The 72,089-nt window shown below is 46.1% G+C and overlaps 1 long non-coding RNA gene across 1 annotated transcript; it reads left to right on the forward strand.

Annotated features, from left to right (window-relative positions):
* The first annotated feature begins 14,523 nt into the window (after positions 1-14,523).
* LOC140485491 (uncharacterized) lies at positions 14,524-39,349 on the forward strand. Its single transcript, XR_011962350.1, has 3 exons — positions 14,524-14,653; positions 18,467-18,593; positions 37,549-39,349. It is a non-coding gene; the product is annotated as an uncharacterized lncRNA (long non-coding RNA).
* Positions 39,350-72,089: the final 32,740 nt, after the last annotated feature.

The following is a 72,089-nucleotide window of genomic DNA, read 5'->3' on the forward strand; positions in this document are numbered from 1 at the left end:
TGGTAGAGTGGGTTTTCCATGTTAAAACTCTGCCAAGTGCAGAGCTCCGATGTATTCAAACGATGACGGAAGCTATCTCTGTCCCACTCCCCACTTAGGAAAAATTGCACAAAAGAAACTGAAAATCGTCCAGAAATATTATGAGACAAAGTAATTGCTGAAAATGAGAAGCAGTGGGAGATTAGAACTGAGGAAGAGAAATTACTCGAAAACAGTTTATGTTGATGGTTGATACGATGGTGCATCAGATGAGCTCCATGCTACAGTATTCAAGATGATGGCAATAAAGCTCGTGAAATAGTTATAGAGTCACAGAGGATGGAACCAGTCCCTTCGTTCTAACCAGTCCATGTCAAGTCTCAACTCAAAATTAAAATGTTCACAACTGCCTGTTCTTCGCCTATATCCCTCAAAACATGTACTGTTCATATACTTATCCAAATGTCTTTTAACTTTGTAACTACAAGAGAGAATTGCTGATTATGCTTCAAAGATTTTTCTATTCTGAAAAAAAGAAATGACGACACAGTGGGCAGGAAACCAAACAAAAACCTAACTGTTGGACGACATGATACCATTTATGGGCAACATATTGCAATTTTTACGTAGGAATGTGAGCAGGAGACACTTGGCGAATCAGAGGCAGGTTAGATTCAGGAAGGCAAAATCATGTTTGACAACCCTGCAGCAATTCGTGATACTTGAGGCATCGGCAAGTAAGCGCCAGTGGGAGTGGTGCATTGGCATTTTAAGAAGTCTTTTTTACATGTAGTTAAACAATGAGTGAAGAAACTCAGAGTCCATGGGAAATAGGCGAAAGTATACCATGGGATTAAGAATTCGTTCGTGGAATCAAAGTTGAAAGTGGCATTATATTTTTCTGGACTGAATGCTGTTACTCATGGAGTATCACATGTGCCAGTGTTTGAAATACAGAAATTGCAACGCAAAGAAATAAGTTGGACGTGGGCACCAAACAGCATTCATCTCGTTTTGTATTTATTAAATGCTGTGATGTTCGGAAGTATTGTCTAAAATGACCTGATTGTCATAGATCGTGTGTGTTTGTGTGTGTGTGTGTGTGTGTGTGTGTGTGTGTATGTGTGTTTGTGTGTGCCCCTCCCTTGCTGTGTGTGTGTGTATATGTGCGTGTCCCTCCCTTATTTTGTGCGTGTGCGTGTGTGTGTGTGCACCTCTTGCTGTGTGTGCGCATGTCACTTCCTCGCTCTCTGAGTGTGTGTCCGTCCCTTGTGTGCGTGTGTGTCCCTCCCTTGCTCTTTGTGCATATCCCCACCATTGTGTGTCCGCATCGCCCCTTGCTGTGTGAGTGCCTGTCCCCCCCTTGCTGTGTGTGCGTGTGCCCCTCCCTCGCCATGTCTGTGCGTGTCCCCTCTCGCTGTGTGTGCGTGCCCCCTCTCAATTTCTGTAAACATGCCCTCCCCCTCGCCGTGTGTCTGCTTGTCCCTCCTTCCCTGTGTTTGTGCGTGTTCATCCCTTGCTGTTTATGTGAGTGTCCCTCTCTCACTCTGTGTGTTTGTGTACATCCCTCCCTCGCTGTGTGTATGTCCTTCCCTCGCTGTGTGTGTCCCTCTTGCAGTGTATGTGAGTATCCCTCCCTCGCTGTGTATGTGTGTGTACGTGTGTGTGTACGTCCCTCCCTCGCTGTGTGTGTGCATGTCCTTTCCTACCTCGCTGTGTGTGTCCCTCCCTCGCTGTGTGTGTGTGTGTGTGTGTACATACATTTCACTCCCTCGCTGTTTGTGTGTCCCTCTCTCACTGTGTGTGCGTGTCCCTCATTCTCTGTGTGTGCGTGTCCATCCCTCGCTGTGTGTTTGTGTATGACCATTCATCGCTGTGTGTGTGCATGTCCTTCCCTCCCTCACTGTGTGTGTGTGTCCTTCCCTTGCTGTCTGTGTGTGTGTGTGTGTGTGTGTGTGTGTGTGTGTATGTGTGTGTGTCCCTCTTGCTGTGCATGTGTGTGTGTGTGGCCCTCCATCACTGTGTGTGCATGTGTCTCCCCCCTCGCTGTGTGTGCGCGTGTCCCTCTCTTGCTGTGTGCGTGTGTGTGTGTGTGTGTGTGTGTGTCCATGTCCCTCACTGGCTGTGTGTGTGTGTGTCCCTCTCTCGCTGTGTGTCTGTGTTTGTGTGCTTGAGCATGAGCGTGTCCATCCCACTCTGTGTGTATGTGCCCCCCTTGCTGTGAGTATGTGTGACCCTTTTACAGTGTATGTGAGTGCCCTTCCCTCGCTGCGCGCGCGTGTGTGTGTGTGTGTGTATATGCGTGTCACTCCCACACTGTGTGTGTGCCCGTCCCTTGCTGTGTGTCTGTGTGTGTGTGTGTGTGTGTGTGTGCGTGTCACTCCCACAGTGTGTGTGTGTGTGTGCGTGTCACTCCCACAGTGTGTGTGTGTGTATGCGTGTCACTCCCACAGTGTGTGTGTGTGTGTGTGTGTGTGTGTCCCTCCCTTGCTGTGTGTCTGTGTGTATGTGTGCGAGTGCCTCCCTTGCTTTGTGCGTGTGTGTGTGCACCTCTTGCTGTGTGTGCGCGTGTCACTCCCTCGCTCTGAGTGTGTGTCCATCGCTTATGTGTGTGTTTGTCCCTCCCTCGCTGTGTGTGCGCATCTCTTCCTTGCTCTGTTTGTGTGTGTGCATGTGTGTGTGTGTGCACATGCATGTCCCTCCTTCACTTTGCGTGTGTGTGCCCCCGTCCCTCGCAGTGTGTGTGTCCCTGCCTCGCTGTATGTGCTTGTTGCTACATCGCTGTTTGTGTGTGTGTGTGTGTGTATGTATGTATTTGTGGGCATCCGTCCCTCGCTTTGCGTGTGTGTGCCTCCTCTCAATTTGTGTGCACATGCCCTCCCCTTCGCGGTGGGTGTGCTTGTCCCTCCTTCACTGTGTGTCCCTCCCTCACTGTCATTCCCTTGCTGTGTGTGTGCGTGTCCCTCCCACGCTGTGTGTGTCCATGCTCCCTCCCTCGCTGCGTGTCTCAGCGTGTCCCTCCCTTGCTTTGTGTGTGTGTGTGTGTGCGCCTCTTGCTGTGTGTGCATGTCACTCCCTTGGTCTGTGAGTGTGTCCGTTCCATGTGTGCGTGTGTGTCCTTCCCTTGCTCTTTGTGCATATCCCCACCATTGTGTGTCCACATCACCCCTCACTGTGTTAGTGCCTGTATCCCCCATGCTGTGTGTGCGTGTGTCCCTCCCTCGCCATGTCTGTGCGTGTCCCCTCTCGCTGTGCGTGTTCCCCCACTCAATTTCTGTGCACATGCCCTCCCCCTCGCCGTGTGTCTGCTTGTCCCTCCTTCCCTGTGTGTGTGCGTGTCCCTCCCTTACTGTTTATGTGCGTGTCCCTCTCTCGCTTTGTGTGTTTATGTACATCCCTCCCTCGCTGTGTGTGTGCGCATGTCCTTCCCTCCGTGTGTGTGTGTGTCCCTTCCTCGCTGTATGTGTGTGTCCCTCCCTGGCTGTATGTGTGTGTGTGTCCCACACTCACTGTGTGTGTCTGAGTTTGTGTGCTTGCGCATGCGCGTGTCCCTCCCTCGCTGTGTGTGTCCCCCTCTTGCTGTGGGTGTGTGTGTCCCTCCTGCAGTGTATGTGAGTGTCCCTCCCTCACTGTGTGTGTGTGTATCTGTATATGTGTCAATTATTCACTGTGCCTGTGTGTCCCTCCCACGCTGTGTGAGTGTGTGTGTGTTTGTCCCTCTAGCTGTGTGCGCGTGTCACTCCCTCACTGTGTGTGTGTGTGCGTGTTCCTCCCTCGCCGTGTTAGTGCGTGTCCCCTCTCACATTCTGTGCACATTTCCTCCCCCTCGCCATGTGTGTTCTTGTCCCTCCTTCCCCCTGTGTGTGTGTGTGTGAGTGTGTCCCTCTCTCACTGTGTGTGCGTGTCCCTCATTCTCTGTGTGTGCGTGTCCATCCCTCGCTGTGTGTTTGTGTATGACCCTCCATCGCTGTATCTGCTTGTAGCCCCTTAACTGTGTGTATGTATGCGTGTTCCTCCTTCGCTTTGTGTGTGTGTATCCCTCTTGCTGTGTGTGTGTGAGTGCATGTCCCCCCTTGCAGTGTGCGCGTGTGTCCCTCCCTCGCCGTGTCAGTGCGTGTCCCCTCTCACTGTATGTGTGTCCCTCGCTCTCTGTGTATGTGCACGTGCATGTCATTCACTCGCTGTGTCTGTGTGTGTCCCTTCGCTGCGTGTCCCTCCCTCGCTGTGTGTGTGTGTCCCTTCCTCGCTGTGCGTGTATGTGTTCTCCCACGCTGTGTGTGTCCCTCCCTCACTGTGTGTGTGTGCGTCGCCCCTTGATGTGTGTGTGCGTGTGTGTCCCTCCTCACTGTGTGTGGGGGGGTGTGTCCCTCCCTCGCTGTGTGTGTGTGAGTTTCCCCCCTTGCTCTGTGTGTGTGTGTGTGTGTGTGTGTGTGTGTGTCCGTCCGTCCGTCCGTCCCTTTTGGTGTGTGTGCTTGGCCCTCCCTTGTTGTATGAGCATGTGTCTCCCCCCTCGCTGTGTGTGTGTGTGTGTGTGTGTGCCCCTCTCTTGCTCTCTGAGTGTTCGTGTGTCCCTCCCCCGCTGTGTATGCATGGCCCTCCTGGCTATGTGTGTGCGTGTCCCTCTCTCTCAGTGTGTGTCTGTGTTTGTGAGCTTCCTCATGCACGTGTCACTCCCTCGCTGTGTGTGTGTGCGCGTGTGTGTGTGTGCGTGTGTGTGTGTTCTTCCCTCGCTGTGTATGTGTGAGTTACCCCCTTACACACACACACACACACACACACACACAGTATGTGTCCCTCTTGCTGTGCATGTGTGTGTGTGTGGCCCTCCCTCGCTGTGTGTGCACGTGTCCCTCTCTTGCTGTGTGTGTGCGTGTATGTGTGTGTGTGTCCATGTCCCTCACTGGCTGTGTGTGTGCGTGCCCCTCTCTCGCTGTGTGACTGTGTTTGTGTGCTTGGGCATGTGCATGTTCTTCCCTCACTGTGTGTATGTCTCCCTCTTGCAGTGTGAGTGTCCTTACCTCGCGCTGTGTGTGTATTTGTGCGTGTCTCTCCCTCGCTTTGCGTGTGTGTGCCCCCTCTTAATTTGTGTGCATATGCCCTCCCCTCGCGGTGTGTGTGCTTGTCCCTCCTTTGCTGTGTGTCCCTCCCTCGCTGTGTGTGTGCATGTCCCTCCCACCCTGTGTGTGTCCATGCTCCCTCCCTCGCTGCGTGTCTCAGCGTGTCCCTCCCTCGCTCTGTGTGTGTGTGCCTTGCTCTCTGTGTATGCGCATGTGCATGCCGTTCCCTCTAAGTGTGCATGTACTTCCCTCACTGTGTCAGATTGTGTGTGTGTGTGTGTGTGTGTGTGTGTGTGTGTGTGTGTGTCCCTCCCTCGCTGTGTGTGTGTCCCTCCCCCGCTGTGTGTGTGTCCCTCCCCCGCTGTGTGTGTGTCCCTCCCCCGCTGTGTGTGTGTCCCTCCCCCGCTGTGTGTGTGTCCCTCTCCCGCTGTGTGTGTGTCCCTCCCCCGCTGTGTGTGTGTGCGTGTCCCTCCCTCGCTGTGTATGTGTGAGTTACCCCCTTGCTGTATGTGTGTGTCCCTCTTGCTGTGCGTGTGTGTGCTTGGCCCTCCTTCGTTGTGTGAGCATGTGTCTCCCCCCTCGCTGAGTGTGCGGTGTCCCTCTCTTGCTGTGTGTGTTTGTGTGTGTCCATGTCCCTCACTGGCTGTGTGTGTGCATGCCCCTCTTGCTGTGAGTATGTGTGACCCTTTTACAGTGTTTGTGAGTGTCCTTCCCTCGCTGTGTGTGTGTGTGTGTGTGTGTGCGCGCGTGTCCCTCCCTTGCTTTGTGTCTGTGTGTGTGTGTGTGTTTGTGCCTCTTGCTGTGTGTGCGCATGTCACTCCCTCGTTCTGTGAGTGTGTCCGTCCCTTGTGTGCGTGTGTGTCCCTCCCTTGCTCTTTGTGCATATCCCCACCATTGTGTGTCCACATCACCCCTCACTGTGTGAGTGCCCGTACCCCCTTGCTGTGTGTGCGTGTGTCCCTCCCTCGCCATGTCTGTGCGTGTCCCCTCTCGCTGTGTGTGTGCCCCCTCTCAATATCTGTGCACATGCCCCCCTCGCCGTGTGTCTGCTTGTCCCTCCTTCCCTGTGTGTGTCCCTCTCTCGCTCTGTGTGTTTGTGTACATCCCTCCCTCGCTGTGTGTGTGCATGTCCTTCCTTGTGTGTGTGTGTGTGTGTGTGTGTGTGTGAGTGTGTGCGTGTCCCTTCCTCGCTGTATGTGTGTGTCCCTCCCTGGATGTGTGTGTGTCCCTTCCTCGCTGTATGTGTGTGTCCCTCCCTAGCTGTGTGTGTGCATGTCCCACTCTCACTGTGTGTGTCTGAGTTTGTGTGTTTGCTCATGCGCGTGTCCCTCCCTCGCTGTGTGTGTCCCCCTCTTGCTGTGATTGTGTGTGCGACCCTCTTGCAGTGTATGTGAGTGTCCTTCCCTCACTGTGTGTGTGTGTATCTGTATACTTGTCAATTATTCACTGTGCCTGTGTGTCCCTCCCACGCTGTGTGTGTGTGTGTGTGTGTGTGTGTGTGTGTGTGTGTGTGTGTGTGTGTGTGTGTGTGTCCCTCCCGCTGTTTGAGCGTGTCACTCCCTCACTGTGTGTTGTGTGTGTGTCCCTCCCTCGCCGTGTTAGTGCGTGTCCCCCCTCACTTTCTGTGCACATTTCCTTCCCCTCGCCGTGTGTGTGTGTGTCCCACCCTTGCTCTGTGTGTGTGTGTATCCCTCCCTCGCTCTGTGTGTATGTGTCCCTCCCTCGCTGTGTGTTTGTGTGTGTGCATGTCCTTCACTTGCTGTGTATGCCCCTTACTTGCTCTGTGTGTGTGCATGTTCTTCCCTCCCTCACTGTGTGTGTATGTGTGTGTGTGTGTCCCTCTAGATGTGCACGCGTGTGTGTGGCCTTCCCTCTTGTGTGTGAATGTGTCTCCTCCTCGCTGTGTTTTCAAGTGTCCCTCTCTTGCTCTGTTTGTGTCAGTGTGTGTGTGTGTTTGTGTGTGCTTGTTTCTCACCCTCGCTGTGTGTGCGTGTCCCTCCCTCGCTGTGTGAGTGCGTGTCTCCCCCTCGCTGTGTTTGAGTGTTCCTCTCTTGCTCTGTGTGTGCGTGTTTGTGTGTGTCCCTCCCTCGCTGTGTGCGCGTGTCCCTCTCTCACTGCGTGTCCCTCACTTGCTGTGAGTATGTGCGTCCCTCTTGCAGTGTATGTGCGTGTCCCACCCTTGCTTTGTGTGTGTGTGTCCCTCTTGCTCTGTGTGCGCGTGTCACTCCCTCACTCTTTGTGTGTGTCCCATGTGTGTGTGTCCCGTGTGTGTGTGTGTGTGTGTGTGTGTGTGTGTGTGTGTGTGTGTGTCCCTCCATTGCTCTTTGTGTATATCCCGTCACTGTGTGTGCACTTCGCCCCTCGCTGTGTGAGTGCATGTCCCCCCTCGCTATGTATGCGTGTCCTCTCTCGCTGTGTGTGCACATCCCCTCTCAATTTCTGTAAACATGCCCTCCCTTTCGCCGTGTTTGTGCATGTCCTTCCCTCGCTGTGCGTGTGTGTGTGTCCCTCTCTCGCTGTGCGTGTGTGTGTGTCCCTCTCTCGCTGTGCGTGTGTGTGTCCCGCCCTCACTGTGTGTCTGCGGGTAACCCCCTCGCTGTGTCTAGTGCGTGTATCCCTCCCTCGCTGTGCGTATGCGTGTCCCTCCCTCGCTATGTGTGTGTATGTCCCTCCTCGCTGTGTGAGTGTGTGTCCCTCCCTCGCAGTGTGTGTGTGTGTGTGTGTGTGTGTGTATATGTGTATGTGTGTGTCCCTCCCTCGCTGTGTGTCTGCGGGTAACCCACTCACTGTGTGTGTTTGCATATCGCTCCCTCGCTGTGCGTGTCCCTCCCTCACTGTGTGTGCATGTGTCCCCCCCCTTGCTCTGTGTGTGTGTATGTGTGCATGTCCCTCCCTCGCTTTGTGTGTGTATGTGTCCGTCCGTTGTGTGTATGAGTGTGTCCCCCCATACTGTGTGCGTGTGTCCCACCCTTGCCATGTCTGTGTTTCCCCTCTCGCTGTGTGTGTGTGCCCCCTCTCAATTTCTGTGCACATGCCCCCCCCTCAACATGTGTGTGCGTGCCCCTCCTTCACGTGTATTCCCCTCACCGTAAGTGTGTGTGTTTGTCCCTTCTACGCTGTGTGTGTGCGTCTCTCCCTTGCTGTGTGTGTGTGTGTGTCCATCCTTCGCTTTACGTGTGTGACTCCCCATCCCTCGCAGTGTGTGTGTGTCCCTCCCTTGCCGTGTGTCTGTCTGTATTCCCCTCACTGTGTGTGTGTTTGTGTGTCCCTCCCTCGCTTTGTGTGTGTGTGCCCACTCTCAATTTGTGTGCACATGCCCTCCCCCTCGCGGCGCGTGTGCTTTGCCCTCCTTCGCTGTGTGTCCCTCCCTCACTGTGTGTGTGCGTGTCCGTCCCACGCTATGTATGTGCATGTCGCCTCCCTCACTGCATGTCTCAGCGTGTCCCTCCCTCGCTGTGTGTGGATGTCCTTCCCTCACTGTGTGTGTGTGTGTGTGTATGTCCCTTCGCTGCGTGTCCCTCCCTCGCTGTGTGTGTGTGTGTGTGTGTGTGTGTGTGTCCCTTTGCTGTGTGTCTGTGCGTGTCCCTCCCTCGCTGTGTGTGTGTGCACGTCCCCCCTTGCTGTGTGTGTGAGGGTGAGTGTCCCTTCCCCACTGTGTGTGCGCGCGCATGTCCCTCCCTCGCTGTGTGTGTGCATGTCCTCCCCTCACTGTGTGTGCGTGTCCTTCCCTCGCTGTATCTGTGTGTATGTGCGGATGCATGCCCCCCCCTTTGCTGCGTGTGTCCGTGTCCCTCCCTTGCTGCATGTGTGTGTGTGTGTCCCTCCCTCTGTGTTTGTGTGTGTGTGTGTCGCTTCCTCGCTGTGTGTGTCCCTCCCTTGATTTGCGTGTGTGTCCCTCCCTCGCTGTGTGTCTGCGGGTATCTCCCTCATTGTGTTTGTGTTTGCATGTCCTTCCCTCGCTGTGTGTCTGCGTGTATCCCCCTCACTGTGTGTGTAAATGTCCTTCCCTCGCTGTGTGTCTGCTGGTATCTCCCTCACTTTGTGTGTGTGCATGTCCTTCCCTCGCTGTGTGTGTGTGTGTCCCTCCCTCGTTCTGTGTGCGCGCATGTCCTTCCCTCGCTGTGTGTGTGCATGTCTTCCCCTCACTGTGTGTGCGTGTCCCTCCCTCGCTGTGTGTCTGCGGGTATCTCCCTCATTGTGTTTGTGTTTGCATGTCCTTCCCTCGCTGTGTGTCTGCGTGTATCCCCCTCACTGTGTGTGTAAATGTCCTTCCCTCGCTGTGTGTCTGCTGGTATCTCCCTCACTTTGTGTGTGTGCATGTCCTTCCCTCGCTGTGTGTGTGTGTGTCCCTCCCTCGTTCTGTGTGCGCGCATGTCCTTCCCTCGCTGTGTGTGTGCATGTCTTCCCCTCACTGTGTGTGCGTGTCCTTCCCTCGCTGTGTCTCTGTGTATGTGCAGATGCATGTCCCCCCCTTTGCTGCGTGTGTCCGTGTCCCTCCATCACTGTGTGTGTGCGTGTCCCACCCTTGCTGCGTGTGTGCGTGTCCCTCCCTCGCTGTGTGTCTGCTTGCATGTCCTTCCCTCGCTGTGTGTCTGTGTGTATCCCCCTCACTGTGTGTGTGTGCATCCCCCTCACTGTGTGTGTGCATGTCCTTCCCTCGCCTCGCTGTGTGTCTGTGGGTATCTCCCTCCCTGTGTGTGTTTGCATGTCACTCCCTTGGTGTGTGTGTGTGTCCAAAATTTGCCCCACCAGTGGATTGGCCATCATAAATTGACTGTGGTATTCAGGAATGTGTGGTTTAAGTAAGTTCACCACGAGAAAAGCAGGGTTTAATGTATAGGTAGAGGGGTGGGTCTGGGTAGGATGCTCTTCAGAGTTTTGGAAGGGACTAGTTGGGCCGAATGGCCTGGTTGCACACGATGGCGATTCTATTCAGGTTATTGTCCAGCCCTGTCAACCATCCCCATCTCTTACACCTTGCCTTATCCCCAATATACTCCTTAACACTGTAATCTCCCCCAGACTCTAAAACACTCCTTGGCGATGTAACCTTCTCCAGTCCTTACAAAGATCAATATGTCTGTCACCTCTTCCTGCTTTTAGAATCCTCCCTATAACTATTACCATTTGGTACAGCACTCCTAATTATTGTTCCCTCTTGAAACTCCCATAAACATTTGTATCTCTGAAAACTCATCTGGACTGTCTCAACTTCCCTTTGACAGTTACGTGCTGAGACCTGCTCTATATCAGTGAAGTAATTAAGTCTGGGTAACACTCACTGTTATAATCTCCCTCCACCCTTACAGCACTGAGGATCTGGAGAAGGTCTTTTCAACCCGAGAGCCATCTCTGTGTCTGTAATCTCCTCCACTCCCCATAATACATTCTCTCTGAGCTCCTCTGTAGTCCCTAACACTGTCTGTATCAGTGTAACCTTCTCCAGAAACACAACCTTCCCTATCTGTGTAAATCCCTACACCAGTCCCTATCCCTCTCAGCTCCGTCTAACAATACAACCCTCCATGTCTGTGTATTCTCCTTCAGTCCCTACTCACCTCCCTATCTGTGTAACCTTCTCCATCCATTTATGCTTCAGTCTCTTCAACTGTCCCTGTCAGTGTAACCTCTTCCAGACCTGAAAACTCTCCTCTTTTTGACTTACTCAGACCACACACCCCTCACTATCTATAACCTACTCCTGTCTGAGAAACCTACCTCCGCAAATTGCTCCAACTCTTCAACTATCCAGAAGGTCCTGCATCTCTTACATCCCTCCCTATCTACCAAATCTCTTCCAGTCCCTAAACACCATCAGTCTGTGGAGACCCGACCACCATCCCTATCAGTGTAATCCTCTCAGGTCTCTGCAGTAATCCTGATCTGTCGAACTCTCCCAATCCAATCCCTACAAAACCCAATATCTATTTAACACCCTCCTGTCACTATCACCCCCATGTCAATGTAAGCTCCTCCTGTGTCTCCACCAGCTACCCATCTCCATAACCTTGTCCAGCTCTTACACCACTATCTGTTTAAACGTCACCTTCTTCTAAACTTCCTCCTGTTTGTGCTATGCTCCCTTATCTGTGAAACTGTCTCTGACCAAAATTGTTATCCCAGTCTCTGAAAAGAAATCCAGATTCCACACCCTCCATTACCCCCAGAACCTAAGCCTTCCTACGTCTATAAACATCTCCAGTCACGACTCCCCTGCATATCTCTGTTTGTTCTTCCAGTCGATACAAACATCTTTATCTCTGTAATCTGCTCAGCTCCCTAAAACAGTCCCTGTCTGTGATCCAGCCCTGGCCTACCAACATCCTTATCCCTGTAAACTTCTCCATCCCTCCCAACCTCCCCATCTCCATGAACCCCTGTCAGCCCTACAGCTCTCCACATTTCTGTAACCTCCTGTGGCCCTATGGTCCTCCTTCCCTGTGAAACCACCTCCAGTCCCCACATCCCTCCCAATCTGGGTCCTCTGCTCCAGATCAGACCATTGCTGTCTCTGTAAACACCTGCACTCCTGACAACTCTTCCCATTTGTGTAACCTTGTTCAGACCCCATACTCTCCAGCTTCCTGAATCCTCTTCCTGCATTGCAACCAAAACCATGTTTGTGTAACAATCTCAAGTGCTTACACCTCCCCGACTCAGAAACCTCTTGCAGTCCTAACAAAGCACCTAAACTGTGAACACTCTCATTTCCTTACAATCCTCCCTCCCTCCCTCCCTCCTCAAATGCCTTCATCACCATGAAACCTCACAATTACTGAAGCCTCCTTTTGGCACTGCAACCCTCCTAATGTCTGCAAAATCCTCCTGTCCTGATATTCCTCTCTATCTCTGTAACCCCCACCACCCTCCAGTGTCCTTCTGGGGAGCATGGGAGAGGAGAGAAGGTTTGTAGAGTTTGGACCATATTACGGAGTTAGAATTCTGGGAATTACAGATTTAGTTTTATGTCAGTGGTGTGCAGATTATTGGCGAGGACTCTAAAGACAGGATTTACGACTACTTGGAAAACCATAGTTACATTAGCCACAGTCAGTAAGGGTTTGTGAGGGGTCAGGTCATGCCTCACAAACCTTATTGAATTCTTTGAGGATATGGCAGAATATGTTGATGGCTCATTCAGAAAAGAAGGAAAATTGGGATACAGGGAAATCTGTCTGTCCGGATACAGGATTGGATGGCCGAGAGAAGACAGAGAGTGGCAGCAGATGGACAGTATTGAGCCTGGAGCTCAGTGACCAGTGGGGTTCTGTAACAATCAGCTCTGGGACTCTGCTCTTTGTGATTTTTATAAATGACTTGGATGTGGATGTTGGAGAGTGGGTTAGTAAGTTTGCCAATCTTATGAAGGTTGGTGGAGTGGTGGGGAATGTGGAGGGCTGTTGTAGGTTGCAATGGGACATTGACAGGACGCAGAGCTGGGCTGGAAGTGGCAGTTGAAGTCCAATCTGGAAAAGTGTGAAGTGATTCATCCTGGAAGGTCGAACCTGAATACAGAATACAGGGTGAAAGGCAGAATACTTGGCAGTGCGGAGGAACAGAGAGATCATGGGGTCCGTGTCCATAGATCCCTCAAAATCGCCACACACATTGGTAGGGTTGTTAAAAAGGCACATGTTGTGTTGGCTCCCCTTAGAAGGGGATTGACTGTAAGAGCCGTGAGGTTTTACTGCATCTTTATAGCGTCCTGGTGAGACCACACTTGGAATATTGTGTTCAGTTCTGGTCCCCTGTTTACAGGAAGGATGTGCACGATTTAGGGAGCGTACACAGGAGATTTACCAAGATGCTGCCTGGAATGGAGGGCAGTTCTTACAAAAAAAGGTGAGGGAGCTAAGGCTTTTTTCATTGGAGTGAAGTAGGGGGCGGGGCGACTTTGTGGAGGTGAACAAGATGATAAGAGGCACAGAGAGAGTGAATTGTCAAAGACTTTTCCTCCTTTGGCATAAATGGCTATTACAAGGGGGTGTAATTTTAAGGTGAATGGAGGATGGATAAGAGGATAGAGAATGGTAGATGGTTGGATGGACTGCCAAAGGTGGTAGTAAAATTAGGCACATCTGGGACATTTAATAGACTCTTGGACAGATACATGGATAATAGTAAAATGAAGGGTATGTAGTTTATTTTGATCTTACAGTTGGATAAAAGGTTGGCATGAAATCATGGTGGCCCTGGTGTCTAAATCTCTTTTATCTCTGTGTCACAAATCCATCGACCATATTGCAGCAACGTTTTCCGTTTAAAAAAAACATAATATATTTTCTTCCACAATTTTCCGTCACAAATCTATTTGCTGATGTACAATTTTAGATTAGATTACTTACAGTGTGGAAACAGGCCCTTCGGCCCAACAAGTCCACACCGACCCGCCGAAGCGCAACCCACCAATACCCCTACATTTACCCCTTACCTAACACTACGGACAATTTAGCGTGGCCAATTCACCTAACCTGCAACTTTTTGGACTGTGGGAGGAAACCGGAGCACCTGGAGGAAACCCACGCAGACATGGGGAGAATGTGCAAACTCCACACAGACAGTTGCCTGAGGCGGGAATTGAACCCGGGTGTCTGGTGCTGTGACGCAGCAGTGCTAGCCACTGTGCCCTCGTGCCGCCCTCAACGTAAAAATTTTAGTTAAACTCTGTCCCCTCCTGTTCCTTTCTGCTTGTCTTCAGTCACATTCCCATGCTGCTCCCATACTTCACCTTTCTTCTGTGGTTTTGGAAAGATCCTTTCACTTGAATCCTGTCCCTGCATCCTCTCTGTCAGTTTAATTCCCTGTCCATAAACCTACCAACATGATCGGCCAGGACGCTGCTCCCAGCACAGTTCCAGGGGGACCATCCTAATAGCTTATTTTTAAAAATCAGGTATGGGATGTGTGAATCTCTGGCTGACCAGCCTTTCTTGCCCAGTCCGAGAAGCCCTTGAACTGAGTGACTTGCTCGGCCATTTCAGAGGGTCATTGAGAGGCAAACCCTTTGCTGTGGGGATGTCGTGCAGACCACGTGAGGATGGGAAGATGTCCTTCTCGAAAGGACAAGTGTTTGGATTTGTTGTACATCAATAATGGTTTCATACTTATTTGTGGATTGTTAATTATTATTTTTAAAATTATTGCTTTCAAATGTCCCCTTTTCAGATGGCGGGATTCAATCCTGCCTCCCCTGAACATTAGCTGAGGTTTTGGATCCATTCTCTCGCAATACTCCCACTAGGCCATCACTTCACCTGCTCACTGGGTGCTCATCCCTGAGCACTGATACCAGGGCATCATGAAGCTAAACCCATTCTTCCGACACAATTGTGTGATCCTGACATTTTCCAGCAATCTGGGACGATTACTTAATATCGCTCCATTTTCCAGATCTCTGTGGGACTCTGTGCCATTCTCCATTTGTAACCTTCACTGCATCTGTTTAATTTCCCATTCTGTCTATTTCTCTGTCTCCTGTAGGTACTGAGGAAACTCCTGACTCAATAGCTTTCCCAGCTGCTGGGTGGATCGTCCATCACCTCATTGAATGCAGTTGGTCTGCCAGAGAGAGACAAAGGGAAAGGAGATCTGGAGCCTTCAATAAATCCTGTAGTGAGGTAAGGTCACCCACAGTGCACAGAGCAAGGAACAATGAGAGGGCTCCAAACATCTGTTAACACAACATGACAGATACAGTGCTGGAGCACAGTACACACACACCCCAGGCTCAATCATCACCCCAATGTAAGTTCTGTTATATTAAAACTCACTACTCTGCAACAGTGTATCTATGGCATGTCTTGTGGTCCGGTGTCTTCAATAATTTTTAATTCCTATAACAGATCCTATCGCTGTAACCTCCTCCCTTCCCGATAGTCCCTCCACATATTTGAATTGTGCTGCATTCCAGACTACCATCCTTATCCTTGTAACTTGGTTCAGTGCCTACAACATGCCTTATCTCGGTAGTCTCCTCCTCCAATAAGGTAAAAACATGGACTGCGGATGCTGGAAACCAGAGTCTAGATTAGAGTGGTGCTGGAAAAGCACGGCAGGTCAGGCAGCATCCGAGGAGCAGGAAAATCGACGTTTCAGGCAAAAGCCCTTCATCAGGAACAGAGGCCGGGAGCCTGCAGAGTGGGGAGATAAATAAGAGAGGGGGGTGGGGATGGGGAGAAAGTAGCATAGAGTACAATAGGTGAATGGGGTGGGGAAGAAGGTGATAGGTCAGAGAGGAGGGTGGAGGAAGGTAGCAAAGAGTACAATAGGTGAATAGGGGTGAGGATGGGGTGATAGGTCAGAGAGGAGGGTGGAATGGATAGGTGGGAAAGGAGATAGGCAATTAGGACAGGTCATGAGGGCGGTGCTGAGCTGGAAGGGCTGGAGGTGGGGTGAGATGGGGAAGGGGAAATGAGGAAACTGGTGAAGTCCACATTGATGCCCTGGGGTTGAAGTGTTCCGAGGCTGAAGGTGAGGCGTTCTTCCTCCAGGCGTCGGGTGGTGAGGAAGTGGCGGTGGAGGAAGCCCAGGACCTGCATGTCCTCGGCAGAGTGGGAGGGGGAGTTGAAATGTTGGGTCACAGGGCGGTGGGGTTGATTGGTGCAGGTGTACCAGAGATGTTCCCTAATGTGCTCTGCTAGGAGGTGTCCTGTCTCCCCAATGTAGAGGAGACCACATCGGGAGCAACGGATACAATAAATGATACTGGTGGATGTGCAGGTAAAACTTTGAATGTGGAAAGCTCCTTTAGGGCCTTGGATGGTGGTGAGGGGAGAGGTGTGGGCGCAGGTTTTGCAATTCCTGCAGTGGCAGGAGAAGTTGCCAGGATTGAAGGTTGTTTTTTTGGAGAGCGTGGAACTGATCAGGTAGTCACGGAGGGAATGGTCTTTGCGGAAGGTTTGTTGGGTGGAAGGTGAGCACCAGGGGCGTTCTGTCCTTGTTACAGTTGGAGGGGTGGGGTTTGAAGGTGGAGGTGCGGGATGTGGACGAGATGCGTTGGAGGGCATCTTTTACCACGTGGGAAGGGAAATTCTGATCTCTAAAGAAGGAGGCTATCTGGTGTGTTCTGTGGTGGAACTGGCCCTCCTGGGTGCAGGTACGGCAGAGGCGGAGGAATTGGGAATAGGGGTTGGGAATTTTGCAGGCGGAATGGTGGGAAGATATGTAATCTAGGTAGCTGTGGGAGTCGGTAGGTTTGTAAAAAATGTCGGTGTCAAGTCGGTTGTCATTAATGGGGATTGAGAGGTCCAGGAAGAGGAGGGAGGTATCAGAGAAGGTCCAGGTAAATTTAATGTCAGGGTGGAATGTGTTGGTGAAGTTGATGAATTGCTCAAACTCCTCGAGGGAGCACGAGGTGGTGCCAATGCAGTCATCAATGTAGCGGAGGAAGACGTGGGGAGTGGTGCCATTGTAACTACGGAAGATGGACTGTTCTACGTAGCCAACAAAGAGACAGGCATAGCTGGGGCCCAAACGGGTGCCCATGGCTACCCCTTTGGTCTGGAGGAAGTGGCAGGATTTGAAGGAAAAATTGTTAAGGGTGAGGACAAGTTCAGCCAAACAAATGAGAGTGTCAGTGGAAGGGTACTGTTGTGGACGTCGGGAGATGAAGAAACTGAGGGCTTGGAGGTCCTGGTCATGGTGGATGGAGGTGTAGAGGGATTGGATATCCATTGTGAAGATGAGGCGTTGGGGGCTGGGGAAACGGAAGTCTTTGAGGAGTAGAGGGTGTGGGTGGTGTCTCGAATGAATGTGGGTAGTTCCTGAACTGGGGGATAGAACAATGTCAAGGTAGGCAGACATGAGTTCGGTGGGGTAGGAGCATGCTGAGACAATGGGTCGGCCAGGGTGGTCAGGCTTGTGGATCTTGGGAAGGAGATAGAACCGGGCAGTGTGGATCCCGGACAATGAGGTTGGAAGCTGTGGGTGGGGGATCTCCTCCTGAGGTGATGAGGTTCTGTATGGTCTGGGAGTTGACGGTTTGGTGATGGGTGGTGGGTCATGGTAGAGGGGGTGGTAGGAGGAGGTGTCTTTGAGTTGGCATCATGGCTTCAGTCAGTGCACCAGACTCCCACTGCACCCCCTTTATCTGCTGGTTTGATGGTGAGGTCGCGACTGGAGCAGAGGAAGTGGAGGGCTGCACGTTGTTAGGGTGAGAGGTTGGAGTGGGGGAGGGGGGAGATAGGTTGAGGCGGTTAATGTCTCGGTGGAAGTTGGAAATGAAGAAATCGAAGACAGGTAATAGGCCAGCGCGGGGTGTCCAGGTGGATAGAGTGTATTGGAGGCCGGCAAAGGGATCCTCAGAAAATAGGTGGGAGTCTTCATTGTAAAAGTAAGCTCTGATGCCTAGGTGGTGGAAGAAGTGTTCGATGTCACGGCGTGTATTAAATTCATTGATGTGTGGACGGAGGGGGATAAAGGTGAGGCCTTTGCTGAGGACTGATCATTCGTCCTCAGTGAGGGGGAGGTCAGGGGGAATGGTGAAAACTCAGCAGGACTGGGAGCTGGGACCAGGCGTAGGTGTGGAGCTGGGGGAGGTGACGGAGCCTGTAACTGGAGTAGGTGTGGTGTTAGGGGGAATGGGGATGGAGTCATGAGCAGGGGTGGTGTTCCCCTAAGGGTTCTGGGGGCAGGGATGGTGATGGTGGGACCTGGGGTGGTGCCAGCAGAATGCAGATGAGTGGCGTTGGTGGGGGCGGAAGTGGTGGCAAACACGGCAGTGGGGGGGGGGTATGGAAGTCACTGAGTGTGTGACATCAGCGATGATGTGAGGGGCGGAAGTGATGTCACTTGTGGTGTATGAGGAATTGTGAGGGGCAGAAATGGCATTTATTATATTTTAACCAATAATTTCCTGTCACAAATCTATTTGACAATGTCGTATTTTAATTAAACTCAGTCCCTTACTGTTTCTTTCTTTTGGTCTTCATTCACATCTCCATGGTGTTCCAATATTTCAACCTTTCTCTTTGGACTTGGGAATTTCAATTCACCTCAGACCTGTCCCCCTTCTCATCTGTGTCCATTTATAGCACACTGCATAATCCTGGTACCAGAGGAGCCTATCCCAATAAAATAGCTCAGTCCTCCCTGAGTACTGGTAGCAGTGCTCACTGGTCAGAACCACTTCTGATGATACCATTGTGTGATCCTGATACATTCCTGCACTCTGGTGATATCACTGTCTCTCTCCATGTGATATCCCTCACTGTGTGGGTCTAATTGCTGCCTCTGTCAGTGTCTCTCGCTCTTGCAGCTACTCCAGATCCTGAGCCAACAGCATTCTCCACTCCAGAGGGAAGCAACTGCACAGGCCATGGATGGAGACTGGGAATGTCCAGATCTCTGTGGGACTCAGTGCCATTCTCCATGTGTAACCTTCATTGCATTCGTCTAATTTCCCATTCTGTCCACTTCTCTGTCTTCTGTAGGTATTCCTGATGTCCCTGACTCAGCAGAATTTCCAATTCCTGTCTCGTCCATCACCACATTGAAGACAGTTGGTCAGCCAGATAGACGGAGAGGGAGATCTGGAGCCTTCAGTAAATCCTGCAGCCGGTAAGATCACTCACAGTAAACAGCACAGGGAGGAGTTAGTGGACTTTAATTCAGACCCTGAGGGCATGATGTAGGAACAATGCTGGGCAAGGAACATGAGAAAATTCTCAGGCTTCATTATCACCATCTTGTCTGTAAATTCATTGTTCACACAACCCTCCCTGTGTTTGTCAGTTTCTCCATTGTCTGTTTCATCGATACCACTTCCCCTATCTCGATCAGCCCTAACAATCCTGCCTATCCCTGTAAGCTCCTCCTACCACTACGACTCTCCAAGTTTCTGCTTTTGCCTTGAATCCCGGGTTCTGTCACATCTCTCCTTAACTGAAGAAAAACAACTCCTCAGTTCCTTAAACAATCCTGGTCAGTGTAGTCTTTTCCAGACCTGAAAAACCTCCCTGTCATTGTGACTTTTTTGAACTCCTACGACCTTCATGATCTCTGTAACCTTCCCCGTCATGACCACAAAAAAGCTCTGTACCTTCTTAACCTCCTCCAGCTGGTAGACTCCTCCTTGTCTCTGGGCACAAAGCAGAGTGATCCTGCTTCTCTCATAAATTAGTTTCTGCATTTCTAATGATGACTATGAACTCTTCCTGTTTCTAAAATGTACTCAGTCTCTGTAAACTCTGCTGGTCCCGAATGATGTAATTTCATTTGGTAACTACAAACCATTATACCTTTAATCTCCTCCAGACGCGACCACACAGTTTATTTCTATAACCTCTATGAGTGATAGAGTCATAGAGATGTACAAGCACGGAAACAGACCCTTCGGTCCAACCCGTCCATGCCAACCAGATATCCCAACCCAATCTAGTCCCACCTGCCAGCACCCGGCCCATATCCCTTCCCATTCATATACCCATCCAAATGCCTCTTAAATGTTGCAATTGTACCATCCTCCACCACATCCTCTGGCAGCTCATTCCATACACATACCGCCCTCTGCGTGAAAATGTTGCCCCTCAGGTCTCTTTTATATCTTTCCCCTCTCACCCTAAACCTATGCCCTCGAGTTCTGCACTCCCTGATCCCAGGGAAAAGACTTTGTCTATTTATCCTATCCTATCCATGCCCCTCATAATTTTGTAAACCTCTGTAAGGTCACCCCTCAGCCCCCGAAGCTCCAGGGAAAACCGCCCCAGCCTGTTCAGCCTCTCTCTGTAGCTCAAATCCTCCAATCCTGGCAACATCCTTGTAAATCTTTTCTGAACCATTTCAACTTTCATAACAATTCTTCCGATAGGAAGGAGACCAGAATTGCACAAAATATTCCAACAGTGGCCAAACCAATGTCCTGTACAGCCGCAACATGACCTCCCATCTCCTGTACTCAATACTCTGACCAATAAAGGAAAGCATACCAAATGCCACCTTCACTATCCTATCTACCTGCGACTCCACTTTCAAGGAGCTATGAACTTGCACTCCAAGGTCTCTTTGGTCAGCAACACTCCCTCGGACCTTACCATTACATGTATAAGTCCTGCTAAGACTTGCTTTCCCAAAATGCAGCACCTCGCATTTATCTGAATTAAACTCCATCTGCCAGTTAGCCCATTGGCCCATCTGTTGTAACCCTCCTCGCTGTCCACTACACCTCCAATTTTGGTGTCATCTGTAAACTTACTAACTATACCTCTTATGCTGTCATCCAAATCATTTCTGTAAATGACAAAAAGTAGAGAGCCCAGCACTGATCCTTGTGGCACTCCACTGGTCACAGGCCTCCAGTCTGAAAAACAACCCTCCACCACCACTCTCTGTCTTTTACCTTTGAGCCAGTTCTGTATCCAAATGGCTAGTTCTCCCTGTATTCCATGAGTTCTAACCTTGCTCATCAACCTCCCATGGGGAACCTTGTCGAATGCCTCACTGAAGTCAACATAGATCACATCTATCACTCTGCCCTCCTCAATATTCTTTGTTACTTCTTCAAAAAACTCAATCAAGTTTATGAGACATGATTTCCCACGCACAAAGCCCTGTCGACTATTCCTAATCAGTCCTTGCCTTTCCAAATACATGTGCATCTTGTCCCTCAGGATTCCCTCCAACAACTTGCCCACCACTGAGTTCAGGCTCACCAGTCTCTCGTTCCCTGGCTTGTCTTTACCACCCTTCTTAAACAGTGGCACCACTTTTGCCAACCTCCAGTCTTCTGGCACCTCACCTGTGACTATCAATGATACAAATACCTCAGCAAGAGGCCCAGCAATCACTTCTCTAGCTTCCCACAGAGTTCTCGGGTACGCCTGATCAGGTCCTGGGGATTTATCCACCTTTAACCGTTTCAAGACATCCAGTACTTTCTCCTCTGTAATCTGGACGTTTTGCAAGATGTCACCATCTATTTCCCTACAGTCAATATCTTCCATATCCTTTTTCACAGTAAATACTGATGCAAAATATTCATTTAATATCTCCCCCATCATCTGTGACTCCACACAAAGGCCGCCTTGCTGATCTTTGTGGGGCCCTATTCTCTCCCTAGTTACTCTTTTTTCCTTAATATATTTGTAAAACCCTTTGCATTCTCCTTAATTCTATTTGTCAGACCTATCTCATGTCTGCGTTTTGCCCTTCTGATTTCCCTCTTAAGTATACTCCTACTTCCTTTATACCCTTCTAAGGATTCACTCGATCTATCCTGTCTATACCTGACATATGCTTCCTTCTTTTTCTGAACCAGACACTCAATTTCTTTAGTTATCCAGAATTCCCAATACTTGTCAACCTTCCCTTTCACCCTGACAGGAATATACTTTCTCTGGACTCTTGTTATCACATTTCTGAAGGCTTCCCATTTTCCAGCCATCCCTTTAGCTGCGAACATCTGCCTCCAATCAGCTTTCAAAAGATCTTGCCTAATACTGTCAAAATTAGCCTTTCACCAATTTGGAACATCAACTTTTAGATCTGGTCTATCCTTTTCCATCACTATTTTAAAACAAATAGAATTATGGTCGCTGGCCCCAAAGTGCTCCCCCACTGACACCTCACTCACCTGCCCTGCCTTATTTCCTAACAGTAGGTCAGGTTTTGCACCTTCTCTAGTAGGTACATCCACATACTGAATCAGAAAATTGTCTTGTACACAATTAAGAAATTCCTCTCCATCTAAACCTTTAACACTATGTCAGTCCCAGTCAATGTTTGGAAAGTTAAAATCCCCTACTATACCTACCCTCCTATTCTTACAGATAGCTGAGATCTCCTTACAAGTTTGTTTGGCAATTTCCCTTTGACTATTGGGGGGGTATGTAATACAATCCTAATAAGGTGATCATCCCTTTCTTATTTCTCAGTTCCACCCAAATAACTTCCCTGGATGTATTTCTGGGAATATCCTCCCTCAGCACAGCTGTAATGCTATCCCTTATCAAAAATGTAATTCCCTCTCCTCTTTTGCCTCCCTTTCTATCCTTCCTGTAGCATTTGTATCCTATAACATAACGCTGCCAGCCCTGCCCATCCCTGAGCGATGTTTCTGAAATTGCTATGAGATCCCAATCCCATGTTCCTAACCATGCCCTGAGTTAATCTGCCTTCCCTGTTCGGCCCCTTGCATTGAAATAAATGCAGTTTAATGTATTAGTCTTACCTTGTCCCTGTCTGTCCTGACTGTTTGACTCCCTTCTGTTCTCAGCTGGACCCGTCTCAGATCGAGCTCCCAAAATCCTCCCTGTGATTGTTACCACGGCCCATCCCTGCATTCTCCAAATCCCTGTAAATTCCTCCCATTCCTCAAACTTGCCCTGTATCTGTCACCTGTCCCAGCTTCCACAACCCTCCCTATCTCTGTAAGACACCACCACACCCCACACCCCTGTCCCAGTTACTACAGCCCGCTTTATCACTAAATGCCAGTAGTCACTATAATATCAGAGTAAGGTGTGAAAGCAGGAATACTGTACTGGGGTAATGATCAGTCGTGATCATATTGAATGGTGGGACTGACTCTGTGGTCAAATGGCTGATACCTGCTTTTCTTTCCTGTGCTTCTCTATAAACTTACTATCTATATAACCTCCTTCAGTCCCCACAGCCCTCCCTCTCTCCATAAACTCCTTCAGTCCCCACGACTCTTCCTATCCATGTAATCTGAATCATTCCCCACAAACCTCCCCAACTCCATAACCTCCAAAAGACCCCACGACCCTCCCTATCTCCATAATCTCATCCTGACCCAACAACCCTCCCATTCAGAGTAACCTCCTTCAATCCCCATGATCCTCCTGATCTGTGCAACCTCCTTCAGGCCCAACAGCCCTGCAGATCTCTTTGGACCCTTTCAGCCCCCACAGCACTCCCTATCTCCATAAAGTTCTTCAGTCACCACTGCACTCTCTGTATCCATAATCTCATACAGTCCCCACATCACTCCCTATCTCCATAATGTCCTTCAATCCCCACGACCCTCCTTATTTCCAAAACATCTATTACCTGTTGAACCTGTAAGCTACCTTTTTCAGATTGATAAACACGAACTCCCATAACCCTTTCTGCTGCCAGTCTGAAAGCAAACAATGTTAACCTGACAGTAGGTCGGGAGCTGAAATATGTTTGAAAGGATATGTCAATGAACAATAACTGGACCCTTATAAATGCTTTTAAGAAAAAGAGAATGTGTTTTTGAATCTGTTGGATTTTATTTTTATTGGTGAGAATATAAATGGTAGAATAGATACGGGTGTAGGGGTGGTTGTACCGAGGATACGGTTCATTTGAATTTTCAGAAACCTTTATACAAGTTTCAATAAGGGCTAAAGAGTAACATTGGTAGAGAATAGGGCACCTTAACTGTCAGGAGGTGGGTGAGATATTAGACAAAAAAGTGTTGTCAATATTTACTGTGGAGAAAGACATGGAAGCTCGGGAACGTGGGGAAATAAATAGTGATGTCTTGGAAAGAATCCTCAACAGAGAAGAGAAAGTGCTGGAATCTTAAAACAAATAAAGGTAGATCAATCCTCAGTCGCTTATTAGGTCGATCCTAGAATATTGTGGGATTCTGGGGAAGAGATTGCAGTATCCCTTACAGAGATATTTATATTATCAACAGACACAATGAGTTACCTGAAGACTGGAGGGTGGCTGATGCTGTTCCATCATTTAAAGGCTGCAGGGAGCAGCCAGGAAATCACAGCCCAGTGAGCCCAGTGCTGGGTAAGTTGTTGGAGGAGATTCTGAGAGAAAGGAGCTACATAAATTTGGAAAGGCAAGGGCTGATTAGAGATAGTCAGCATGGCTTTGTGTGTGGAAAACCATGTTTCACAAATCGGATTGACTCTTCGAGGAGTTGGCTAAGAAATAGATGAAGGCAGAGCACTCAGCATTGTCTCCATGAACTTCAGCAAAGCATTTGATAATTTTCCAAGGGATGTAGAACATCTAGTCAAGAGTAAGAAGGAAGCTTTCTTATGTTTGAGGAACCAAGGATCAGAATCAGGGCTCTAGAGAGTTACATGGGGCAGCACGGTGGCTCAGTGGTTAGCACTGCTGCCTCACAGCACTAGGGACGCGATTTCAATTCCAGCCCCAGGCGACTGTCTGTGTGGAGTTTGCACATTCTCTCCATGTCTGTGTGGGTTTCCGACAGGTGCTCCGGTTTCCACCCACAACCCAAAGATGTGCAGGTTAGGTGAATCAGCCATGCGTTGTTCAAGAAAGGGAATAGAGATAATCCTGGGAATCACAGACCTGTCAGTCTCCTGTCTGTGATGTGCAGATTGTTGGAGAGGACTCTGGGAGACAGGATTTATGATTCCTTGGAAAACCATAGTTTGATTAGAGGAAGTCATCATGACTTTGTAAGGGACAGGTCATGCCTCACAAATCTTATTGAATCCTTTGAGAATGTGGCAAAACACATTTACGGCTCATTGAGAAAGTACAGAGCATGGGATACAGGGAAACCTGCCTGTCTGGATACAGAATTCCTGGCCCATAGAAGACAGAGGATGATGACAGATGGAAATCATTCAGCCTGGAGCTCAGTGACCAGTGGTTTGCTGCAGGGAGAGGTCAAAAAATCTCTGCTCTTTGTGATTTTATGAATGACTTGGATGTGTGAGTGGAAGAGTGGGTAAGTAAGTTTGCCAATGACACGAAGGTTGGTGGAATGGTGAATAGTTTGGATGTCTGCTGGAGGTTGCAATGGGACATTGACAGGATGTAGAGCTGGGCTGAGAAGTGGCAGATGAAGTCAAGTCTGGAAAAGTGTGAAGTGCTCCATTTTAGAAGGTGAGACTTGAATGCAGAATACAGGGGTAAAGGCAGAATTCTGAATAGTGTGGAGGAACAGATGGATCTTGGATTTCATGGCTAGAGATCCATCAAATGTGCCACCAAGCTGATAGTGTTGTTAAGAAAGAATATGTTGTATTGGCTTTCATTAGCTGGGGGATTGAGTTTTAAAGCCATGAGGTTATGCTGCAGCTCTATACAGCCCTGTTTAGATCCCAATTAGAATATTGTGTTCAGTTTTGGTCCCTTCATTACAGGAAGGATGTGGAAGCTTTAGAGAGGGTAAAGAGGTGATTTACCAGGATGCTACCTGGACTGGAGGGCATGTCTTATGAAGAAAGGTTGAGGGAGCTAAGGATTTTCTCATTGGAGTGAAGAAGAGTGTGGTGTGATTTGGTAGAGGTGAACAAGATGGTGTGAGGCAAAGATAGAGTGAACAGTGAGAGACCTCTTTATCCCATGGCATACATGGTACAAGGGGGCATAATTGTAAGGTGATTGGAGGATGGGTAAGGGGAGATCTCAGATGGAGGTTCTTCACACAGAGAGTGGTGGGTGGGTGTAACGGGACATTTTAACAGACTCTTGGATGGGCAAAATGAAGGGTAGTAAGTTAGTTTGATCTTACAGTCAGGTAAAAGATGGGCATGGCATCATGGCCGAAGAGTCTTGTGCTGTACTGTTCTGTGTTCTACATTCTGTATGGTAAACTGGGTAATAAACTCCGATCAATGTAAAAGGATATGGCATTCAGGAGGAGCTAGTCAACTGGATACCAAATTGGGCTTGATGGTAGGAGACAGAGGGTGATGAGAGACATGTTGTTTTTCTGACTGGAGACATGTGACCAGTGGTGGAGTGGGTCCCCTGTTGTTTGTCATTTGGATAAATGGTTTGGATGGGAATATTGGTTTTGTGGTAAGTTTTTTGAGTGACACTGAAATTGTTGGTAAAGTGGACAGTGAAGAAAGTTATCTATGATACAATAGGACGAATAGTACACTGGGATAATGGGCTGAAGAATCGCATATTAAAGTTTAATTAGATAAATGTGAGGTGTTCCATTTTGGTGAAACAAACCAGGGTGGGGCCTGTACAGTTAATGTTCGGGCCCTGGGTAGTGTTGTCAGTCAGAGACACAGGGATGCAGGTAGACAGTTCTTTGTAAGTGGTGTCACAGGTAGACAGGTTGGTGAAGCAGGCGTTTGGGATGGTTACCTTCTATGGGCAGAGCATTGAGAGTAGAAGTTGGGATGTCATGTTGTGGCTGTACAGGACATTGATGAGGCCACCATAAAAGCATTGTTGACCAGTAGGAAGTACTCATCTGGCTCACTTACGTCCTTCAGAGAAGAACATCTGACATTCTAACCTGGTCTGGCCTGCACGTGACACCAGACCCACAGCAATATGGCTGACTCTGTGCTATACTCTGGGTAATTAGCAGTGGGGCAAAGAATGTTGGTCAAATCAGTGACATTCTCATTCCATGAATGAATAAATAATAATACATATATCACTCCCTATCTCTGCAAACACCTCCAGCTGCAGCAATCTGTAATAGCTTTGTAACACCGTTCAGGCCCTGACCACTCTCTGTAACACTCTCACCACCTCCAGCACCTTCACCTCTCCATCTTCGTATCGTGTCAATAAACCTTGGCAACGATTCCCCTTCCCATTGCCCCCCTCCTGCTAGCAGACCCATTGCAATCCCTTTAAAACTTACTCTACAACTCTCTCTCACTTCAGGATTTTAAGTACTTTGTGGTGATCTTCACAGCCTCATAATCGAATATGATCCATTTTGTCCTGAGTGAGGGACTGGTGGGGATTTCTTGCTGAGTTTTTATCTGTTTCAGTGGAATGTCCTTTTGTTGAGTATTTTACACTGTTCCTTCAAATATTTTCCACTGTTCATTTCCAGACACACATTTCAGTGTGTTTAACCTGTTTATCTTGGTCAGTTCTCCTCTCCAACTCATGTAACTGGCTACTTTTGTTTCTAGTTGTAGCTTGTCCTTTCTGTGTTTCACTTTAAAACTTTATATTTCTTTAAACTGGACTTTATCACAATTTCCCAGAGGATCTCTCCAGGTGTCATTACTCATTCACTAAGTTTTATCACGCAACAGTCTCTCTGAGACAGTTACGTCCCTCGCCAGTTGCACAATGTGTTATTCTAAGAAACACTGAAAAAAATTCTTTGAACTCCTCTTCCAATATCACTGTTGTCAGTGTGATTGTCCCAGACTTTGCGAATATTGACGTTTCACTAAATGTTCACCATGCATTTATTAAAAATTGCAATGAATTCCTATTTATTGCAGTAACGAGCCATGAAATGCTGTTCCGCGCATAAAACTGGTTCTGCTGTGTGTCCTCGGCAAGTAGTAGCCAGAATTTACATTCAGACAGACTCTACTTCATGATCTGATGCCAAATGCTTTCTCTGTAATGCCTTTGTTACCCATTATTGTTAGCGTCGTCCATTTTGCCTGAATTTGCACAACGTTGTGATCTATTGAATATTTATATTTAGTTTAGTTTACTTACTTTAGTTTACTTACAATGTGGAAACAGGCCCTTCGGCCCATCAAGTCCACACCGACCCGCCGAAGCGTAATCCACCCATACCCCTACATTTACCCCTTTACCTGAAACTACGGGCAATTTAGCATGGCCAATGCACCTAACCTGCACATTTTTGGACTGTGGGAGGAAACCGGAGCACCCGGAGGAAACCAACGCAGACACGGGGAGAATGTGCAAATGATGTTCCACCTTTTGTTCCCCCTGTAACCACATCTCTCTGGTGTCTAAATCTCTTATCTCTGTGTCACAAATCCATCTACCTTGTTGCAGAGTCTTTGTCCATTAATGAAAAAACATAATTTACTCGTTCCCACAATTTCCTGTCACAAATCAATTTGCTGATCTACAGTTTTAGTTAAACTTTGTCCCATCCTGTTCCTTTCTGTTGTCTTCGGTCACAATCCCACGCTGCTCTGATGCTTCACGTTTTCTCTTTGGATTTGGAAAGCTGCTTTCACCTGAAGCCTGTCCCTGCATCCTCTCTCAGTTTAAAGCCCAGTCCATTAATCCAACAACGTGATTGGCCAGGACATTGTTCCACTGGGACCAATCTGAATGGATTTTTAAAAAAATCAGGTATGGGATGTGGGTGTCTCTCGCTGACTAGCCTTTATTGCCCATCCCTTGCTGTCCTTGAGCTAAGCAGCTGGCTCGCCCATTTCACAGGGTCATTGAGAGGCAAATACTTTGCTGTGGGGATGTCGTGCAGACCACATGAGATTGAACTGTTGTCTTTCTCTGAAGGTCAAGTGTTTGGATTTTTATCAATACTTATTTATGGATTGTTAATTCCAATTTTTAAAACATATATTCATTTAAAATTCCACATGGTTAGAAGTTAGAAAGAAGGGGATGGTCATTTTGTTGGGACTGTATTGTAGACTGTTATAGACCCAACAGATACCAGAGGAGCAGCTGTGTAGAGAGATTGCAGATAACTCTAGGAATTATAGAGGAGTGCAGGCTGGAGATTTTAATATTCCCTGTATTGACTGGGCCACCTCGAGTATAAAAAGACCTGGACGGAGGGCAATTTTTCAAATGTGTCCAAGGAAGGTTCCTAAATCAATATGCAGAGGGCCCTACTCTACTCAGGCGGGTGCAACACTTGAACTCCCCTCAGAAAATGAGGTCGGGCAATTGACAGAACTGTCATTCAGAGAGCACTTTGGGTCCAGTGCCCACAACTGTCTTCGTTTTAACATAGTTATGGAAAATGATCAGTAGGTCCACAGATTGAAGAGGAATACTGGAACAGGGCCAGGTTTGGGGCCATTCTGCAGGATCTGGCAGGCGTCAATGCCGTGAGTTTAAAATTGCACAATGCCAAGTTATAATCCAACTCGCTTTGGAAGCGCTGGTGATCACTGTAACAGATGAAAGGCTTAAACTAAATTTGTTTGATATTATATTCCATGGCACTGCCATCCTGTTGCTATAAATTCTGTACCTTAGGATTGTGCTCCACAACCACCTGATGAAGAAGCAGTGTTCTGAAATCTAGTGCTTTCAAATAAACTGGTTGGACTGGAACCGAGTGTCGGGTGATTTTTAACTTAGTACACCCCCAGTCCGACACCGGCACCTCCACAGTATGATTCTAATCGATTGGGTGAGTCTGTTTGAAGGAAAAGGAACAACTGGCAAATGGGAGGCTTTTCAAAGTGTGATCTCCAGAATCCAGGACCAGTATGACCCATTGGGTTAAAGGGAAAAGCTGGCAGGATTAGGGATCCTTGGCTGATGAGGGATAATAAGGCTCTGGTCTTGAAATGAAGGCTGCATACATTGGGCTTAAGATTTCCGTATCTACATATTCTTAAAGACACGATCAATCTGTGGAGACCCTACAATCCTCTCAGTCCCTGTAACACTCCCAATCTGCAGAAGTCATTCCAATGTCTGTGACTCTTTCAATACAGTTCCTACAAGACCCACTATCTATGTGATATCTTTTCATTGCCAGCACCCACCCTGTCAATGTAAGCTCCTCCAGTGTCTCCATCCATCTACTCATTTCCACAATCTTCTCCAGCTCTTCCATGTGTAAACATCACCCTCCCCTCCAACCCTTCCCACTCTGACCAAACTGGAGGAGGTTACTAATGCTTCCTAATCTGTGAAACTGTCTCCAACCAAAATTGTTGTCTTTATCACTTGGAGAATCTGTCTGATTCCGCACCCTCTTTATCTAAATAACCTGCAGAACCTAAGCCTTCCTGTGTCTATAAACGTCTTCAGTCACGACTACCCTCCATACGTCTATTTGTTTTTCCAATCTGTACAACCCACTTTATCTCTGTTATCAGCTCCATTCACCTGAAACATTCCTGTCTGTGTAAAACACCCCATCCGACCAACATTCTTATCCCTGTAAACTGTTCCATTCCTCCCAACCTCCCCATCTCCATGAACTCCTGTCGGCCCGACAGCTCTCCACATTTCTGTAACCTCCTGTGGCTCTATGCTCCTCCCTCCCTGTGAAAGCCCCTCCAGTCCCCACAATTCTCCCAGTCTGGGTCATCTGCTCCAGATCAGACCATTGCTGCCTCTGTTACCTCATACAACTTTAGCAACGCCTCCTATTTGTGTCACTTAATTCAGATCACATCCTCTCCCGCTTCCGGAAACCTCTTGCTGCCATCATAACCCTTGCTATTTAGAACATGGAATAGCACATTCCAGTTAAGCCCTTCCGCCCTCAATATTGTGCTGACCTTTTATCCTACTCTAAAGATGAAACAAACCTACATACCTTACATATTACTATCATTGATGTGCCTATTCAAGAGTTTTTTAGATGTCTGGAATGTGTCTGAATCTACTACCACGGCTGGCAGTCCATTCCAAGCACCCACCACACTCTGTGTAACTAACGTACCAGTCCCTTCCATGCCGACAGGACATCCCAACCCAATCTAGTCCTACGTGCCAACACCTGGCCCATATCCCTCTGATATCTAAGCTAAACCTTCCGCCAATTCCCTTAAACTTATGTCCCCTTGTGATAGCCATTTTGCCGTGGGAAGTAGTCTCTGGTTATCCACTCTATCTCGCCCTCTCATTCCCTTGTAAACCTCTAACAAGTCACCATTCTTCCTCCGTCACTCTGATCAGAAAAGCCCTAGCTTCCACAACCTACCTTCTATGGGCATGCCCTCCAGTCCAGGCAGCATCCTGCTAAATCTCCTCCGCATTGTCTTTAAAGCTTCCACATCCTCCCTACAATGAAGTGAACAGAACTGTTCACAATATTTGAAGTGTGGTCTAACTGGGGTTCTGAAGAGCTGCAGCAAAGTCTCACATCTGTTAAATTCAATCCCCCTGCTAATGAAAGCCAACACACCATTCGCCTTCTTAACAGCCTGTCAACTTGGGTGGTAACCTGAGAGACACAGGATCCCTTTGTTCCTGCACGCTGCTAAGAATCCTGTCTTTAACTACGTAAAGGTTTTCTGCAGAATACTCCAATCTAAAACTATCCCAATCTTTGTAAGTTCCTCCAGTCCCTACAACACTCATAAACTGTGAAACCTCCTCAAGTCCATATATTCCTAATGTCTGCAAAATCCTCCCGTCCTGATGTCCCTCCATACCTCTGTAACCCCCACCATCCTCCAGTGCTCTTCTGGGGAACATTGCAGAGGAAGGAGGAGTTGGAGAGTCTGGGCCATGTTCCGAGGTATGAAGGGCTGCAGAACCTGGATGATGGTACAAATGTCGGAAAGGACGTGGGACTTGCAGAAAGTTAGAGGTTCCTGGATTCATTCAACCTGCAGGATGGGACAGGGGATGGCTTGTGGAACCTGGAGGATATTATTATTTGAACCACAGGTAATTTTTGATTGGACTATTCAGTCAATCTTACAGTCATAGAGATGTACAGCATGGAAACAGACCCTTCATTCCAAACCAGCCATGCCGACAGGGTATTCCAACCCAATCTAGTCCCACCTGCCAGTACCTGGCCTATCTCCCTCCAAATCCTTTCTAATCATATATCCATCCAAATGCTTCTTAAATGTTGCAATTGTACCATCTGTAAGATTGGCTGAAAGATCCAATCAAACATTACCTGTGGTTCAAATCATAACATCCTCCAGGTTCCACAACCCATTCATGGTCCCATCCTGCAGATCAGATATCCCAACCCAATGTAGTCCCACCTGCAAGCACCCGGCCCATCTCCCTCTAAACCCTTCCTATTCATATACCCATCCAGATGCCTTTTAACTGTTGCAGTTGTACTAGCCTCCACCACTTCCTCTGGCAGCTCATTCCATATATGTATTATCCTCTGCGTGAAAACTTTGCCCCTTTTTATCTTTTATATCTTTCTACTCTCACCCTAAACCTCACCCTATAATTCTGGACTCGCACACCCCAGGAGAAAGACTTTGTCTCTTTACCCTATCCATGTCCCTCTTGATTTTATAAACCTCTATGAGGTCACCCTCAGCCTCTGACTCTCCAGGAAAAACAACCATCACCTGTTCAAACTCTCCCTATAGCTCATCCCTGGCAACGTTGTTGTAAATCTTTTCTGGACCCTTTCAAGTTTCACAAAATCCTTCCGATTGGAAGTAGAAGAGAGTTGCATGCAGCATTCCAAAACTGGCCCAACCACTGTCTTGTACAGCCGCAACATGACCTCCCAACTCCTGTACTCAATACTCTGACCAATAAAAGAATGTATACCAAGCGCCTTCTTCGCTACCCTAACTACCTGTGACTCTACTGTCAAGGAACTCTGTATTTCATTTGAAAAATTGCATAGACAGGTAGAGTGGCCCGAGGTCTTCTGGGTAATGCTAGTTCTGTCTAAACTGGTAGGCAGAGCCAGTGAAGTATTTGCAGCGCTGTCTGATGAATGGTCGAGAGATAATGCACATCAAACAGGCTGTTTTAAGTGCTTATGGATTGCTTATGAAAGGGAAGACACTACAATTCCCTTTACTGTGCCATCGCTATCTGTCAAAGCTCCTTCAGGTCTATATCCTCCAAATTGTTGAAACCTGCTCTCACCATTGAAACTCCCATTATTTCCTAACATTGTTGAGTCTCTAAAAGCTTCCCTATCAGGTTAATCTCCTCCACTGCATACAACACTCCTAGCATGTGTAATGTCTTCAATTCCTTCAGTTCCTATATACCTATGTATAGGTGTGCCTGCTTTGTGGCCATTGTATCCTCATTTATATCTGCAAAAGGCTCTGCTCACTATACCACATCCTATGCTCATAAGTGAATCTGGTCTCTCACAAGACTCTCTATCACTCTCTCCTCCAGTCTCTACAAGCTTCCCTATCCCTGTCGTATCTTGCAGCATGCACACCACTCACCTTCTCTGACATACCTTCCAGTGCATAAATTCATCTCTCCTTCTAACTGTATCCAGTCTACAACTTCATCCCTGTCCGTGCAACATCCTCCAGTCCACACACTCCTCTCTATTGCATTACCATTCTCCAGCTTATATCATCTTCCATGTGCTTGCACATTCTCCAGTCCATACTACCCACCCTTTCCCTATAATATTCTCCAGTCCATACCATCCTCCCTCTCACCGTGATTTTCTCCAGATCCCACAATTGTTGTTAAATGTACGACATCCTGGAATCATGTGAATGTTTCTACACCCTGATCAACATAGTCCATGTAACGATCCACCGACCTACACACATCCCTATCTCTGGAATCTAATCAAAGACGCTTTATCTCTCTAACTTCCTCCAAACAATAAAATGTTTTCTCCAACGAACATTCTGTAGCAACTGTAACTATGTTTAACACTGCAACATTGTTGCGCTACCAAACATCTCTCCCACTCTGTGACCTCTATCCATCCCTCAAAGGCCCTCACTCGGTGACACGCCATGCACTTGCAACAAGGCAGATGGAATGACAGCATTAACTGAAGGGAACAGATATGATCGAACTGTTATTGTGGAGGTGTGGCTGCAGCATGACCATCGCTGGGATGTGATTATTGAGGGGTTGTAGGGATTTAGGCAGGATCAGCAAAAAACCAAACAAGGTCCCGTTTTGTTGTGAAGAAATGACGCAGTCAGTGCATTAGTGAGACAACCAATTTAATCTGGGAATCAAACTATAGAGTCATTTTGAATGGACAGCTTCCAAATAGCAAGAGAGATCTGGAAAATCAAATCACAATCCATGCTCGTTGGTAAGTTGGATACAATATTTTCTTGGTGATAGTAGACAGAGGCATGTGCAGTGGCCAATTTCTGATTGGACGTCTGTGGCCAATGCTGTTTCACAAGGATCAGTCCTGCGATGTCTGTGTGTAATTTATATCTGTGATTCAGATGAAAAGGTCAGCAGTTTGAGTGGTAATCTTGCAGGCGACATTTGGAAAGGCATGTAATGATTAGGGATAGTTAGGGGAATTGTGGATAGTGAGGAAGAGTGTTCAAGGTTGCAGTAGTATGTAGATCAGCTGGAACGCTTTGCAGAGATGTGGCAAATTGAATTTCATCGGGACAGGTGTGAAGTGATGCATTTATGAAGTCAAATGGAAGAGAGAAGTGCACTAATTGACTAGTTGGAAACATTGATAAACAGAGAGACGTTGGAAGCAAATCCATAGCTCCCTAAAATTAACAACACAACAGGATGTGGTGGTCGAGGGGGAGTATGGTATGCTTACCTTTATTGGGCACCGTATTGAGTACAAACGTTTGCATGTCATGTTGTGACTGAATGAAGCTTCATTCAGCCATGTTTGGAAGGTTCCGTGTCGTTCTCATTGACACACCACAGGAAGGATGTGAAGGTTTTGGGGAGGTTGCAACAGAGGGTTGGCAGAGTGTTACCTGTATGAGAATGTGTTTACTGTGAGGAGGTTGGACGCAGTTGGATTGTTTTGCGTGAGTATCGGAGACTGAGGGGTGACTGGGTACAGCATTAGGAAAGGTGTGAATAGTGTGGATCGTTGGAATCCTTCTTCCAATGTCGAAATATCAAATACTTGGGCGCCTCGGTTTAAGGTGAGAGTGAGAAGTTTTAAGTGAGATGAATGAGGCCAGTTGTCTTTACCGAGAAGGTCGAAGCTGCTCAGGAGGTGGGAGAGGTGGCAACGAGAGCAAACATTTGAAGGGCATTTAGACAGAAACATGAACAGGCAGAGAATAGAGGGATATCGCCCATGTGCAGGCAGATGGGATTAGTTTAGTATAGCATCATGGTCAGCACGGCCTATTACTCTGCTGTACTGTTCGACTCTCTAACTTAACGTCATCTAACCTGTCAAAGCCCCTCCAAATCCTAGATGTTTCATTCAATTTCTCTCCCATTCTTCAAAACCCCAATAGGTTCAAGGTCAATCTACTCCACCTCTTCTCATTGGAAAATCCTGCCATCTCCAGGATCAGCCGAGTGAACCTTCCCTGGTCTGCCTCCAATACAAGAATGTCTTTCCTTAGGGGATGCATACTGTTCATTGTAATCTAGGTGTGGTCTGACTTGTACCTTGCATCGTTTTAGCAAGGCCTCCCTATTTTTAGACTCCATTCCCTTTGTAATAAATGGCAACATTTGATTTGCCTTCTCTATGACCTGCTGATCCTGTAAGCTACCTGTTTCAGATTGATTCACAAGGATTCCCAAAACCCTTTGTGCAGTCAGTCTGAAACCAAACGGTGTGAGCCTGACAGTAAGTCGGGAACGTGCTGGAATGTGTTATAAAGAATATGACAATAAATGATAACTAGATACTTAGAAACAATGGGAGATGTATGATTTTATTTTTAAATCTGTAAAATTTAAATCTGGATTCTATATTTTGGTGTGACCGTAAATGCAGAATAGATAAGGGTGAGGGAGGCTAGTTGCGGTAGAGCGATATTTGAAATTTCAGAAGCATTTTGACAAGTTTCAACAGGGGCTAAAACTTAGCTTGTGAGAGAATAGGGCCCCTGAAAGGTCAATGAGGCTGTCTGTGTGGAATCACTGCTGATGGGGGAGATACTGAACCAATATTTTGTGTTCGGATTTACTACGGAGAAAGACATGGAAGCTCGGGAACTTAGGAAAATACATAGGGATGTCTTGAAAAGAGTTCACATTGGAGAACAGGAGGTGCTGAATGTCTTAAAATGCAAAAAGTTAGATAAAACCTTGGGACATGATCAGATATATCCCAGCGCCTTGTGAGAAGCGAGGGAGAAAATTGCAGGGCCCCTCCCAGAGATATTTGCATCATCAACAGCCACTATAGACCAGTGAGACTGATGCAGGGGTGGTAATTTGTTGGAGGAGATTCTGAGAGAAACGATCGTCATGCCTTTGGAAAGGTAAGGACAGATTAACGATCGTCAGCATGGCTTTGTGCATGGGAAATCATGCCTCAAATGTGAGTGTGGAGATAGACAAGTGAGAGATCAAAGCAGAGCAGCACACGATGTCCACATGAACTTTATCAAGGCCTTTGACAAGGTTCTGCATGGCAGACTGGTTAGTAAGTTTAGATCACACATAACCAGGGAGTACTCACCAACTGGATACAAAACAGATTGATGGTAGGAGACAGAGCGTGTTCATAGAGGGTTGCTGCTCAAACTGCAGGCCTGTGACCAATGGTGTGCCGTGGGGTTCGGTGCTTGGTCACTGTTGTGCATCATTTATTTAAACAGTTTGGATGATAATACAGGAGCCATGGTTAGCAACTTTGTGAGTGAGACTGAAATTGGTGATAATGTGGACAGTGAAGAGGGTTATCGAAGAGGACAATGGGATCAACAGTACTGCTGGACCAGTGAGGTTAGGAATAACAGGTGGAGAAATGCATAGTGTTGTATTGTGGTAAAGCAGACCAGGCTGGACTTGTACAATTAATGTTCGGGCCTTGGGTACTGTTGTCAATCAGTGACCCAGGGATGCAGGTACACAGTTTTTTGAAAGTAGCGTCACGGGTAGACAGGCTGGTGAAGCAGGCGTTTTGGAGGGTTACCCTTCATTGGGCAGAGCATTGAGAGTAGGAGTTGGGATGTCATGGTGTATCTGTACAGGATTGTTGATTATCTGGTAAAAATCAACTTGTTCACGTACGTCCTTTAGGGAGGGATATCTGACATTCTTACCTGGTCTGACTCGCATGTGACTCCAGTCCCACAGCAATATGGCTGACTCTGAGCTGCCTCTGGGAAATTGGCAGGAGGGCAATGTATGCTGGTCCAACCGGTGACATCCTTAGGCCGTGAATGAATCAATAAAAAATACATATGTCCATCCCTCCCTTTGCAAACAGCTCTTGCTGCAGCAATCCGTACTGACTTTGTAACGTTGTTCAGGCCTTTGCCTCTCACTGTAACACTCTCACCACCTCCAGCACCTTCTATTCTCCCTGTTCCGCTACTCTGATTAAACACTGACAATATTTCCTCTTCCTACTGCACTCCTCCACATTTCTAAATGTTGGTTACTTCAGAATTGATCGGTTCTTTTTCATCTCTTAATCAAATCGGCCAAGACCGTCTGAAGTGGGAAGGAGCATTGGGAAGGTGTCGAGAACCTCGAGACTTTCTGTGGGGAAAATGGGAATCCAGGAGAAAACAGCACAAGGAGCGCGCTGTCATATCAACGCCCCACCCACCCCCTTTCCATGTCCACCTTCTGCCTCAAGTGTAACAGAGTCTGTGGAAGGCCACATCAGTCTGTACAGACAACTCCAGACTCCCCCACCCCCACTGAGAGTGGGAGAGAGTCAGCCTCGTCTGTAAGCCACTGCCAAAGAGATGATGAGATAGGAAGGTTGAATCCCCTCACAATTATCCCAGTGCCTTTGTTACAGATTCAAACAATTCCCTTTTAATACAGTGTCTAATAATGTGCTATCACTCAGTATCTCTCTGTGTGGTATCCCTCGCTGTTTCAGTCTATCTACTGCCTCTGTCAGCATTTCTGCCTCTTACAGATGGTCTGAGATCCTGAGTCAACAGAATTGTCCATTCCAGAGAGATGCAGCAGCACAGGCAAGGGATGCAGACTGGGATTATCGAGATCTCTGCTGGACTCAGCGCCACTCTGCATGAATTATCCTCATTGCATCAGTCTAATTTCCCATTCTGTCTATTTCTGTCTCATGCAGGTAATCAGGATGTTCCTAACTCCTGTCTCATCCATCACGTCATTGAAACTGGTTGGATAGCCAGCGACAGATGGAGAGGGAGAACTGGAGCCTTCAGTATTTCCTGCAGCCAGTAAGATCACTCACAGTGAACAGCACAGGGTGGAGGTAGTAGACTTCTATATTCGGACCTGGAAGACTGGACATAGATACAGAGCTGGATAAGGAACAACAACATTCTAGGCTTCATTTCCACCATCTTGTGAGGGTCCTGCTTTCGCCTCTTCTGTACTGGTCTTCAATGTGACAGCACAGAGAATCGCTTGCATTAATCCTGGCCCATGCTATTTTAGTGATCTCTGTAATATTCTCCAGTCCCGATAATCCTTCCTCTGTTTGGAATCTCCTCTAGTCCACATCATTCTCTGTGTCTCTGTCTCTGTCTCTGTCAGGTTCTCCAGTCCCTAACACCCTAATCCCTAACCTTCTCCAGTAGATACTAAATTCCTTCATCCCTGTAAACCCTGACAGCCCTGTCTATCCCTGTAAGCTCCTCCCACCAATACCACCTTCCTTGTCAATGTATTTGTCTTTAACCTCTCCATCCGTCCCTACCTATGTAATCTTCTCCAGCTCCTACAACCCTTCCTCAGCTGTGAAAAATTTGTAATCTCCTTATCCTTCTCCAATTCTTTGATCTTGACCTTATAAATTTCACCCTCATTCCCAACACCATACCCCTCGCGACCACAGGAACCTCTTTCAGTTTGTGCAATCCTCTCCACCTGTGTAACTGTCTCCAACCCATTAACCTGGCATTCTCCATTGCCTTCCTATCTATGTAGCCTCCAGAGCCCAGAAGCCTTCTTATATCTGTAAACGTCTTCAGTCACGACGACCTTCCATATCTCTGTTAGTGTACACAATACTCTCCTAGATGAAATAGCCCCCTGTCTGTGCCTCTCAGTCTGCCTGCCTCTTCCTATCTCCATCCATATCCCTATCTCCAGAATCTAATCCAGCTCCCTCGATCTCTGTAAATTCTTCCAATGCCCAAACACCTTTGTCCCACAGATATTCTTGCCCAGATGTAACTCTGTTTAACTCGAAATCCTCGAGACCCTGTAAGCCTCCCTATCTCTGTAACCTCTCCCCATCCGTTCAAACACTCAGTACTGAGGAATGACTCCCTGTATTCACCATAAGGCAGAAGGAATGACAGTGAACAGATATGATGCAACTGTCAATCCGGAGATGTAGCTGCAGAATGATCATCGCTGGGAAGGGAATACTGAAGGGTTGTTTGGATAGAGTCATAGAGTCAGAGAGATGTACATCATGGAAACCAACCCTTCAGTCCAACCCATCCACGCTGTGCAGATATCCCAACCCAATCCAGTCCCAATATGCAGACTAGGCAAAAAGCCAACAAGTTATGAAGGAAGCATGAGGTTAATGCATTAATGAGACAGTCATGTAGATCTGAATATGAAAATTAGGGCTGAGAATAAGCAAGTAGCAGCAACCATTATCAGGAATTCTTTTGTAGGCACCAAACAGTGATGGGAATGTCAATATGGTTACAGTCGGGACACTGAATGTACTTATGGCAAGGGCAGTACAGTAACTGTGTGAGACAGTGGTTTCCATGCCGACTGATGCAGCAACGAGCCTGTTGGATTATATTTGTTGGTGTGAATATAAATGGCAGAATTGTACGTGCGTAGGAGGGGTGTACTGGTATAGAGGATATGGTATATTTGAATTATCATAAGCCTTTATGCAAGTTTCAAAAAGGGCTAAAGAGTAACTTGGTAGAGAATAGGGCCCCTTAAGAACAATAAGGTCGCCTATGTGTAGAACCAGAGGAAATGGGTGAGATATTGGACAAAATAGTCTTGTCAGCATTTACTGTGGAGAAAGACATGGAAGCTCGGGAAATTGGGGAAATAAATAGCGATATCTTGGAAAGAATCCTCACCAGAGAAGAGAAAGTGTTGGAATCTTAAAACAAATAAAGGTAGATCAATCCTCAGTAGGTCATTAGGTCAATCCCAGAATATTGTGGGAAGCTAGGGAAGAGATTGCAGTATCCCTTACAGAGATGTGTATAATATCAACAGGCACAGTAAGATGTTGGAAGACTGGAGGTTGGCTAATGCTGTTCCATCACTGAAGGACTGCAGGGAAAAGCCAGGAAATTACAGCCCCATGAGCCCAGTGATGGTGAAGTTGTTGGAGGAGATTCTGAGAGAAAGGAGCTCCTTACATTTACAAAGGCAAGGGCTGATTTGAGGTGGTCAGCATGGCTTGGTGCATGGAAAACCACGTTTCACAAACCGGATTGACTCTTCGAAGAGGTGGCCAATGATAGATGAAGGCAGAGTCGTCAACGTTGTCCACATGGACTTTAGCATCTAGTCAAGAGGAAGAAGGAAGCTTACTTAAGGTCGAGGAAGCAAGGATCAGACAGGGCTCCAGAGAGTTACAGTGGATGGCACGGTGTCTCAGTGGTTAGCACTGCGACCTCATAGCAGCACGGACTCCATTTCGATTACAGCCTCAGGCGACTGTCTGTGGGGTGTTTGCCCATTCTCCCTGTGGGTTTCCTCCAGGTGCTCCGGTTTCCCCCCCACAGGCCAAAGATGTGCCAGTTTGGTGGCTTAGCCATGCTAAATTACCCATAGTGTTTATGGATGGGTAGGTATGGGGCATTCGTCAGGGCATGGAGATTAATAGGGTGGGGGAATGGGGCTGGGTTGGATACTGTTTGGAGGGTTGATATGGAGGTGTTGGGCCAAATGGCCCGTTTCCACACAGTAGGGATTCTCTGAAGGTACCAGGAAGGAACCGAGAGACGGACTTAGGGCAACTAGAAGGGGGCATGAAAAAGCATTGTTGGAAAGGATTAAGGAAAACCGTGAGGCATTCTCCACTTATGCGAGGAACAAGAACAAGGCCAGAGTGAGGATAAGGCCAATCTGGGATAGTGGAAGGAACTTGTGCCTGTAGTCACAGGAGGTAAGGGAGATCCTTCTTGAATACTATGCCTCAGTATTCACTGCTGAGAACGGTCTTGACGTTTGTGAGGACAGCGTGAAACAGGCTGATGTATGTGAACAGATGGATGTTAAGAAGGAGGATGTGCTGAGAATTTTGTCAAAGATAAGGATAGTTAAGTCGCTGAACCAGACTGGATGCGTCGAAAGTTACTAGAGGAACCGATGGAGTGGATTACTGAGCACCTGGTGATGACCTTTGCAGCCTCACTGTCCACTGGAGTCGGACCAGATGATTGGAGGCAGGAAAATATTATTCCCTTGTTCAGGAAAGGGAATAGGGATAATCCTGGGAATTGCACACCTGTCAGTCTTATGTCTGTGGTGTGCAGATTATTGGATAAGTCTCTGGGAGACAGGATTTATTATTCCTTGGAAAACCATAGTTTGATCAGAGATAGTCAGCATGGTTTTGTAAGGGGCAGGTCATGCCTTACAAGTCTTATTGAATCTTTAGAGAATGTGACAAAACATCTTTATGGCTCATTCAGAAAGTACAGAGGCATGGGGTACAGGGAAACCTGTTTGTCCGGATACAGGATTACTGGCCCACAGAAGACAGACGGTGATGTCTGCCCTCCAGTGCCCTTCTGGGGAACATGGCAGAGGAGAGAAGATTTGAAGCGTCTGAGCCATATTACAGAGGTAGAATACTGGGAATTACAGATTTAGTCTAATGTTTGTGGTGTGCAGATTATTGGCGAGGACTCTAAAGAAAGGATTTATGACTACTTGGAAAGCCATAGTTAAATTAGAGACAGCATGGGTTTGTGAGGGGCAGGTCATGCCTCACAAACCTTATTGAGTTCTTTGAGGATATGACAGAATACGTTGATGGCTCATTCAGAAAAGAAGGATGATTGGGATACAGGGAAATCTGTTTGTATGGATGCAGGATCGGATGGCCCAGAGAAGACAGAGTGTGGCAGCAGATTGGCAGTATTAAGCCTGGAGCTCAGTGACCAGTGGTGATCTGTAACAATCAGCTCTGGGACTCTGCTCTCTGTTTTTTTTATAAATGACTTGGATGTGGATATTGGAGAGTGGGTTAGTAAGTTTGCCAATAACATGAAGGTTGGTGGAGTGGTGGGTAATGTGGAGGGCTGTTGTAGGTTGCAATGGGTCATTGACAGGACGCAGAGCTGGGCTGGAAGTGGCAGATGGAGTTCAATCTGGAAAAGTGTGAAGTGATTCATTCTGGAAGGTCGATTCTGAATATAGAATACAGCGTTAAAAGGCAAAATACTTGGCATTGTGGAGGAAGAGAGAGATCATGGGGTCCATGTCCATAGATCCCTCAAAGTTGCCACGCACGTTGGTAGGGTTGTTAAAAAGACATTTGTTGTGTTGGCTCCCCTTAGAACGGGATTGATTTCAAGAGCTGTTGGGTTTTACCGCCTCTTTATTGCGACCTACTGAGACCACACATGGAATATTGTGTTCAGTTCTCGTCCCACCTTTACAGGAAGGATGTGCAAGTTTTAGAGAGCGTACACAGGAGATTTACCAGGATGCTGCCTGGAATGGAGGGCATTTCTTATGGAGAACGTTTGAGGGAGCTAAGGTTTTTCTCATTGGAGTAAGAATGGGGTGGGGTGACTTGGGTAGAGGTGAACAAGATGATGAGAATCACACAGAGAGAGGGAATAGTGAGAAACCTTTTCTCCTATGGCATAAATGGCTGTTACAAGGCGGCATAATTTTCAGGTGATTGGAAGATGGATATTAGGATCGAGATGGTAGGTGGTCGGATGGACTGTCAATGGTTCTAGTAAAATTAGACACATTCGGGACATCGAATAGACTCTTGAACAGACACATGAATAGTAGTAAAATGAAGGGTATGTAGGCTAATTTGATTTTACAGTCGGATAAAAGGTTGGTATAGCAAGATGGCCGAATGGTCTTGGGCTGAACTGTTCTGTGTTCTATGTTCTGTTTGGTAAACTGGGTAATAAGCTCAGATCAGTGTAAAAAGGATATGGCATTCAGGAGGAGCTAGTGAACTGGATACAAAAATTACTTGATGGTAGGAGACAGAGGGTGATGGGAGACATGTTTTTCTGACTGCAGGCATGTGACCAGCGGTGAAGTGGGTCCACTGTTGTTTGTCATTTGGATAAATAGTTTGGATGGGAATATTGGTTTCCTGGTAAGTAATTGTTTTGGGTGTCACTTGAATTGGTGGTAAAGTGGACAGTGGAGAAGGTTATCTATGATACAACAGGATGAACAGTACTGCTGGGATCGTGGGCTGAAGAATAGCAGATGGAGTTTAATTAGATAAAGATGAGGTGTTCCATTTTGGCGAAACAAATCTGGGTGGGACTTGTACAGTTAATGTTCGGGCCCTGGGTTGTGTTATCAGTCAGTGACCCAGGGATGCAGGTACACAGTTCTTTGAATGTGGTGTCACAGATAGACAGACTGGTGAAGCAGGCATTTGGGGGTGGTTATCTTCATTGGGGAGAGTATTAAGAGTAAGAGTTGGGATGTCATGTTGTATCTGTATAAGACATTGGTCAGGTCACCATAAAAGCGTTGTTGATCAGTGGAAAGAACACATCTGGTTCACTGACCTCCTTTTGTGTAGAACATCTGACATTTAACCTGGCCTGGCAAACATGTGACTCCAGACCTATTGCAATATGGCTTACTCTGAGCTGTCCTCTGGGTAATTAACAGTGCGTCCCACATCCCATGAATGAATAAATAAAAATACGTATGTCCCTCTCTACCTCTGCAAACCCCTCCAGCTGCAGCAATCCGTACTGGTTTTGTAACATCATTCAGGCCCTGACCACTCTCAGTAACACTCTTACCGCGTCTGGCACCTTCACCTCTCCCTGTTCCGTTTGTGACATTGAACCCTGACACTGATCCCTCTTCCCACTGCCCAACTACTTCTAGCAGACCCTTTGCAATCCCTTTAACTCTTACTCCTAAAACACTCTCTCACTTCAGGATTTTAAGTACTTTTTGGTGATCTTCTAAGCCTCATAATCTAATATGATACATTTTGTCCTGAGTGAGGGGCCAGTGGGAATTTCTTGCTGAGGTTTTGTCTGTTTCAGTGTAATGTTCTTTTGTTGAGTGATTTACACTGTCCTTTCAAATGTTTTCCACTGTCCATTTACAGGCGCATATTTCACTCTGTTTAGCCTATTTACCTTCGTCAGTTCTCCTCTCAAACACATGTCATTGGCTGTTTTTGTTTCTAGTCGTAGCATGTCCTTTCTGTGATTCACTTTAAAACTTTATATTTCTTTAAACTGCACGTTATCACAATTTCCCGAAGGATCTCTCCAGGTGACATTACTCATTCAATAAGTTACATCACACAACGATCGCTCTGAGATAGTTATGTCCCTAGCCAGTTGCACAATTTGTTATTCAAAGAAACACTGAAAAAAAATTCTCTGAACTACTCTTCCAATATCACTGTTGTTAGTGTGACTGTCCCAGATTATGGGAATATTGAAGTTTTCCAAAATTATCACAAAGTGTTTGTTAAAAAATTCCAATGAGTTCCTGTGTAATGCAGTGATGAGCAATGGAATGCTGTTCGATGGCGTAAAACTGTTCTGCTGCTTGTGTCCTTGGCAAGTAGTAGCCAGAATTTACATTCAGACTGACTCTACTTCATGATCTGAGGTCAAATGATTTCTCTGTACTGCCTTTGTGACTCATTATGGTTAGCATTACCCATTTTGAATGAGTTTTTGCAAGGTTGTGATCCATTAAATATTTATGTCCACCTTTTGTTTGCCCTGTAACCACATCTCTCTGGTGTCTAAATTTCTTTTATCTCTGTGTCACCAATCAATCTACCTTATTGAAGAGAGTTTAAAATCACACAACACCAGGTTATAGTCCAACAGGTTTAATTGGAAGCACACTAGCTTTCGGAATGAGGCTCCTTTATCAGGTGATAATGGAGAGCTCGATCATAACACAGAATTTATAACAAAAATTTACAGTATGATGTAACTGACATTATACATTGAAAAATTGATTGTCTGTTAAGCCTTTCATCGTTTAGAATTCAGTGATAGTTTCACTTCTTTCATGTGTAATTCACAAAACATTGTTTAAAAGTTGCATTCTCGGGTTAGCTGTTAACAATGGTGATAGCTAGACAATATGTTGAAGGTGTTAGCCCCCTGTGTTCTCTGTCTATGCCCTGATATTTAGATTGATTCTAATCTAAAAAGTGAGATAAGAGTTTAACATAAATTCATGCAGTTTTTGAGCTCAGAGTTCAACATGAATGCATGCAGTTTTTGAGCAAAGTACAATGTAATCCTGCAAGTACAAATTCACCCCACAAAATATGTGTGTCTGTGGCTCTTTGTCTGTCTGTGTGTGTCTGTCTGGGGTGGGGGTTGTGAGTGTGAGAAAGTGTGTATGTAGTGAGTGCAGAGTGTCTTAAGTCTGTGAGGGGGTGCACGTGTGAGTGTGGGAGTGTTTGTGCGGGTGTCTGTGTGCCCAGCTGTGTGTACCTGTGTCCGTGTGTATGTGAGAGTATGTGTGTTTGTAGGAATATCTGTGTGTGTGTCGTGCAATGGTGATCACCTGTAATGTGACATGAACCCAAGGTCCCAGTTGAGGCCCTCCCTATGGGTACCGAACTTAGCTATCAGCCTCTGCTCAGCCACTTTCCTCTGCTACCTGTCCCGAAGTCCACCTTGGAGGATGGTCACCCGAAAGTCCGAAATTGAATGTCCTGGACTACTGAAGTGTTTCCTAACTGGGAGGGAACCCTCCTGTCTGTTGATTGTTGTGCGGTGCCCTTTCATCCATTGTAATAGCCTTTGCTCGGTTTCCCCGATATACCACGCTTCCGGGCATTTTTGCCTGCAATGTATAAGATAGACAATGTTGGCTGAGTCACATGAGTACCTGCCATGTACAAGGTGGGAGGTGTTCCCACGCGTGATAGTGGTATCTATATCCACAATCTGACACGTCTTGCAGCGTCCACCGTGACAGGGTTGTATGGAGTTGTCCTGAGGGCCATCCGCTTTATCCTCGATTGCAACGTCTTCACTGTCCCATATGCCACCCTCCAGCCTTTCCAGCACATCTCACATGGCTATCAATGGTACAAGTATCTTTGCTCGGGGCTCCACAATGTCCTGTGATACACTTAATCAGGTCCTGGGGTTTTCCACAGCTTTGTGTTTTAAAACCTTCTATAACATGCACTCTTTTCAAGTCATAGAGATGTACAGCATGGAAACAGACCCTTCGGTCCAACTCGTCGATGCTGACCAGAAGTTGTAAATAAATCCATCCCATTTACCAGCATTTGGCCCATGTACTTCTAAACTCTTATTATTCATATACCCTTTCAAATATCTCTTAAATGTTGTCATAGTATCAGTATCTGCTACTTTCTCTCTCAGCTCATTCCATACACACACCACCGTGTGCATAAAAAAATCAGTCCCTTCAGTGCCGTTTAAACCTTTCCCCTTTAACCTTAAACCTATGCCCTCTAGTTTTGGACTCTCCAACCCCTGGGAAAATACCTTGAATGTTGACCAAATCCATACACCTCATGTTTATATAAACCTCTGTCAGGTCACCCCTCAGTCTCTGATGCTGCAGGGAAAATAACCCCAGCTTATTCAGCAACAACCCTGGGAAAATCTTGTAAATCTGTTCTGAACACTTTCAAATTTCACACCATCCTTCCTATAGCAGGGAGACTGGAATTGCGGAGAACTCCAAATGTGGTCTAATGTATGACTCTTGTTCCCTGAGTTCCCCAGTCTTTGTCCAAAGTAAGTTCTGGAGGGATAAATGTGTTTAAGGTCTTACCCATATCCTGCTGTTCCACACAGCAATGGTCTCATTGATCTTTAATGGACAGCATTTTGTCTCGAGATACTCTTTTACTCAATATATTTATACAATCACTTTTGGATTCTCCTTATCATTCTCTGCTGACGCCATTTCATGTACCCTTTCTGCAATCCCGATTTCTACCCAAAGTGTATTCCTACAGCCCCTGTGATCCTCAGGGATCCCCTTGATCCAGCTGGCTATACCTGACATGTGCCCCCTTTTCCTTGACCAGACCCTCAGTAGACAGCCAGTGTTTCCGAATGCTGTCAGCATTGAACTGCACACAAACAGGTGGTGATCACTCAATTTATCTCACTTTTAAAATATTCTCACTTGCCAGACTTCCCATTCCCTGCAAATAGACTCCCCAATCACCTTTTGAGAGTTCCTGGCTAATATTCCTGGCCCCATTTTATAACTTGAACCTGTGGACCAGCCCTGTCCTTTTCCATCGCTATTTTCAAATGAATAGACTTGAGTCACTTTGGCAAAATGCTTTCCCTACCTTGTTATCCAAGGGGAGGTCAGGTTTTGCCCCTTTCTCTTTTCAGGCCATTTACATATTGATTGGGAGTTTTCTGGAACACAATTACCAAATTCCTCCCTTGCAAACACTGAACACTGGCAGTCCCAGTCTAGGTTTGGAAAGTTTAAAAACCCCAACCATAACAGGCCTATTATTATGATTGATATTTGAGATCTCTTGATATGTTTCTTCCTCAGTCTGCCACTGATTATTCGGGGTCAGTAAGACAATTGTGTCAGAGTGATGACCCATTCTTGTTTCTCAGTTCCACTAACATAGCGTCGCTGGGTGATCCCACAGGAATATCCTCTCTAGGTACTGATGTAATGATTCATGTAATGAAAACCCACCACCACGTGTCCTCTCTTGCCTCCCCTTCGATGCTTCCTGTAGCATCTCTACCTTGAAACAATGAACTGCCAGTCCTGCCCCTCCATCAGCTTTACTTCTGTAATAACTATAATCCCCCAGTCCCATGTTCCAATCCATGCCCTGAGTTTATCTTCCTTAGCCGTCAGGCCCCATGCGTTGAAATAAATGCAGTTTAATAATCAGTTCCCCCTCCCCCATTTCCTGCTATGTTCTTGCCTGCCTTGTCTGCGGAAATTGCTGTCTTTAACTTGTGCACCAACCTCAATCTTCTTTCTGGCCTTATGACTGTTTAAGGTGCAACACCCTGCCAGATTAGATTATATCCTCTCAAGCAGCTCTAACAATTCGCCCCACAAGGATGTGGGTCCCCCTCCTGCTCCCAGTTCAGGTGCCTTCCCCACCCTGTCAACCTGTGCTGACACCTTCAGACATCCAGGGACTTGCCCACCAAGGTCCCGGTGTTACTCAGTTCTCCAGGAGGACCTGCCCTTCATGATGTATATCCTTCGCTTATGAGACTTCCCACAATGCATTACCTCACAGTGATCAGAAGTAAACTCCATCTGCCATTACTCAGAGTGTGTAAAACTCTGAGTATGACTAACTTCATCCAGTCTCCCCAACCGTCGCTACCTCTAATTTTCGAGAGAATGCACAACCCTCCCTATTGCGTTAACCTCCTCCAGTCCCTCTCATGGACACCATCTATAAAGCTTCTCCTGTTCCTGACTATATTTTCCTCCTGTTCCAATAACCCCTTGTGAACTTTGTGACCTAGTCCAATCTCTGCAGTGCTCTGTATAATCAGCCTCACTGTGCCTGGAACCTGGCTTCAATTCCAGCCTTGGCCGACTGTCTGTGTGGACATTGCATGTTCTCCCCCCGACTGTGTGGGTTTCTTCCGGGTGCTCTGGTTTCCTGCCGTAGTCCAACATTTTCATTATACGTGAATGGGCCGTCATAAATTGACTGTAGTATTCAGGCAAGTGTGTTTTAGGTGAGTTCACCATGAGGAATGCAGGGTTTATTGGACAGGGAGAGGTATGGGTCTGGTTAGGATGCTCTTTAGAGGTTTGGTGTGGACTTGTTGTGCCGAATGGCCTATTTCCAGACTGTGGAGATTCTATTCAGTTTATTGTCCAGTCCTGTCGACCATCCCTGTCTCTTGAACCTTGCCTTATCCCCAATACTCGAGGAGAAAGTGAGGACTGCAGATGCTGGAGATCAGAGCTGAAAATCATTTCCTGAAGAAGGGTTGATGCCCGAAACGTCGATTCTCCTGTTCCTTGGATGCTGCCTGACCTGCTGCGCTTTTCCGGCAACATGTTTTCAGCTCATCCCCAATACTCTCCTTTTATGTGTAATCTCCAACAGTTTCTAAAACATTCCTTGGCGATGTCAGCTTCTCCAGTCCTTACCACAATCGATACGACTGTCATCTCTTCCTGCTTTTAGAACCCTCCCTATAACTATTGCCATTTGTTACATCACTCCCAATCACTGTTCCAACCTGAAACCCCCCAAAACATTTATATCTCAGTAAACCTATCTGGACCGTCTGTACTTCCATTTGACAGTCCCGTTCTGAGACTTTCTCTATATCAAAAAAGTCCTGAAGTGTAGGTAACCCTTATTACTGTAACCTCCCTCCAGCCTTATAGCACTGCGGATCTGTAGAAGCTCTTTTCAAACCGACAGCCATCTCTGTGTCTGTAATCTCCTCCACTCCCCATAATACATTCTCTCTGACCTCCTCTGTAGTCCATTAAACACTCTTTAACACTGTCTGTACCAGTGTAACCTTCTCCAAAAACACAACCTTCCCTATCTGTGTAAATCCCTACACCAGTCCCTATCCCTCTCAGCTCCGTCTAACAATACAACCCTCCATGTTTGTGTATACACCTCCAGTCCCTACTCACCTCCCTATCTGTGTAACCTTCTCCATGCATTTTTTGCTACAGTCTCTTCAACTGTCCCTATCAGTGTAATATCTTCCAGTCCTGAAAACTCCCCTCTCTTTAACTTTACCAGACCACAGAACCCTCACTATCTGTGACCTACTCCTGTTGGAGAACCCTCCCTCTGTGAACGGCTCCAACTCTTCAACTCTCCATAAGCTCCTGCAGCTCCTACAGCCCTCCCAATCTACCAAACCTCTTCCAGTCCCTAAAACGCCATCAGTCTGTGGAGACCCTACCACCATCCCTATCTGTGTTATCCTCTCAGATCCCTTCAACACTCCTGATCTGTAGATCCCACTCCAATGCCTGTGCCTCTCCCGATCCTGTTCCTACAAGACTCATTAACAATGTAACATCCTCCCGTCACTATCACCCACCCTGTCAATGTAAGCTCCTCCTGTATCTCCAAACATTTACTCATCTCCATAACCTTCTCCAGCTCTTACCCCCCATCTGTGTAAACATCACTGTCCAGTCGAACCCTCCCTCCCGCAGGAACTTCCTTCTGTTTGTGCTATGCTCCCTTATCTGTGAAACTGTCTCCAACCAAACGTGCTACTCAATGTCAAAAAAAAATCCAGATTCCACAGCCTCCATGTCTAAATAAACCCAAGAACCTAAGCCTTCCTATATCTATAAACATCTTCAGTCACGATGACCCTCCATATCTCTGTTTGTTCCGCCAGATGATACACATCTTTTTATCTCTGTAATCTGTGCAGCTCCCTATAACACTCCCTGTCTGTGTAATCCAGCAGTGGCCTACAAACATCCTTATCCCTGTAACCTTCTCTATCCCTCCCAACAATCCCAACTACATGAACCCGTCAGCCCTACAGCGCTCCACATTCCTGTAGCCTCCTATGGCTCTATGGTCCTCCCTCCCTGTGAAACCACCTCCAGTTCCCACGTCCCTTCCAATCTGGGTCCTCTGCTCCAGATCAAACCATTGCTGTCTCTGTAAATACCTCCATTCCTAACAACTCTTCCCATTTGTGTAACTTCGTTCAGACCCCATACTCTACCAGCTTCCTGAATCCTCTTCCTGCCATTGCAACCAAAACCCTGTTTATGTAACCACCTCCAGTGCTTAAACCTCCCCGACTCAGTAACCTCTTGAAGTCTTAAGGAAACACATAAACTGTGAAACCTCTCATTTCCCTAAAATCCTCCCTCCCTCCCTCCTGAAATGCCTTCATCACCACGAAACCTCACAATTACTGAAGCCTCCTTTTGGCACTGCAACCCTCCTACTGACTGCAAAATCCTCCTGTCCTGATATCCCTCCCTGACTCTGTAATCCCCACCACCCTCCAGTGCCCTTCTGGGGAACATGGCTGAGGAGAGAAGATTTGTAGCGTCTGGACCATATTACGGAGGTAGAATTCTGGGAATTACGGATTTAGTCTAATGTTTGTGGTGTGCAGATTATTGGCGAGGACTCTAAAGAAAGGATTTATGACTACTTGGAAAGCTATAGTTAAATTAGAGACAGCATGGGTTTGTGAGGGGCAGGTCATGCCTCACAAACCTTATTGAGTTCTTTGAGGATATGACAGAATACGTTGATGGCTCATTCAGAAACGAAGGATGATTGGGATGCAGCGAAATCTGGATGCAGGATCGGATGGCCCAGGGAAGACAGAGTGTGGCAGCAGATTGGCAGTATTGAGCCTGGAGCTCAGTGACCAGTGGTGATCTGTAACAATCAGCTCTGGGACTCTGCTCTCTGTGATTTTTATAAATGACTTGGATGAGGATGTTGGAGAGTGGGTTAGTAAGTTTGCCAATCACACCAAGGTTGGTGGAGTGGTGGGTAATGTGGAGGGCTGTTGTAGGTTGCAATGGGACATTGACAGGACGCAGAGCTGGGCTGGAAATGTCAGATGGAGTTCAATCTTGAAAAGTGTGAAGTGATTCATTCTGGAAGGTCGATTCAGAATATAGAATACAGCGTTAAAAGGCAAAAGGACTTGGCATTGTGGAGGAAGAGAGAGATCATGGGGTCCATGTCCATAGATCCCTCAAAGTTGCCACGCACGTTGATAGGGTTGCTAAAAAGTCATGTGTTGTGTTGGCTTTCCTTTGCAAGGGGATCGATTTCAAGAGCCGTTGGGTTTTACTGCATCTTTACAGCGACCTGGTGAGACCACACTTGGCATATTGTGTTCAGTTCTCATCCCATCTTTACAGTATGGATGTGCAAGTTTCAGAGAGCGTACATAGGAGATATACCAGGATGCTGCCTGGAAAGGAGGGCATTTCTAATGGAGAAAGTTTGAGGAAGCTAAGGCTTTTCTCATTGGAGTGAAGAAGGGGGTGGGGTGACTTGGTAGAGGTGAACAAGGTGATGAGAGGCACAGAGAGAGTGAATAGTCAGAGACTTGTTCTCCTATGGCATAAATGGCTATTACAAGGCGGCATAGTTTTAAGGAGATTGGAGGATGGATAAGAGGATAGAGAATAGTAGGTGGTTAGTTGGACTGCCAATGGTGGTAGTAAAATTAGACACATTCGTGACATCAAATAGACTCTTGGACAGACACATGGATAGTAGTAAAATGAAGGGTATGTAGGCTAGTTTGATCTTACAGTCGGATAAAAGGTTGGCATCGCAAGATGGCCGAATGGTCTTGGGCTGAACTGTTCTGTGTTCTCTGTTCTGTTTGGTAAACTGGATAAAAAGCTCAGATCAGTGTAAAAAGGATATGGCATTCCGGAGGAGCTCGTGAACTGGATACAAAAATTACTTGCTGGTAGGAGACAGAGGGTGATGGGAGACATGTTTTTCTGACTGGAGGTATGTGACCAGCGGTGGAGTGGGTCCACTGTTGTTTGTCATTTGGATAAATGGTTTGGATGGAAGTATTGGTTTCCTGGTAAGTAATTGTTTTGGGTGTCACTGAAATTGGTGGTAAAGTGGACAGTGGAGAAGGTTATCTATGATACAACAGGATGAACAGAACTGCTGGGATAGTGAGCTGAAGAATAGCAGATTGAGTTTAATTAGATTAATGTGAAGTGTTCCATTTTGGTGAAACAAACCAGGGTGGGGCTTGTACAGTTAATGTTCGGGCCCTGGGTTGTGTTATCAGTCAGAGACCCAGGGATGCAGGTACACAGTTCTTTGAATGTGGTGTCACAGGTAGACATGCTGGTGAAGCAGGCATTTGGGGTGGTTACCTTCATTAGGGAGAGCATTAAGAGTCAGAGTTGGGATGTCATGTTGTATCTGTAAAAGAAATTGGTGGGGTCACCATAAAAACATTGTTGATCAGGAGGAAGAACTCCTCTAGTCACTTACTTGCTTTAAGGAAGGGCATTAAATATTCTAACCTGGTCTGGCCAACATTTGACTCCAGACCCACAGCAATATGACTGACTCTGAGCTACCCTCTGGGTAATTCGCAGTTGGGTCAAAGAATGTTAGTCCAGGCAGTGACACCCACATCCCAGGAATGAATAAATAAAAATCCATATGTCCCTCCCTACCTCTGCAAACCCCTCCAGCTGCAGCAATCCGTCCTGGCTTTGCAACACCATTCAGACGCTGACCACTCTCTGTAACACTCTCACCACCTCCAGCACCTTCACCTCTCCCTGTTCCTATCGTGTCAATAAACCCTGACCGTGGCTCCCCTTCCCACTGCCCTCCTCCTGCTAGCATACCCTTTGCAATCTATTTAACTCCTAAAACACTCTCTCACTTCAGGTTTTTAAGTACTTTTTGGGGATCTTCTCAGCCTCATAATCTAGTATGATCCCTTTTGTCCTGAGTGAGGGCCCAGTGGGGATTTCTTGCTGAGGTTTTTACTGTTTCAATGGAATGTCATTCTGTTGAGTGTTTTACACTGTTCCTTCAAATATTTTCTGCTGTCCATTTACAGACACATTTCTCAGTCTGTTTAGCCAGTTTACCTTGGTCATCTCCCCTCTCACACACATGTAATTGGCTATTTTTGTTTCTAGTTGTAGCTTGTTCTCTGTGAATCACTTTAAAACTTTACATTTCTTTAAACTGCACGTTATCACAATTTCCCGAAAGATCTCCGAGGTGACATTACTCATTCACTAAGTTTCATTACACGGTCGCTCTGCGATAGTTATGTCCCTAGCCAGTTGCACAATGTGTTTTTCAAAAGAACACTTAAAAACAATTAACCGAACTCCTCTTCCAATATCAATGTTGACCGTGTGTTGTCCACCATTATACGAATATTGCAGTTTCCCAAAATTATCACAAAGCCTTTGTTAAAAAATTCCAATGAGTCCCTTTGTAATGCAATGATGAGCAATGGAATACTGTTCAGTGGCTAAAACTGTACTGCTGCTTGTGTCCTTGGCAAGTAGTAATTTAAATTCAGACTGACTCTACTTCATGATCTGCAGCCAAATGCTTTCTCTGCAATGTCTTTGTTATCCATTATTTCTAGTGTTAATCATTTTTCCTGAGTTTCCGCAAGATTGTGAACCATTGAATATTTTTGTTCACCGTGTATCCATGTCTCCCTGGTGTCTAAATCTCTTTTATCTCTGTGTCACAAATCCATCTACCTTATTACAGTGACGTTGTCCATTAAAAAAGCATAACTTACTCTTTCCCACGATCTTCTGTCACAAATCTTTTCGCTGATATACAATTTTAGTTAAACTCTGTCCCTTCCTGTTCCTTTCTGCTTGTCTTCAGCTAAATCCCCATGCTGTTCCATTGCTTCGCCTTTTCTCTTTGGATTTGGAAAGTTCCTTTCACCTGAACCCTGTCCCAGCATCCTCTCTGTCAGCTCAAAACCCTGTTCATAAACCTACAGACATGATCAGCCAGGACCCTGGTCCCAGCACGGTTCCAGTGGGACCATCCTAATGGATTATTTATTAAATCAGGTATGGGATGAGGGTGTCTCTGGCTGACCAGCCTTTCTTGCCCAGTCCTAGCTGCCCTTGAACTGAGTAACTTGCTTGGCCTTTGAAGAGGGTAATTGGGAGGCAAATACTTTGCTGTGGCTGTGTCGTGCAGACCACGTGAGGATGGGCAGATGTCCTTCTCTGAATGACATAGCAGCCTGGGATACCTGCAGTGTTGTTCGTGCAGTGTGTCCAGGAAGCTTTTCCAACTCAGTATGTAGATTGTCCACCCAGAGGGGAGGCCATATTGGATTTGGTACTTGGTAATGAACCGGGACAAGTAATGGGCTTGTTAGTGAGTGAACATTTTGGTGATGGTGACCACAATTCTGTGACTTTCCCCTTGGTTATGGAGAGAGATAGGTATGTGCAACAGGGTAGGTTTTACAATCGGGGGAGGGTAAATACGATGCTGTAAGACAGGCTCTGAGGAGCATAAGTTGTGAACATAGGTTGTCAGGGAAGAATGTCGTGGAAATGTGGATCTTTTTCAAGGAACAGATCCAACGTGTCCTTGATATGTATGTACCTGTCTGGCAGGGAAGAGATGGTCATGTGAGGGAACCTTGGTTGACGAGGGAGGTTGAATGTCTTGTAAAGAGGAAGAAGGAGGCTTACAGAAGGTTGAGGAAACTAGGTTCAGACAGAGCGTTGGAGGGTTACAGGATAGCCAGAAGGGAGCTGAAGAAAGGGATTAGGAGAATTAAGAGAGGGCATGAAAAATCTTTGGCGGGTAGGATCAAGGATAACCCCAAGGCATTTTATGCGTATGCGAGAAACATGAGAATGACGAGAACGAGGGTAGGTCCGATCAAGGACAGTAGTGGGAGACTGTGTAATGAGTCGGAAGAGATAGGAGTGGTCTTGAATGAGTACTTTTCTTCAGTATTTACGAACGAGAGGGACTGTATTGTTGAAGAGGAGAGTGTGAAAAGGACTGGTAAGTCAGAAGAGACACTTGTTACGAAGGCAGATGTGTTGGGCATTTTGAAAAACTTGAGGATAGACAATTCCCCCGGGCCTGATGGGATATATCCTAGGATTATGTGGGAAGCAAGAGAGGAAATTGCAGAGCTGTTGGCAATGAACTTTTCGTCTTCACTGTCAACAGGGATGGTACCAGAGGACTGGAGAGTGGTGAATGTTGTGCCCTGTTCAAAAAAGGGAATAGGGATAACCCCGGGAATTACAGGCCAGTTAGTCTTACTTCAGTGGTAGGCAAAGTAATGGAAAGGGTACTGAGGGATAGGATTTATGAGTATCTGGAAATACACTGCTTGATTAGGGAGTGGCAGCACGGATTTGTGAGGGGTAGGTCTTGCCTTACAAGTCTTATTAAATTCTTCGAGGAGGTGACCAAACATGTGGATGAGGGTAGAGCAGTGGATGTAGTGTACATGGATTTGACAAGGTTCCCCATGGTAGGCTCATGCTGAAAGTCAGGAGACAGAAGATAGAGGGAAATCTGGCCAGTTGGATAGAAAAATGGAGAACCGGTCGAAGTCAGAGAGTAGTGGTAGATGGTAAAGATTCAGCTTGGAGCCCAGTTACAAGTAGAGTTTCGCAGGGATCAGTTCTGGGTCCTCTGTTGTTTGTAATTTTTATAAATGACTTGGAAGAGGGAGTCGAAGGGTGGGTCAGTAAATTTGCAGATGATACGAAGATTGGTGGAGTTGTGGATAGTGAGGAGGGCTGTTGAAAGCTGCAAAGGGACTTAGATATGATGCAGAGCTGGGCTGAGGAGTGGCAGATGGAGTTCAACCCTGTCAAGTGTGAGGTGGTCCATTTTGGAAGGACAAATAAGAATGCGGAGTACAGGGTTAACGGTAGGGTTCTTAGTAAAGTGGAGGAGCAGAGGGATCTTGGGGTCTACGTTCATAGCTCTTGGAACGTTGCCACTCAGGTGGATAGACCTTGTAAGAAGGCCTATGGTGTATTAGCATTCATTAGCAGAGGGATTGAATTCAAGAGTCGTGAAGTGATGTTGCAGCTGTACAGGACCTTGGTTAGGCCACATTTGGAGTACTGTGTGCAGTTCTGGTCGCCTCACTTTAGGAAAGATTTGGAAGCCTTGGAGAGGGTGCAGAGAAGATTTATCAGGATGTTGCCTGGAATGGAGAATAGGTCGTACGATGATAGGTTGAGAGTGCTAGGCCTTTTCTCATTGGAACGGCGAAGGATAAGGGGTGACTTGATAGAAGTTTAAAAGATGATTAGAAGAATAGATAGAGTTGACAGTCAGAAACTTTTTCCCCGGGTACAACAGAGTGTTACAAGGGGACATAAATTTAAGGTGAAGGGTGGGAGGTATAGTGGGGATGTCCAGGGTAGGTTCTTTACCCAGAGAGTGGTGGGGGCATGGAATGCGCTGACTGTGGGAGTGGCAGAGTCAGAATCATTGGTGACCTTTAAGCGGCAATTGGATAGGTACATGGATGGGTGTTTAAGCGAGGAAAAATGTTCGGCACAACATCGTGGGCCGAAGAGCCTGTTTTGTGCGATATTGATCTATGTTCTATCTATGTTCTATACATTTCATTGGGCACTGGAGATTTCCCCACCTTTCTGCCTGTGAAAACATTTAATACCTCCTCCTTATTGATCTTAACATGTTCTGGAATCTTAGCATCCCAACTGAAATCCCCGGCTACAATGCCTTTCTCCTGTGTGAATACAGGTGGGAAGTATTCAGTGAATACCTCACCTGCTTTCTCTGGCTCCATGCACAGATTGTCCCTTTGGATTCTCACAGGCCTCCTTCTTTCGCTGGGAATCCTCTTACTCTCACGATGCTGATAAAATACCTGTGGCTTTTCCGCAATTGTATCTGCCAAATATATTTCATGACCATTGTTTGTCCCTCATTTTCCACAATCCCCTTGCACTCTCTATGCTTGTGAAGGGCTTCACCTGATTTTATTGCACTGTATTTTCTTTATCAAACTCACCATATCACTTGATCAGTTTTCCCTGGACTTGCTGCCTTTACTATTCACTCTTCAAGGAGCACACTGGCCCTGCGTTCTCACTGCATCACTTTAAAATACTCCACTTTCCTAACATGCACACAACTGCAGGGAGTTCCTCCCAGTCTATGTTTGCCAGATCCTCTGTAATGATGGTGATACTGATAGGAGGCTCAGTTGTGAGGGGGACAGACAGGAGACTGTGTGGTTCCAGAAGAGACCCCAGGATGATGTGCTTCCTCCCAGGTACCAAGGTCAAGGATGTCTCTGAGTCGTTATTGAACATTATGAAGGGGGAGGGTGAACATCCAGAGGTCATTGTGCACATCGGTCCACATGACAGAGGTAGACAAAGGGATGGGGTCCTGTGAAATGAGTACAGGGAGTCAGGTGAGAAGTTACAAAAGCAGGATATTGACCTTAATGATCTCCAGATTGCTCCCAGTGCCAAGTGCCAGTGAGGATAGAAATAGAAAGGTAGGCTGGATGGATGTGTCGCTGAGGAGCTGGTATAGCGGGCAGGGTTTTCAGTTCTTGGGTCATTGGGATCTCTTCTGGCGTAGAGGGGACCTGTACAAGGGGGATGGTTTGTACTTGAAGCAAAGGGGCAAAAGTATCCCAGGGAGGAGATTTGCTCGTGTTACCCAGGAGGATTTAAACTAATTTGGCAGGGAGTTGAGACTCTGAGTGAGGAGAGGGACCATCGAAAAGACAGGGGAAATATATCAGCCATCAAGAGAAAGTTACCTATTCAGGATATCCAGGGGCACAGTCGAGGGAGGGAAAAGACGTCTGGTTAAAAGGGCATTTATTTCAACACACGAGGCCTGACTGGTAAGGCAGACGAGCTCAGAGCATGGATTAGCTCTGGGGACTGGGATATTATAGCCATAATAGCAACATAGCGGAGAGATGGGCAGGACTGGCAGCTCAATGTTCCAGGATAAAGAAACTATAGGCGTGATAGAAGGGCAAGTAAGTGAGGAGGGGGAGTTGTCCTTTTGATTAGGAAGGACATAAAACCTATGCATCGAGACAATTCTGTTAAGCAGTCATCAAATGAGGCCATAAATTTAAAAGTTAGAAACAAAGAGGGGATGGTCAGTCTGCTGGAATCGTGTTCTAGACCCTCAAATAGCCAGCAGGTACGAGAGGAGCAAATATATCGTGAGTTTGCAGGTACCTATAAAAATAATAGAGTAGTATTGGATGGAGATTTTAACTTCCCTTGGATTGACTGGTTCACCCAGAGTGTAAAAGGCCCGTACTGGGTGGCATTTGTAAAATGTGTCCAAGAAAGTTTCCTTAACCAAGACGTAGATGGCTCTATGCTACTCAGGCGGGTGCAACACTGGGCCTGTCATGAGAAAACGAGGTCAGGCAAGTGACTGAAGTATCGGTCGGAGAGCACATTGCGTCCAGTCACCACAACTGTCTTTGTTTTAACATAGTTGTGGAGAAAGATCAGACAGGTTGACAGATTTCGGTCTTAAACTGGAACTGGGCCAATATTGGGACCATTCAGCAGGATCGAGCAGGGGTTGATTGGGAGAAGGTGAAACTCACACACCACCAGGCTATCGTCCAGATGGTTTACAGAGAAACCCCAATTATCTGAACGAGATGGGCGGGCACTATTTCGTTCGGATAATTCATTATTTGGTTAATCGATTCAATGCCTTTCCTCTGGGGCTCGAGGTTTTCCGTCTAGCCTGCTCCCTGTTCAGGTGACTAGGCAGCAGCAAGCCATGAGTGAGCCCCCACACCCTGTCAGACCCCGAAAAACTCGCTTGCCTCCAAACCCATCCAACACCGCCCCTACCTGCCTCTCAACGTCACCCCCCCAAACTGACCCAACAGCGAATCCTGCCCCCAAAAGAGTCCGACACCACCATCCACCCGACGCCTGCCCCCACTTCCCAGACACGTCCGACATCACCCTCCAGCCCGTCCCCAAACCCGTTCAACACCGCCCCCCCGCCCACCACACCCACCGTCCAATCCATGTCCATGCCCATGCCCCCGTAAGTGTTACCTAGGTAAGCGGATAGTGAAGAAGGTGTTTGGTATGCTTTCCTTTATTGGTCAGAGCATTGATTATAGCAGTTTGGAGGTCATGTTGCAGCTGTACAGCACACTGTTTAGGGCACTTTTGGAATATTTCATGCAGTTCTGATCTTTTTCCTATTGGAAAGATGTTGTGAAACTTGAAAGTGTTTAGAAAAGTTTTACAAGGATGTTGCCAGGATTGGAGGATTTGAGCTATTGGGAGAGGCTGAAATGACTGAGACTGTTTTCCCTGGAGCTTCAGAGGCTAAGGGGTGACATTCCTGAGGTTTATAAAATTATGAGAGGCATGGATAGGATAAACAGACAAGGTCTTTTCCCTCGGGTAGTGGAGACCAGAAATGGAGGGCGTAGGTTTAGGGTGAGAGATCAAAGATTTAAAAGGGACCTAAGGGGCAACATTTTCACCCAGGGTGTGGTTATGTATGGAATGTACTGCCAGAGGAAGTGGTGGAGGCTGGTACAATTGCAGCATTCAAAAAGCATCTGGATTGGTATATGAATAAAACCAGTTTATTGGGATATGGGCCAAGTGCTGGCAGATTGGACGAGATTAGGAATTGATATCTGGTCGGCGTGGACGAGTTGGACCGAAGGGTCCGTTTATGTGCTGTATATCTCTAGGTCTATACACGTACTGCCCTTATACTCCTCTCGGGATTCACTTGATCTCAGCTCTGTTAACCTGACATATGCCTCCTTCCTTACCTTGACCAGAGCATCAATATCTCTAGCCATCCAGCACTCCCTGCACCCACCAGCCTTGCACCTCTCACTAATGGGAACACGTTGGCTCTGAACTCTCTGAAATCAAGTTTTGATGGCCTTGCGTTTTCCAACCATCCCTTTACCTGTGAATAGGGTATTCCAATCCGCCCTTCACAGGGCTCGACTAACGCTTTCAAAATTAGCCTTGTTCAAAGTTAGAACTTTAATGTTTACATCAGGTCTTTCCTATTCCAAAACTAATTTAAAACTACCATTTTGTGTAACAGACTTGAAAGTTAAATAAACACTTCCAGCCCCTCCCGAACAGGCTAGAGAGGCTGAATGGGCGCCTCGTGGCCCTCTGTAATAGACTGGAAAGGCTGAATGGCCTCCTCCTGTTCCTGTGTAACAAACCCGAGACATTAAATGCCACAGCAGCCCGTGGATTACGAGCAGCCATTAAACTGTATCTGATGGAGGTCCAGCCCTTCTCAGTTACAGAAACACAAACAACACAATTTACTCCAGGTACCCTCTCAGTAACACCTCATAAAGCTGCAGTGACACATCCCTTTGTTTTGAATGATTCTAATGGCAAAATGTACCAATATTCCAGATTTCCACCTTTTCAAGTAGCAACAGGCTAATATGGGCTGAATGGCCTTCTCTTATCTCTTTGTAAGAGGCCCATAGGGACAGAATTGCTTCGGCCTGTTGCTAAGCAGCAGTCTCAATGCTCTGTCTCAAGGTTATGATAGGATCTGATATTAGGGCACTTAAAACCAGCAGGAGCCTCACACCGGTCAATAAGTATTATACTTTGGGTTCAGGTATCTAGAAACTTGCCCATCCGACTATTTTTTTATGCAGCCGATCTGTTATTTTATAACTGCCTCCTTTCATGAACAGAGTGGAACACATATAGACCCCTGCAGTGTGCTGTTAATACTCTCATATACAAGTTACAAAAAGATTATAAAGATTTATGGTCGATCCCTCAGCAACCCTCACCCATTCCATCCAAACCCAGTAACTGTTCCCTTTTATACTGATATGAAAAGTGATGTGTGGAACTGGTTAACTGAGCTGTTTGTTCAGTCATGATTTGGAGATGCCAGTGTTGGGCTGGGGGTGTACAAAGTTAAAAATCACACAACATCAGGTTATAGTCCAACAGGTTTAATTGGAAGCACAGTAGCTTTTGGAGTGCCGCTCCTTCATCAGGTGATAGTAGAGGACACAATTCTAAGGCACATAATTTATAGCAAAAACTTAGTGTGATGTAACTGAAATTATACATTGAAAAATACTTTGATTGTTTGTTGAGTCTTTCATCTGTTCGAATACCATGATAGTTTCACTTATTTCTTGTGTAAATAACAAAACCCTTTTTTTAAAAAAAAGCATTCTCAGGTTAACTGTAACATTTACTGTTACCTAGACAGTATGTTGAAGGTGTTAGCCCCCTGTGCTCTCTTGTCTATGCCATGATGTTTAGATTGATTCTAATCTGAAAAGTGAGAATACAGAGTTTTACATGAATTCATGCAATTTTTGAGCAAAGTACAATGTAACTCTGCAAGTACACATACACCCCACAAAACATATGTGTGCATGAAGGTCGTCTGTTTGTGTGTTTGTGTATGTGTGTTTTTCTGGGTTGAGGGTTGTGAGTGTGAGAGGGAGTGTATATGTGTGTGTAGTGATGTAGAGTGTCTTAAGTCTGTGTGGGGGTGCATATGTGAGTGTGGCAGTCTGTGTGCGTGTCTGGGTGGGGGCTGTGAGTGTCTGTAAGAAAGAGTGTATATGTGTGTGCATGAGTGTAGAGTGGTCTAAGTCTCTGAGCGGATGCCTGTGTGAGTGTGGGTGTCTGTAAGCGTGTCTGTGTACATGTGCACCCGTGTGTATGTGTGTGTATAGGAGTGCCTGTGTATGTGTGCGTGTAGTGGTGTCTCTGTCTGTTTGTGTATAGTGCAATGGTGGTCACCTGTAATGTGACATGAACCCAAGATCCCGTTTGAGGCCCTCCCTATGGGTACCGAAATTAGCTGTCAGCCTCGGCTCGGCCACTTTTCACTGCTGCCTGTCCAGAAGTCCGCCTTGGAGGATGGTCACCAGAAGGTCCGAGATTGAAGATCCTGGGCCACTGAAGTGTTCCCCAACTGGGAGGGAACCCTCCTGTCTGTTGATTGTTGTTCGGTGCCCATTCATCCGTTGTCGAACCCTCTGCTCGGTTTCCCAGTGTTTGTTCAGTGACTGTGATTAATGCCAATCTCCATTGTTTCCAATTATCCCAGTGGAGGGTTTTAATGATAAATGGGCGCCGTTCAATGTGTTATCCCATAACATCAGCAGGAGCATCACCGAAAGCACTGATAGGGATCAGCAGATCCAGAGACAGGGGGAGGAGAGATCAACATCTGAGAACATTAGACTGGAATGTTCCAAAAATGGATCAGACTCTGGGATCGTTGGACTGGCATGTTCTAACAATAGACAGGATTTTAACCAATAATGTTTGGTATTTTTCTGCATTTTATTGGTTGTCATTACCATTGCGGATCTATTACGCTCTTCTCATTATTCAATATATTTATTATCCTTTCCTGGCTATCGTTGGTGTTCCTGGTAAGTGTCACTGTCCTTTGTTTTCTTTAAACCGGTTATGACTGTATTACTGTTCTTTCATATAGTCTACACTTCTGCGCCCTACTCGTGTTCCTGTTGAAACTCTGAATCCAGCTATTTACTCTCCAGACCACTACTAACTACATCAATGAAGGTGTTCAATTACTGTCTCCCTCTGCTCTCGCAGTGTTACTCACGGGTCTCTATGTTGACCTACTCAGTTTCAGAGGAGAACTACAATTTATTGTATCATTGCCTTTGTTATTTAAATATTAACAGCATGGAGGTCACTCTCCACTGTTCTGGTTGCAAACTCCACTTCCTTTCTCTGTTTCCATCCAATCCCTGGCCAATATCTGCAGCTGAAGCAGACAAGTCACAACTGTGGGTGATCCCTTTGACCATGAGCTGATTCCTGACACCATGCCCTGAACATTTCTAACTTGAAATACTCCCCACTACAGAATATATCTCACTGGTTTATTCCATCTGCCGTTTGAACCTTGAGCTATGAAGTACAGTCTTAATGACACCAAACTCCCATCCATCTGTCATTCATGTGCACGCGGATGTATATCACTATTGTGTCTGGCAATGCCTTTATTTTAACATTCTCAAACACTTCATCTCATCTGTCCATGAAACTTCTCTCGTTCTCTTTCTGTCGATTAACAAAAAGCCTGCCAGTCGTTCGTATTTAAAATAGTTTTCTCCATGTATGTTCCTTCTCAAACAATGAGTTTCGCATTCAACCAGGTCAATCGCGCACACACACTCTCTCCATCTCTGCTGAACACATACACGCACACAGAGAGAGCAAACCTTCCCATTGTAGACAGTATGATGCGAGTATAGTTAGCATATGATAGTAAAGTTTGCAATACTCTCTATGCTGGGCAGATAGTGCAGTTTACTGAGCAACACACTAGCATGGTCTGCACAGCTCGCCATGCTGGGCTGTTATCTTGTCCCAGTTTATGTTGTTTATGGTGTTCTGTGAAGCAGATTCAGAATTTAATGTAACAAACCATTTCAGCGGATCTGACAATGCCTTTATTCAATGTTCTCATTCTAGTCATTTTCCTCCCGAAGATCTCACTTCTCCAGTTCGTCCCACTGCTCTGTCTTTTTCCCCCTATTTCCACAACATCTTGTCAGTTAATTAACTGTCTGTTTCTGTCTTTAATGTGAATCTCTCTGTCCCTCTGTATCTTTCCCTGGCCTCTGATTTTGGCTCCCTAGTATATCGATTGCTGGCATTGTGTAGCTCAGAAGCAATGACATGGTGTGTGTCAAGCTGTTGTTCACTTCCCGGTATGTCCCATTTGATGGTCTATGGACAGGCGTGTTTCAGAAGTTATGAGACACATCCTTGAAACTTGGTCTGTACCTGTGTTTGTCCCTCTCAGGTGATCTTGCGATCAGTAACATGAGGAAGCCCCTTGAATAAAGAAAATGTCATTTAAATTTTGTGGCAATGCTGTCACTTTTTTTTTAACGAAAAGGTTACTTTCTCCTTTTTTTTAGTAAGGGGTCTTAAAGGCCAAAGTGCCTACTGAAAACGGCTCAAATGAGGCTTTTATGTTTTTTTTGAATAAATGGTAGTAACAATGGCCAGCTGGCACAGACCAGGCTTTATAGTTTTTTTCCATGTAGATGTAACAGTTATCACGTGCTTGGGTCCCAGAAGGGTTGGAAGATTTAATAAATTATCCCTAGCTGCTATTCTCTCTGAAACCTCACTTGATACTGTTTCCTCCTGGACTGGAGAACTGTATGCAAGAATGTATGTCTGAGTGCTCATTTTTGGCAAGGGGTGCGTTTAGGTGATGTTAGTATATTGGAACAGTTCGTTTGTAGCAGGTTCTGTGTCCATCATTCAGTTAAGTTTTCCAATAGCTAAGTTATTCTAAATTCCTCTTCATTTTGTATGGATTTTCATTAGAGTGTTTAAATATAGTGTGTTTTGCTTAATGGTGAGTGGTTTGATGAGTGGAATCACATTTGGGACATCTGATTCCCATCTATCTTGTTATTAAGGAAAGGTTGGTATCCAAGATACCTTCTTAAAATAGTTTCAGTCAGTCTGGTTGGTCTATAGCAAACTGGGGTCTCTTGTGTGGTTCTAAATCGGTAATTGGGTTTAGAATTACAACCCCTACATCGTGCAAACAGGTTATTCAACAAGTCTACACCGACCTTCTGAGGAGTAACCTACCCAGACCCATTCCTCTACACTATTATTACACATTTACCCTCACTAAGGCACCTAACCCACACATCCGTGAAAACTATGAACAACTAGCAATGACCAATTCACCTGACATGCACATCTTTGGATTGTGTGAGGAAACCAGAGCATCCAGAATAAGCTCATGCAGACACTGGAGAGTACACACCAGGAGGCTATTGGGTTCAAAGGTCGCGTATGGTAGTTGTCAGTGTCTTTTGTTCCAGATGTTGAATTCGGTTGGTTTAAACAGTGTTTTGTGTATAAAGATTCTTTCAGTCACGAAGAGTTCTCTGTGTGTGGAAGAAGTAAAGTTTTACAAACGTTAATGAAGGCAAAGCTGTAGGAATTGGCAGACAATCTGGAGTTGGTGTTGCATTTGTGAGAAAATGAGAGATAATTACAGCTATAGCTCGGCATTTAAATTTGGTGGAAGCGCTACCAGAATCTTTGGAAATGGCTAGAATTCAATTTCAAATGAGGTACTTTGAACATGAGAAGGAATTGAAATAGTTTGAATTATGATGAAAAGTAGAAATAAAAGAAAAGGAAATGAAGAAGAAAGAGAGAAGAAAAGTAGAGTGTTTCAACTTCAGAAGTTAGCAATTAGAGAGGAAAGTTGACATAGAAGGCGGAGATGAAGGTAGATGGTAGGCTGGATGAGGACAATAATGAGGTTGAGCAACCCTATAGTCGCCAATGGCCTGATGCGGTTCTCTTTAAATACACCCAGGCATTATCTAAATTTGATGAGAAGGATGGGGAAGCATTTTGAACTTCATTTGAGAAAGTGGCTAAACAAATGCAATGGCCAGTGACCACGTGGATTTAGTTGATCCAAACGAAGCTGGTGGGTATTTGCACCCCTATCGGAGGAGGTATCTGGCCAGTATGAGGTGGTGAAGAAAGCCATCTGAAGTGCATATGAGCTCGTGCCAGAAGCCGACAGATAGCGTTTCAGGAATCTAAAAAAGGGGCCCTGGTTAAACGCACATTGAGTTTGAAAGGATCAAACAAAGTAATTTTGAAAAGTGGGTAAGGATATTAAAAACATAGCAAACCTATGACACTCTTAGAGAGATTCTTATTTTGGAGAAGTTCAACAATTCACTTCCTGCAGTTGTGCGAACTCGTGTGGAAGAGCAGAGAATTAAAACAGCAGGATTAGAAGCTGAAATGGCTGATGATGATGATTAAGTTCAGAAATCAAAATTTGGTTTCTGTGAGAGATTGAGAAGAATGTGCAAGATTTTCTTAAAACACATACCTGTAAAATTAAGGTTTACTGGCAAAGGCCAGGAGAAGCAGGTAATGAGGTTACAGCATTAAGATGTACAGGAGCATGTAACTCTTTTATGCTGAGACATGAGGAGCTATGTCATTCAGAGGGACTATTGCAGAGATGAGAAGTGCTCCATTACGTAACGTGTGGTTGGAGTGTCCAGTGGAAACATCAACAGATTTATTCCCCAATGGGGAAGGAGGCCTTGAGCTTGGTGTTGGCGTTACAACATTTCAGCATTTACATTGTGAATAACATACATGAGACAAACCTTTATCACTGATCGTGACCCTTTAAAGTTTTTGGAGAAGTTTAGGGAGAAAAATATCAGTCTGTTTCGATTGAGCTTATTATTGCTGCCATTCAGTTGGAAATTATACAGGTGACAGGGAGAGAAAGCCTAAGTTTTGACACGTTGTCGAGACTTGGATGAAGAAAAACAAAGGCATTCTGTGACAGGAGTAAAATGAATGAAATCAAATCTAGTTGTGAACATTTGTATGCTCAGAGTCAATGTAATATATATGCATTTCAGTCTACTAATAGAGGAAGGTTTGGCGGTCTAAAATGAATCCATTTTTGTATGTTGGTGGATCATTTTATTGATGGTGGAGTTATGAGTATACTATCACTGTAAAAAGGTGATTTTCTGTTGGGTTTTTTTTTGAAGAGAGTTTTTAAAGACAGAGGTGCAGAACTGCTGTCTGAAAACAGTTTAAGTAAATAACTGAGAAAGCCTTTAAGTTTCATTAAAACATTGGTAACAATGGAAGCGCAATGGCCTGCTCTCCCAGACCAGGTTTCTCGTTTTGTTTTTAGCTGCAGTATTAAGAAGTTGCTGGGCATCCCAGGAGGGTTGGAAGTTTCAATTCATGATCCCTAGCTGATTTTCTCTCTGAGGTCTCTTTTGATGTTGTTTCCTCCTGGACTGGAAAACTGCTGTAAGCATCTGAATACATTTGAATATATCTTTGTGCAAGCGGTGTAAACCAAGAAGGTATGGTATCTATTGTTTGTGTAAGTGCTCCAACATATAAGCCATCCCAAATGTTTCTTTTCTTTGATTGTATTTTAACTAAAGTATTTAAATAGATTATATTTTGCTTACTATCGAGTAGATTGACCAGTCCCAATATATCTAGAAAGCACACTTCACATCTATATTCAAAATAAGGAAAGGTTTGGGTCTAAGCGGCCTTCTGAATATATTTTGCGGGGATCTGGTCTGGTCCACACCACTTGTACCAAGGGGTTTCTGACTGACTCCTGTTATTAAAAATTTAGTGGAGGGGCTGGGGATGTTCTGCTGGAGGATGTGCTGTGAGCTGCCTCAGACATTCAGGGAGACCTGAGGATTTGGTGACCCAACTCTGGATGGAACATGGGGACTGTAGTTACAACATCTGGTCTGCAACATGAACAACAAATGGAGCAGAGGCTGCAGAGAGGGGAAGCTCTGAAACCACGGAGTGAGTGTGTGTGGGGAAAGGGATCTGCTGTACCCATCCCGGGTTTTCCAGGAACAGCTTCCCAAGCTCTACTTAACCCAGGAGCAGAGTGTGAGGGGCCCTGATTGAATAAGGAGCTGATCATAGAGCGGTGTCACCTCCTTCAACACGTAATACAGATTCACACCAAGGGGAGGATGATGCTGCAAGTGGCTGTTAGGGTCAGAGTTTCATTCAGCTTTTATGATCTAGAACTTTCCAGGCAGGACGAGGTGACATATCCATCATTTCCCAGTATCTCAACATCAATGTCACCATTCGGTGTTAGAGGATATATATAGTGGATGAGATAAATACATTGTTTCTCACACAGCAGGGAGCTGCTGGGTGTATCCAGTATAGTGGGATTCCTGATGGTATACTTGGTATCTGCAGAATACCCATATCAATGGGGAGAGGTAGAAGAACTGAAGGAGCTCTCTCTCTCTCTCTTAATAATGCAGCGCCCCCATGCATAATACATCATGTCGGTGAATACCGACTGTCCCAGCAGCGGTCACGGCCTCTTCATTCAGAAGCAGTCAGCCATTCCCATCATCATCGGGTCTCCACGTAGAAAGAAATGAATATATCTTGGATAAAGGCCGTCCCCTTGATGCACGTTTCAAAACACCATCCTCATCACCAATCAACCACATTAAAGTATTCCATGTGTACGGAGAGCAATTGGGTCACTTGGAGTGTCTGGGAGCAGACGATCTGGGATGGAGCAAAACCTGCCATGTCTGAACGGGTCTGAGTGAACTCCCCAGTACACAGTATCAATAAGTCCTAAAATCCCTCTCCATTTCAGTAACATATTGCTTTCCGTTATTCCGATAAATGAAATGGCAGGTTATATCATTTTAAATTCCACCTGCCAAACTATTATCTATTGCCTTTACCTCTCTGAATCTATTTGCAGACTCTCCACCCTCTCTTGATAATTTAATCTCTTGCTTACCACAGCGACATCACCAAACCCAGCATCTGTATATCTGTTCCATCCTCCTGATCATTAATATAGATTGTAAATAGTTGAGAACCAAGTACTGGTTACTCTGTGACCCTACTGGTTACGTTCTGTCAAACTGATTGAGACTGATTTATCCTGAGTACCTGCTTCCTGTATGATACCCTCTCGTTCCCCATTCCTATGCAACACAGTCGAAGGTTTGAAAAAGAACAAGGAGCATCTGTGAGGTTTATTGGCATGGCAGGGTGGAAAGGTTCGTGTGAGGGAGCCGTGGTTTAATAAGGAATTGGAATCCCTTGTTAAAGGGAAGAGGGCGGCCGATGTAAAGATGAGGCGTGTAGGTTCAATTGGGGCGATTGAGAGTTATAAGGTAGCCAGGAAGGATCTGAAGAGAGAGCTAAGAGCAGCAAGGAGGGGACATGAAAAGTCCTTGGTTGGTAGGATTAGGGAAAACCCAAAGGCTTTCTGTAGGTGTATCAGGAATAAAAGAATGACTAGGTTAGGAATAAGTCCAGTCAAGGATAGTAGTCGGAAGTTGCGTGTGGAGGCTGAAGAGATTGGGGCGACACTGAATGAATACTTTTCGTCAGTATTCACTCAGGAACAGGACATTGTTGCCGATGTGAATACTGGTTCACAATTAATTAGAATGGACGGCTTTGAGGTATATAGGGAAGAGGTGTTGGAAATTCTGGAAAGGGTGAAAATAGATAAGTCTCCTGGGCCTGATGGCATTTATCCTAGGATTCTCTGGGAAGCAAGGAGGGGATTGCAGAGCAATTGGCCTTGATTTTTATGTCCTCGTTGTCGACAGGAATAGTGCCAGAAGACTGGAGGATGGCAAATGTGGTTCCCTTGTTCAAGAAGCGGAGTAGGGATAACCCTAGTAACTATAGGCCGGTGAGTCTCACTTGCGTTGTGGGCAAAGTCTTAGAGAGAATTGTAAGGGATAGGATTTATGAACATCTGGATAGGTATAATGCGATCAAGGCTACTCAGTATGGTTTTGTGAAGGGCAGATCGTGCCTCACAAACCTTATTGAATTCTTTGAGAAGGTGACTAAGGAGGTAGACAAGGGTAAAGCGGTAGATGTGGTGTATATGGATTTAAGTAAGTCATTTGATAAGGTTCCCCATGGTAGGCTACTGCAAAAAATACGGAGGTATGGCATTGAGGGTGAGTTGGAGGTTTGGATTAGGAATTAGCTGGATGGAAGAAGATAGAGGGTAGTAGTTGATGGTAAAGGTTCATCTTGGAGTGCAGTTACTAGCAGTGTTCCGCAAGGATCTGTTTTGGGACCATTGCTGTTTGTCACTTTCATAAATGACCTGGAGGAGGGGCTAGAAGGTTGGGTGAGAAAGTTTGCGGATGATACGAAAGTCGGTGGAGTTGTTGACAGTGATGAAGGATGTGTCAGGTTACAGCGGGATATAGATAAGCTGCAGAGCTGGGCAGAAAGGTGGCAAATGGTGTTCAATGTGAGTAATTGTGAGGTGATTCATTTTGGTATGAGTAACAAAAAGATGGGGTACTGGGCTAATGGTCGGATACTTGGTAGTGTGGATAAGCAGAGGGATCTTGGTGTCCATGTACACAGATCTCTGAAAGTTGCCACCCAGGTAAATAGTGCGGTGAAGAAGGCATATGGCGTTCTGGCTTTTATTGGTAGAGGAATTGAGTTCCGGATTCCTGAGGTCATGTTGCAGTTGTATAAGACTCTGGTGCGGCCGCATCTGGAGCATTGTGTGCAATTTTGGTCGCCATACTATAGGAAGGATGTAGAGGCACTGGAACGGGTGCAGAGGAGGTTTACCAGGATGTTGCCTGGTATGGTAGGAAGATGGTATGAGGAACGGCTGAGGCACTTGGGGCTGTTTTCATTGGAGAAAAGAAGGTTTGGGGTGACTTGATAGAGGTGTACAAGATGGTTAAGGGTTTAGATAGGGTTGACCATGAGAACCTTTTTTCCTGTATGGAGTCAGCTATTACGAGGGAGCATAGCTTTAAATGAAGGAGTGGTAGGACACATGTTAGTGATAGATTCTTTAATCAGCGAGTCGTGAGTTAATGGAATGCCCTGCCAGTAGCAGTGGTGGACTCTCCCTGTTTATGGGCATTTAAACGGGCATTGGATAGGCATATGGAGGATAGTGGGCTAGTGTAGGTTAGGTGGGCTTAGATCGGCGCAACATCGAGGGCCAAAGGGCCTGTACTGCGCTGTATTTTTCTGTGTTCTATGTTCTATTAATCCAATCCCTCGATGAGGCTGATTTCAACGCGGCCTCTGTTCCACTTTCCTGCCATCTCTCCATCCTAAAACTCTAGTCTCTTCTTGTAGATTGCGACACATGAAAAAAAAAATCCACTCCACATCTCCACTTTAAATTACTTTTAGCATTTTACAGACCTCAATCAGATCTCCTTTCAATCTTATAAACTCGAGAGTATAGGCCTAAACTGCTCAATTTCATTTCATAAGACAAACACTTCTAATATGGAATCAATCTAATGGAGCTCTTCTGAATTGCCTACAATGGAAATAGCTCATTCTGAAGGACCCCCAAACTGTACTCCAGTTGCAGCCTCACAAATGCCTTGCATAGCTACACCAACACTCCCTACCTTTTTACTCAATCCTTTTATGAATAAACACCGAAATTAAGCTTGCATTTCTCATTACTCGCAGTACCTGCAAGCAGGTTTTCTGTGATATGCAAGCAGGCACCCAGATCCCACTGCACCTACGCACTTTGAAGTTTCTCTCCATTTAGATAATAATTTGTCTTTCTATTATACTGGCCAACTTGAATAGCCCCATATTTATTCGCTTTATTTTTCCTTGCCAAATGTTGGCCCATTCACCCAACCTATCCATATAGTTTTAAAATTTCTTGCATCATCATTGCGAAGTAATTTCCCACCGATGCTAGTGTCATCTGAAAATGTGGCATCGTATTTTCTATCCCATCAACCGAGTACAGTATTCCCATCGATCGCAAATGGTTGAGGCATGAGTACTGAAATCACTGGCACCCCACAAATTGTATTTGCCAAAAGAAAATGACACATTTAATCCATCTGACTCCATTTTGTTAGTTAATCAATCCTCCATCCAAGCGAATAAATTACTCCTAAACCCATGTTGTCTGATCTCACCACTTACTCTTTAGAGAAGCGACATATCTGATGCCTTCAGGAAGACCAGATATGTTCCATCTCCAGGATTCCCACGCTCCACCTTATTTATGACATCTTCAAATAACTCAAGCAAACAATTCAAACACGATTTAGCGTCCGTAAAATCATGTTGACGCTCATGGATTGTGGTTTAACTTTGCAAATGTCCTGAACAATGACTCTAACAATTTGCCTTAAATTACAATGGTTTATTGTTACACTTTAGTCTCTAATGTATACCATTATTATAAGTTCTTCCCTTTCGAAAGCCTTCACGTTTTCTTTGAATTCCTATTTAATGGGCACGCGTTTTTAAGAGATCTGCTCCAATTGCTGAGTAAGAGCCATGTGTGGCTGAATGGAC

The sequence above is a fragment of the Chiloscyllium punctatum genome, chromosome 14 (assembly GCF_047496795.1).
Source record: "Chiloscyllium punctatum isolate Juve2018m chromosome 14, sChiPun1.3, whole genome shotgun sequence".
In the NCBI taxonomy this organism is placed as follows: Eukaryota; Metazoa; Chordata; class Chondrichthyes; order Orectolobiformes; family Hemiscylliidae; genus Chiloscyllium; species Chiloscyllium punctatum.